This window comes from Salvia miltiorrhiza, chromosome 2 (assembly GCF_028751815.1).
Source record: "Salvia miltiorrhiza cultivar Shanhuang (shh) chromosome 2, IMPLAD_Smil_shh, whole genome shotgun sequence".
Taxonomy (NCBI): Eukaryota; Viridiplantae; Streptophyta; class Magnoliopsida; order Lamiales; family Lamiaceae; genus Salvia; species Salvia miltiorrhiza.
The window spans coordinates 66,558,320-66,630,216 of NC_080388.1; the positions used below are offsets into that span (position 1 = coordinate 66,558,320).

Sequence of the window (71,897 nt, forward strand, 5' to 3'; positions counted from 1 at the left end):
GATAAAGAGAATAGATAAAAAAAAAAAGTTAGAACATTATAAATAAGACCTTAAAAAAAATTGGAACATTATTATTGAAATGAAGGAAGTATCATGAACGTATAGGGTGGTATAGATCGTATCTGGGCACGTGAATACGCATCTTCAATGTTTCTATTGACTTTTGCTAATCATTTTCTTGACATAGATCTAATATAATACAAGAAGAAACATCATTAATTTAGTATAAAAAATTCGATTCTGCGTTAGGCATGAATGGCCATGCAACCCACCCGCCTAATCCACTCCCACGTAAGGCTTATAATTTTCGACACGACACGAAAGCACGATACAAAATCGCACAAAATTAACAGGTTAGTGACACGTACGATAAGATTCGGGTTCTTATCGGGTCGACCTGATAATTTCGTGTCGGGTTCGGATAACCCGATAGAATTAAATTTTTATTAAATAATTTTTTTTAATTTTTTATTCATGATTTCTTTCTACACTTTAGTTTAGCCTTTATTAAATATTTACTTATATTTTTTTATTATTATTATTGATGTGAATGAACTTGGGCAAATCAGATCAGGTTGTTATCAGATCAGCTCCAAATTCGTATTATTATTAGTATGTAATCAGATCGTGTCGCTATCGTGTCGTGTCAACAAGCTTTGAATCGTGTTATCGGGTTCGTGTCGAATTCAAATTTAGATAAATCATGTCGGGTTCGTGTCGGGTTCTGACATTCCCTTAACAGGTCGGATCGATATCAGGTCGACCCGATAACGATCTGACCCGCACGATTTGTCAGCCCTACTCCCACGCCACTATCTATCACTTTATAATTTTCCTAAGTTTTGAATAATTTAGCTACTCTTATAGGTAATATTTGATATTTTAGGCCCAAACAAAAACAAATTCCCCACATACGACCGAAAACAACTTTTACTCGCTTCATATAAATACAAATTTCCAACTCCCCTTAAAATAGGGGGAGCTACAGAAAGTATGCCAAAATTTAATCGTGACTCGACGATGTGGATGCTGGCGAGCAACTGATTGATACGTGTCGAATCCAATAAATATTAGTAAATTTCATTTTATATCATATTTTCATTTTGAGTGTGCGGCCACCCCAATTATAATTACTGAATACTAAATTATTATACATATTAAACCTCAATTAAAATTTGAGTTAGAATAGTCGTACCGTACGACGGATCCACCTAATTATTGGACACTAAATTCGAACTAGCGTCAAACCCGTCGAAATTCGACGAGAATTATTTTATGTGATTATTTATAATTATTTTATATTATTTTTATTACTATAGCATATGAAATACTAGTAGTTTATATATAAATTATTTCTTTAACTAATTTGATATGATCAAATTAAATTAGTAATAAAATATTTGAAATAATATTAATCTTAATCACTTTCAATAATTAAATGTAGGTTGTGATAATAAAAATACATTTTTATATAAATATTCATTTGATGAAGTTTATAAAAAGTTGATGTGGGATTGAAGATTTTAGAAGAAAAAAAATATGTAAATTTAAAGTATGATATGATGTACGATTGATGTGTCGCATCTGCTGTTAATCGTATATCGATAATAATTACTCTCTCCGTCCCTCAAACATTTTCCTATTTTTTTTTTTCTATTTTGGTTCGTCCCCAAAACATCTTCCTAACATATTTTTGGAAACAATTTCACTAATTATTATTCTTACAATTTCACTTTTTGTGGGACTCGTTCTCCACTTTCACTAACTATCACTCTTATAATTTTACTTTTTGTGGGACTCATTCTCAACTTATCAAATACATAATTAATTTTATTAAAACTCGTGTCATCCTCTCTTAGGAAGATGTTTGGGGGACGAAGGGAGTATTAAGTTTGTTCAAATTCTTTAAATTTGACGGATAAGAAATAACTTAACTAAACATATGTCATTTGAGTATTATCTCATATGGACCTAATAAGACCAGATAATCATATGAAGCTCTAAAGACCACATATGACATTTGAACGTCAAAATTTTGGAAACCATATTATTTGGAGTTTGAAATACCACATCTGAATTTTGAGCATCATCTTGTATGGAGCTTGAAGATTATAAGTTATAACTTACTTGTGAGTATCATTTTATATAGAATTTGTGAAACTATAATTAAGTTATGAGAATAATCTCGTCTCAAACTTTAAACAGCATCGTCAAATTTGAAATCATATATATATAGTTAATTATTTAAGTAAATACATCTATATATAAACGTATTATACATATACATATTAATTTGTGAGTATGATGTGATAAACTTAAACTAATATTATATAATAAAATAAAATACAAATATAAATCTTTTTTAGATATGGAAATTTATTAAAAATTTAGAAATAAAATAAGAATGAATGAAAATTGAAGAAAATTAAAATAGAGCGATTATACAGCGCCACGTAGGATAGGATGTATTTTGCTATTATATATATATATATATATATATATATATATATATATATATAGGGTGTGGTTCTAGAGAGATCTACATTATTTGTGAGAACGTGAGAACCATCAAATCTAATGCATTCACTGTAAAAATTAATGCATTCGCGATTAAAATTAATGCACTCAAAAAAATAAAAAAATTGCTCCCTTCAGGATTCGAACCCAGGATCTGCGTTCATCCAACAAGATGATACATCCACCGTAGATCTTGATGATCGAATGGCTGAAAATAGTTCTCCGTTCTTTTTTTATTTTTGGTTCTTTCTTGAACCTCTCCCTATATAGATTGGGCATAGGCATGTATTTTGTTTATTTATAACATTTAGTTGAAGAATATCTTTTCTAAAAAATGAATTGACATTTGAATTGATTGTTTTTCGTGGATTAATTTATTGATATACTTTATTTAAGTTTTAGTCACACTTGGAACAATCTCTGTTAAGTGGGTATAATGATTCCTATTTTGGATTCCATCATTTTATTAAGTTAAATTTTTCGGATGAAAAAGGGTGGATTGTGAGACATGATGAGTTATTGTTGGTCATTGAGTTTATATATATAAGAAAAGTTGGTATTCGGTTGGGAGGCATTTCAGGCGTTTGAAAACAGACGAATGGACCCTCGAAGTGCTAATGTGTTTTAATTTGGCTGGGTTCCGATAATCAAATGGATATGTAGAATTTATAATTAAATGGATATGTTGGATTATCTAATAGTTTTATACAATTATTTGATAGTACAGACTTTATCTAATAGTTTTATATGAGTATTTAATAGTATAGAATTTATCTATAAATTTATATGATTATTTAATAGTTTTTAAATGTAAAAATTTATTAAAAATGTATAAATAAATAAGAATGAATGAGAATTGAGGAAAATTAGAATGAAGTGATTATATGATGCCACGTAGGATAGGATTTATTTTGTTATAATGTAAAAAAATTGATTAGAAATATATAAATAAATAAGAATGAATGAGAATTAAGAAAAATTAGAATGAAGTAATTATACGATGCCACGTAGGATAAGATTTATTTTGCTATAATATATGTAGGATTATAGATAGGGATGGCAGTGGATCTTGGACCCGGTCCAGATCCGTTTTTACGGATCTGGATCTCAATTTTTTGGACCCGACGGATCCGGATCTGGATCTGGATCTCAGTTTTGAAAACGGATCTGGATCTGGATCTTGAAATTTTAGATCCGGATTCGGCCCAGATCCGACCCGTGGATCCGTTTTATTATATATATATATATATTATATTTTATATTTAGTTTACTAATAATATTAATTAAATTAAAAATAATAAATAAATTATATTCAAAAGAATAAAAACTAAAAGTAATTAGATAAAAGTATTTTGTGTTATATTTTTCATGATGGAAATTAGATGTTGTTGATTTTGTGAAATTTTTTTAATTTAATTTAAAAATAGTAGTTCCATGGATCTGGACCCGTGGATCCGCGGATCTGACGGATCTGGATCTGGATCCAAAATTTTCAGATCCACGGATCTGGATTTGGATCTGGATCTAGTATATGAAAACGGATCTGGATCTGGTATTGACCAGACCCGGTCCAGATCCGGCCCGTTGCCATCCCTAATTATAGATTAATACAATTTAATTAAAATAGTTAGGATAGTCCCACTCCCACCCGTATGTCTTTGTCTTTTATTTTTATCTTAAATTTAACTATATTAAAAAGGAAGTTTTCAATTTAAAGTAAATTTTAAATTAATTTCTACCAAAAAAATATATTAAACATAGAAATAAAATAAAGATAGGAATCATCCTTCCATTTTCACCTTCACTCCATCGTACCAATCACCTAAAGCCGGATGGATAAAGTATATTTTTACAACAAGTCCAAAATAATTAGGATAGTTGCACCCATAGTAAGTCTGTTTTCAACTTTTTGTGGATATTTGATATATATCCACATAAAATCAGAGAATCAGAGAATTATAGTCAACATGTTCTGTTTCAGAATATAACTAAGAACTTCCAATTTTCATAATATAATTGATTTTTAACCGTTTTAATCTACACTTTTAGCAAGTTCATCTTACACATTATAACTTTTTAGAAACTCGTGATATAATTTGGAATTTAATTAACGAACATAATCTACGTAACCTCCAATACGTATGTGCGCATCCCTGCAATTCGTAACAAGATTTGATTGCGTATTAATTTGGAAACAAAATTGTAAAATTAAGTTTCTTGGAAGGGAATAGCAATTGAAGCCCATCTAGGAAACAATCCATGGCCCATAGGAATTTTACACACATATCTATAATTAAAAGGAAATTTACCTATAAAAAGGAAAATTCTATACAGCACATAAATCACTCACGGCATCCTCCTCTCTTTTATGATTTAAATCTTCAATAACTCTAAACTTGCAACAAGTTAGTTCACTTGGTTAGCATATTGACGTGATAATGAACTAAGAGCATCTCGGATCAATCCGGGTCGAAGGGAGGGAGGCTGCACTGGAAACGCGCCCTGATGCGAGGCCGTGTCTTAGCCAAGACACGGGTCGAAGGCGAGAAATTTGTGGCGCTCCGGAGGACGCGCCCAATTAAAAAAAAAAGTTCGAAATTCTATTTTTTAAATTTGAAAAAGCCGTTGCAATTTTTTTTTTTTTTAATTTTGACCGTTGCTGTTTTTTAAATGGCTATTTTTTGTTTTTTTTTCCTTTTTTCCCTTCTATAAATACCACTCTTCCACAATATCAAATTCACCACTTTCTCAACTACAATTCTCTCTTTAAAATTTTTTAGATCCCAACAACAATTCTCTCTTCTACATTTTGCCTGTAATGGATCGTGAATTCGATGAATACATCGAGCAAAAAGGCGGTTCGAGGCTTCCAATGATGGGATTTGCTCCATTTTCGCAAGCCTCCAATGTCTTGGCTACGGAAAATCTTCCCACGCCGGCGGCGAACGCCAACGTCCAAGAACAGCCGGAGGCGGTGAAGCCGAAAGCCAAGGGCACCCGCGCTGCATATTCTAGCGAGGAGTCCGAGCTTGTGGCAATCTGGTGGGCGGAGGCAACCCACAATCCTATTTTGGGGACCTCCCAAAGGTTGCTCCAATATTGGGGAGCAATCGCGGAGAAGCTCAACGCGCTCAATGAGGGAGCGCCGCCGCGAAAGGCGGAACATCTCAAGTCCCACTTGGCCCGTGTCCAAACGGAGACTAAATTCTTCGAGAGCTTCTACAACACTTGCAAGGAGAATTGGGGGAGTGGTATGAGCGACGATCAAATCACCCAACAAGCCCAGACGATGTTCGAGGCGAATTTCAATCATTTCTTTTATGTAAATAGACTACTACACCCTTAATGAAATTATAATAAAAATAATTGTCCAAAAAATTATAATAAAAATAAATAAATAAGATTGAGTTAAAAGAAAATATAATTAAAAAAAGTTGAAAAAAAAACATGTCAGTATTCCCAACTACCCCCCCCCACCCCCGGTAATTTCTTCTTCACCGAAATTGTATACTCTTGCAACCAATAACCATCGTCGCCTTAATTCTAACTTTCTTGTACACCACCATGGCGGCCGCACCTCCTCCATTCCCTTCCACCACCTCCACAAACCAATTTCTAATTCTCTGTCGAAGTTGCAGATTTTAACAATTGCGCGCCGCAAAACAGATCAGTGAACCGTAGAGGACGAGTGCAAAAATTAAGATGTAAATGTTTGATGTTGGTCGCCGCGACGACGATAGCGCCCACCAACTGCGGCGGGCAAAGCCTGAGTAGCAGAAGCAGGATGAGATTGGGTTGGTGGAGATGACGATTGGGGGTAGGGATGGCAATCGGGTACGACGGGTACGGATAGTGACTATCCATACTCATACCCACGAACTAAATGGATAGTGATTTTTAACCACGAAACTATCCATGGATATCAAATGGTATCCAAACCCGTCACCCGCTACCCATCGGGTATCCGCGAATCCGCTATCTGCCGAATACCCGCCACCCAGAATTTAAATATAAATTTATAACAATTTTAATATATATAAAAAAAATCAACACAAATAACATAGTTCAAATATATTTTAAATCTAAAATGTGGTGGCCCATATCTAATATGTAAATCTAAAGTCCATATTTTAAATATATTTTGTGGTTATTTCACAAAAAATATGATGGATAATTGACGGGTATTTTTTGCGGTAATCGGGTTTCGCGGATTTGGATAGTAAGTATCCAAACCCATACCCACGAACTAAATGGATAGTGAATTGCAACCACGAAACTATCCGCGAATATCAAATGCATCTCAAACCCACCCTAATAGGTTCGGGTTTTCGCGGATATCCGTTACCCGCTGGTAGATTGTCATCCCTAATTGGGGGTTTAGGGTTTTTAATTTTTTTGTCAGATTAAAATTTTAAATAATTGATTAATTTTATAAATAATAAAAGTGTATTATGATAAGAGTGTTTATAATTAATATATTATTAATTTTATGGTTACAATTCACTTTTAATAAAAGGGCATCTATTTTAATATATGCCTATTCGATCATCTCTTGACGAAGTATTTCCTCGTCGTTCAACTTCCAACAAACAAAATTCTAAAATAAAGAACCATTGAATCAAAATAAAAAATGAAGAACTTAACAGAAAAATAAACATTAAGTTAAATAACAAAATTTAGATTAAGAAATCTGAAAACTTTCAAATTACAGAACACCTGTTATTATCAACATCATAACCCAAAAAAATGAGACAAAAGATGAAATCCCTATAAAGAAAATCAAGAAGTAGATTCATACGAACTCCTAAACGAATATTTGGAGCCTGAATCCTTGAAAGCCTCGGAAAATTTAAGTAGTTCCTCTTTAGAAGCACTCTGGTCTCCCTGCACCGCCGCAGAGGACCAAGTGGTGGACTCGTAATCTGCTAACGCCTCGATTCTGTTAATTAAACTGGAGGGATCATCGACGTTGCTTCTCCGCTGGGCCCCACCAGTGGCGGTCATACTCCCTCGGGAGTAGGACCTCGGGACGTCGAAGGACCTGCGGGAGGCGCTCCTCGACAGGATCCTCGACGTCTTGATCATGTCATTGCCCCCGGAGTCCACCACCCTGGGGGACCCCGCCGGGTACTCGCATGACAAGCGCCCGGGGAGGTTGTCCCCGGACTGGGCCCTGTCCATGGACGGGGTCTGGCGGCCTCCTCGGGAGCTTTTCCCGAGGAGTAGGCGGCGCAGCTTGCCGAAGAGTTTGGGCTTGGAGGCCTTGTTGCCCGAGGGGAGATCCATGTGCAGCTCGTCGCGCTCGTCGGTCATGCACGAGTTCTGAGACGACGACCATTGGTCGGATTCGAGGTAGTTGGAGTCGATGGTCTTGGCTTCCTTGCTGGCGTATTCGAGTAGGAGCTTCTTCACCTTCTCCTCCGACTTAGGGCTCAGGTTCCGGGCCATGGTCTTCCCGGCCGGCTGGTAGTTCTTGAGCTCGTTGCGGAGGCAGGCGTTGATCCAGCGCAGGAAGATGAGCTCTTCTACGTCGGTGGATTTCTCGGCCTTGAGCCGATCGATCTCCTCTTTCCATTCTTTGTTCTCTTGCTTTAGATGGCGGCTCTCTTCTTTGAGCTCCTGCACCTCTTCGTTATCAACGGCGTTCTCGGCGAGCATCTGCACGTACTCGAGCTTCTGAGCGAGCTCGATGTTCTCCAACTTGAGGATCTCGTTGCACTTCTTCATCTCCTCGAGCTCCAGCTTCAACTCGCAGGCCTCCTCGAGCTGCAGCTTGAGCTCCTGATCGACCTCGGCGCTCTGCTTCTCTTGGAGCTTCATGATCTGCTCCTTGTTCTTGTCGGCCTCGGACTTGAGCTTCTTGCGGAGCATCTTGATCTTGCCCTTGGCGGCCTCGAGCTCGGCGCTGGCGTTGGCGTGGTCGGCGGCCTGAGCTTCGAGGCGTCTGTTATCCAAGAGCAGGGACTCGATCTTGAGGTTGTAGAGCTTGGCCTCCATGGTGTTCAAGCGGAGGCGGTTTTGGAGCTCGATCACTGCGGTTTCTTGCTCCTTGATGCCGTAGTATTCCAGCAGCTGCAGCTCCAGGTTTCTCTCCTTTTCTTCCAGGATTTTCACGCGGTTGCGGAGGCGCCGGATTTCTCGCTCGTGCTCTTCCTCGTCGGCGCATTTCTTGGGACACAGATCATCGTCGTTGTATTCTGGGAGGAGGAAACACTCTCTCTCTCTCTCTACACTGCGCCTGCTGCTTGATGAAACGTCGCTCACCGAATTCTGGGAGAGGACTCTTCTGTGTGTTCCATTCTGCACAAGGTACATTACATATCATCATCACTTCCAAATTTATGCTTCTAAATCTTTCCATAAAATCATAATCAAAACTCAATTACTGCTCGATCTTCACCTCTAATGCACGATCATCGTTCTTGATCTCGCCATTTTCATTTCTTGAATCCACATTTCTACCATGCCCTATTATTCAACAAAAAGTTACATGTAGAAGAATCGAGATCCTCCATTTTAATATCATATTCATGCTAAATTACGATGATATCACCAATATATATATGTATGGGGGAAACAATTCTTACCTGGAGGAACTTTGATATTTTTAATTCTATGATAGGTATAAAGAGCCCCACCGAGAGATAAAGCCACAGTCAATCCAAATTTCAAGTTTGTGGCAATCTCCTTTGATTCTTTGACTTCCATTTTCAATCAAAAAAGAAAACAAAAGAAAATACATATAGGGAAACAAATCAAATATCATGATTTACCCTCTTCTCCATCATGTCCACCTCTCTCATCTGAGATAGAGAAAGAGAGAGAAACCCATATAAAAAAAATGATTCTTTTATCCTTCTCAATTCAAGATTTCCGAAAAGATTAGACACAAAAATGAGCGACTTACAAATTTTTCCCTCTGACTGATTGTGATCAATATATCGAGAGAGAGAAAGAGAGAGAGGAGGTCTGTCGGAATTATGGGTTGTTGGTGTCCCGCTTGAGATTATGTTGTTGTTTTCTCTTTTTAATGATTATTTTTGGTTTCTCTTCAGTTGTTCTCTTCAGGATTGATTTTCCTAATTATTTCTAATTTTGGATTGGTCCAGATTAACCATATAATTAATGATAATATCATACAATATTATCATCGTCATTTAATCAACAACAATTTTGACCCCTTTCCTTTTCTTTCTTTTTTTTTTGGTATGTAACCCTTTTGGAATTTTATAAAAGTCGATAATTATTGAAATTTCTACTTTAGAAACTTTTGCTATGTCTCATGTCATAACATTAAGATACACATTTTACAAAAATACACTTGATTTGGGCCCAAAAGAAATAAGTTTAATTTCAAGAAAATCAGAAGGTCCAAATAAAGTTTTGGAAACAAATATTAATAAGAAATACACAAAACGAGAGTCCATAAAGCCCAAGTTCTAAAATTTACATATAGAATTTTGAGGTAGCTAATCATAAGGTCATTGGATAAATGGCACGAACTTCGCCCAAATTTGCATTTTACACATCACCTTTAAAATTAGTTTCGTAATACATAAATTTTTGATTTAACTAAAATTTGCACGTGGCGAGAACTCCGATTATGATGAATGTTGACTGGCAATAACATGGACTATTATTAAAATTATGTGGCAGTACGCGTGACATTTTTAACACAGTGACAAAAGTTTGACAATACACAGTGACATTTTTTTACCCATAAACACTAGCCCAACCCGCACCTCTTGTCTGACCACTAGGGTTTCTGCAACACTAGTGCGGCGGCTAGGGTTTAGCGCCGCCCACACTAACCTCCGCCAGACCCACCCGCGCAGCCACCTCCCGATATCCCTAGCAGTCACCTCCTCTGGCGAACCGCCTCCACAATGAAAACATCGTTTTCGTCAAAAGTGAGATGAAAACAGGCGCGGCCTCTGATTTCACTGCAAATCTCCAACGTCGACCTTTAATATCAAAGCCCTACCGCCGCGACTTTCTCTCCCAACCACTGAACCTCTGATTTCTAGTTTTGAATTCAAGCTTTAAAACTTAAATTCACGACTATCACTATTTCTAGCTGTGAATTCAAACTACAAAATTTGAATTCACAACTAGCAATAGCAATTCCTATTGTGAATTCATCAAACTAGTTTGTAAATTCTAGTTATTCCATTGTGAATTCACTAATAGTGCCATAAGTGCCAACGGAAATCCAAAATAAAATCAAAGTAAAATCTTGGTACTTATGGCATTAATAGTGCCACAAGTGCCTAACTCGACCCGGCACGCGACTCGCGTGCCTGATCCTACCCGGTCCGCCTCATTAAGGGTAAAAATGTCCAAATCAATAAAAATGACCAAATTTATGTTTTTTCAATGTGTGGCCATAAATTGTGTTATATGCTTCATTTTGGCTACTTCAAAATTTTACTCTTATTTTTTTATGTTTAAATTAAAAATAGGATTTAGTTAGTTTTATTTTTTTTACTCATTGTAACTATTTTTCATAATTTTTTATTTTTTAAAATAAAATGAAAAAAAAAGAATTATAATGTGTATAAAATAATAATATTATATTTTTATTTTTAATAAATTATTTAAATATATTAAATTTAAAATTATTATGATCACCCATATTACGATCAAATAGCCATTCAATAAAGCCTCGGATAAAGTTAAAAAAAAAATAAAGTCTCAGATAAAAAAGCAAGCAGTCCGCCAATTACTCCCTCCGTCCCACTGTATCTGAGATTTTTTCTATTTTGGGCGCTCCATTATAAGTGAGACTTTTTCCTTTTTAGGTAAAAGTTTTTCCCTTTAAACATCTTTTCACTTTTTCACTTACACACAAAATACACATTTCTTAATTCTCGTGCCTAAAAAAAAGGTCTCACTTACAGTGGGACGGAAGGAGTACAATAAATGTCCCCAAAATAAATCAATCAAATCAAATCACTGGTTAAAGAGATTTTTTTTAGAAGATGATTGGTTAAGGAGATTAAATCCTTATTTTCACCAAAAAAATATTCCAGCAATCTTTTCAATTTTAACCCATAAGACGCCACGTGCCCCCTTAAAACTGTAAAAGCTTGTTAAAGTTATGTTTTAAAGATTTTTTTTTTTTTTTTGAGAAAAATGTTTTAAAGAATTGTTTCGCGGTGAAAAAGTAAATAAAATATAAAAGGTGTGGCTTTTGGTACTTTAGTAAAGAGGAAAAAAAGAGTCTAGCTTCTCCTTTTTCCTTTATTTATAGAAGGGGAAATACTATATATAAACGTCTTCTTCTTTTTATTAAATTTTTTGAATTTAGTAATATAGTACATTATAGTTACGTACGCAGTTAAAATTATAATCATACCACATATATTAGGAATATTAACACGTAAATACATAAATAAATTTTAATTTTAAATTTTAGACTTTCAATTTATATGATTTTACTACAAAAATTAAAATGTCAAAATTTAAATTCATTTCAAAGTCATTTAAACTAAAATTCATGATTTTGAAATTTTTTGAAGAAACAATCTAAAATACTGCACAAATTCAAATTAAAAGGGTGCCAAAAATATGAAAATGTGTGGACCACTCCCCTTGGAAAAAATTCCAGAAGGTTATAATCTCAATCCCGGATCAAATTAAATAAATGTTATGAATGGCAGCATTCATGTTTTTGCAAACTACAGAAGAATATTCCTAAATTTTGTAGCAGTAACAAATTGACATTGTAAAGGGGAGAAAAGTGTTGAAATTGTAAGAGATATTTTGACAAGTTTGCTTTTGCAAACATGAATTGGAAATTGTGCAGCTTGTTTGGATTTAAAGGGTGCATCCCAAAATACTGGTGGGCCTCAAAATTGAACATAGGATTTAATTTCTATATATATTGATTGAACATAGGAATGGAGCGGGAAAACGCACGTGACATTTCAAATTAAACGTTATTTTTTGTTATACCAGAATATGTATGTCATTGCGTATTTATTTAATTCGAATGGTTAATTAGTAAAGTGATAACATTGAGTTCCACTTCCACCTATTACTTTAAAATTGATTTTGTTCAATTTGTAACATTAATTTACAGTCGTGATTATGAATTGTCGTTTCACGAATATATATTGACGTAGTCTATTAGTCTTGAAAATTATTGTTGGCATTAAAATGATTTAATTTTGAAATGTTCCATTCATGAAGCATTACCCAAAAACATTCTTTCTAACTGTTGTAAGAAAGTAGCATAAGAAATCCATAGAGAAATTCTATGTTAGTTCCTTCCATCTGTATAGACAAACGCCACCTCCATGCAGAGCCAATTCCAACCTGTGGTTCTTCATCACAATCACACTGCACACACACTAAAACTCAAAATCTTCTTCAACCTTGATGCATGATCCCTGCGTTCTAACTCCGCTGAAGCTAGTTCTTGATGCCACAATTTCATTCAACGACATCCGTCTCTTCGGGCCGAGTTCGGGCCTTTGCTTCGGGGCGCTTTGGGACCTCAGCTTCGCCCTGAACGATTGTGTGTTTATCATGTAGTTGGGGCAGTTTGAGTAAGGCCCGAGGCCACACACGCTCTTGGCCGGTGTGGCCGGGCCCGAACAACCGAACCTCGGGGTGTTATGCGCGGTCGAGGACTTGCATTCTTCCGGGACGATCATGGCCCGGCCCGAACAACCAAACCTTGGCGTGTTCTGTGCGGTCACAGACTTGCATTCTTCTGGGATGAATCCCCAGTCGAAATCTTGAAGGTAGTGATGATCGACTACGTATTTCTTACATGGCAGAGGGGAAGACAGAGCTCGGTAGTAGTGATCATCGTTGCTCATTCTCCTAGACCTTGATTCGGGCCGACAGGTGTCGATCTCGACTATTTTCGGGCTTTCGTCCAATGCATTTAGAGATGGATCAAACCTCTTGCTACGAAATTCACTTCTCTCCTCAAACCTCTCCTGCATATTAAACAACCATCACAACTCGTTGATCACTAAAAACAAGAAATCTATTACAAGGGCCCGATTCTTACAGTAGATTTTCTAGGCCTCGGTTCGGGCTGGAGTTTGTTGATTATTCTACGGGCCCTTCGGGCTTGAACAAGGACCTGGGCCCGAATAAGAGCTTCCATACTATGAAGGGTGGCAGCAGCTCGTTTTCTTACAAGGTAGCCTCTAACAAGGGCTTGTAATTTCACCAGCCCTCTTAGAGCTCTTAGTGCTTTTCGGGCCTGCCAAAAATATCGGGCTCATTTCAAATGCAACAATATAGTCTCCGATAGCAGCTACAGATGTTTCCTTTGTCGAAAAATGAATAAAAAGAAAACTATACACATTCAAATTAACAAGGTAGGAAGCAAAAAATCGCATAAAGTGATCATGGATTCACGAATAAAATCGTCGTTAAACTGATCCGAATTTCGAAAGGCAGAATGCTAGTATAATTTAATGAGTTCAAGAGATGTAAAAAAAGGTACTCCACATACCAAAAAGCCTCTAAAAACTGTCTGAATCTTGATAGCAGCCAATATCTCCCTGCCACCACCACCTCTGCCCTGGCTGGTGAGCCTGACCACCGCCACTGCCGCTTGTGCAGCGGCGACGGCGGCATCAGCTGCGACAGCGGTGGCAGCGGCCACCGCAATCGCATGCTTGTTTTGCTCCTTATCGGAATGGGCAATCAAAGATCTCAGCCACGCCGCGTCTACAGCCGGAATCTCCCTTAATCCGCCGGAATCTTTTTCCGATTTGGCAAAGCTCCACCGATTCCTCTCCTTCCTCTCACTAAAATTGGAAGCATCAGCCATGTTATCTTTCCCTTTCTTCATTCCAAGCAGCCCTCTTAGCCACCTCGTAGCTTTCCCCATTCTTTTCAACTGGCACAGTGTAAAGATTACAACTTTTTTAGTGATAACACGTTATAATAAAACAGAGGAGGAGGAGGAAGTGAAACGCAGTGTGAAATGAAGAATTTCAAACTTGGGATAAAATCAAAACCATAAAATAATGCTCAAATTCCGGGCCTTATAAAAATCCCTTTTTCTTGATTCAATTTTTGAAATGAAAAAAAAGAATGATTTTATCTATCCGACATGACCTCGTGAAGAAGCGTTAAAAAGACAAAAAGGCATGACAGCAAGAAACATGTTGTAAAAAGAATTGAAATAAGAAATTTACAGACAGAATCAGTAAGAAAAGTTTGAAACAAAAGAAAGAAATATAAAACGCATAATAATTGAAAGTCCCACTTCTACCAATCAGAAACTCAAGTAATCACACACGAAAAGAAAAACAAGGCACAATCATTTCCTTACAACCTCAAATTCCACGAGCTGTCAAAACTCAATAAAAAGTGAAACATTTAGGTGCAACAATAATAGTAACATAGTTTGCACAAAAAAATTCAAATCTTTCTTGAAAATTACTCAAGAACAAACCTTCCTCAATTTCAAAAAAAGCACTCCACTTTCTCTCTCTAGCTTTCTGGAGCAATGTGAACAAGAAATAAGAAGAGCTCCACTCAGTGTTGACGGCAGCTGACACCATTTATAGAATATTTTATCCCAACAACGCTGCCACCTCTTTTTATTATTCAAATCAAAACTCAACAAACTGATTATGGGATTTTGCAAAAGATTACACCTGTACGAACTCTCATTCTCCTCCTGCCAAATCATGTTTCAACCTCTACACCCCTTTCTTCACAAACCCCAATACGGAAAAACAAACCTAGTATTTTAACATAAAAATCGAAACTTTTATCTGAGCCCACAGTAAAAAGATGGAAATTGTGTGGATCCTTCGCTTGTACCTGGGGTTGTTATGAGCAAATCTTGTGGGATTTGGGAGTCCGTATCTTGGCTTTGACTTTGGGGAGGTTTTACTCAGAAATCTCTGCCATTTTAGGCAGAAAATCTTTTTGATGAAGGTATAGAAAAAGCTATTCTGTGTTTGTGGAAATGCATGAGAGAGTGACAGTGGTGAAAGTGCGTAAGCAAATCTTGAAAATTGGAAACTATTGAATGCGTCGCATCAAATTAATTAGATCTACAAGACACTCAATAATTCAAAACTATATATTGAGCTCAATTCTATGATAAAAATATACTAATTGTGTTTTACTGTATAAAATTTGAAGTTGGAATTTAAGATCAAGTTACTAACTTACTCGAGTCGAGCTCGATGTGTTTAACGCGATGAATGTCTGACATGTGATTGAACAATTAATTTCGAACATAATTTATAATTAAAGACGAATTTCATTTTGTATTTGACCAATTTTATGTTCGTTACAATTTGACTCATTTACAATTCTGATCGTAGGTTGCATGCAATCTATCATATTCTAATATCATATTTTATATTAGTGAATTTAATGAATTAAAATAATTCAAATTGTAAATATTCAAATAAGTGCTAAAAAGTTGGCTGTGATTAACTCATTAATTAAGCTTCACAAAAAGTCAAATAGTAGGATATCACACTTAATTAAAGCATAACTCTCCCTTTCTTAATCTCTGTGTTAAAAAGAATGTGATCGCTTTTAATGGGACGGAAGGAGTATCATATATAAGAGGTGGTCTTGAGTACAATTGGGTGTACCATACAACCGGGTTCAAATTCTGACCCGCATCTTTATCTTAATCTGCATCCTGACTCAAATTGTGTAAATGACACTATTCGATTATACAAATGACACTGTCTGTAATTGACACTATTATGCTATACAAATAATATTGCGTATAAATTAGACTTCCCGTAATTGACACTATAAGATTGAAAATGACACTATAACATTTTAAAATGTTACAGTATCATTTATTGGTGTCGATTATAGGCAGTGTCATTTGTATAACTAAATAGTGTCATTTACACAATTTGGATCACGATGTGGATTCAGATCAAGATGCAGGTTAGGGTCTGAATGCAGATCAATCCGATTGTACCCAAATTTTTGTGCATGTATAATGAATTTCACAATCTCTCTTTAATAACAATTATGTCAAAATCGTGTAGGAGCCTTCACTATTTGCATATATAAGGACATTTTTTGTATGTATATGTGAAAATGAATATATGATAGGGTTTCATTGCAAAATAAGAACTACTATGAAAAATTTATTTAATAAAATGATGAGTTAACTATATATTCAATAAATTCAATATATTTAACTACTATGAAAATCAAAATAGGAACTACTATGATGAAAATCAATATAGGATAGGGTTAGGCTATAAATTTAATAAATTTTTACAATTTAAAAGTTAAAAAATGATTCATAATTTATATTTTAAAATAAATATTTATTTTATTCTATTCTATCAATATAGTATTTAACTAAATAAGACGTTAAATCAATATGCACATTAATGTGTTAAGTTAACAATACCTATTTAAAAGGTATCTTTTGTTTTAAAATAGATTTGTCTGTAAGAGCATCTCCAATACAAGCGTCTTAGGCTGTGTCTTAGGTGGTGGTTCCCACTTAAGAGACAGCCCTCTATAGCCTTGTATCTTAGGCTATATCTTAAATCTTTATTTTCACAAAATCTCCAATTCTACATATTAATTTTAAAATTTCAAATTTTGATTAAAATCAAAATTCAACATTACAATAATTAAATAATATTAAAGACTTATTTAAAATACGGTAATAAAAAAAATACAATAATTTTCTATGGCTCAATCAGACCAAAACGAGATCCAAATGTGCTCCTTCAAGTCCAAAGTGAGGCGAGCATGCATCTGCGCGTCTCGCAAGGATGCTTGTCGTGCCACAAATTCGCGAAATTGAATGGAGATGAAATGGAGTATATATAGATAATATGAAAAGTTAAAAAAAAAATTGAAAACCTAAACTACCGTTGAGAATGCAACGGTCAGATTTAAAAAACTAAATAAAAATAAAAATTTGAAACGGTCAAAAAATCTAAAATAAAATCGATTTTCATTTTTTTTTATTAGGCCCGTCCGCCGGACGCGCCATACATATTCCACCATCGCCCCAGGTCGCTGCTTCGTCTCGGCTTCGACCCCCTACGCGACAAGTCCTTTGTGCTAGTCTATATATTATATAAAACACCAATTCTAACGGTAAAATTTTAGCATCAGATTTTATCACTCCCACATTCTCTCAAACTATTATTAACCTCCCACAATTTTAATGAAAACTTCCCAATATTTGAAACCCTATTCATCGATTCTCTTCTCTATTCCAAATTCCGTAATTGCTCATCGTCGTTCAATCGCTCACCAACAAGAGGGTACTAGTTTTAAATAAAAGAGCGAATTTTTGCGGAAAATAAAATCTCATTATCTTGAAAGTATCCTGATTTTTTCCCCTGTAATTTTAGTGGAGGAATTGAATTTCTTGCAGGCAAAATCAATGAACTAGTCATGATAAGAGTGAGACAAGGATAGTCAATGATGTGACACGTTACGAAAAATAAAATAAAATAAAATGTAAGGAAGACTGAAATATTTCAAGTTTTGAAATTTGAATGACTTGGAAATTGAGAGGGATTGAAATAATTATGAATGCCAGAGTTAGGCTGGTAGTAATAATTAAAACATTGATCGCAATCATAACGATAATTAAAAATTTGAATGTTTAACATTTCATGAGTATAATTTGATATGGCATTTGGGAATTAGATAATATGCGCTTGAGGAAATGAAGGAATAAAATTCTATACATAAACTTGACCTTCATACAAGATTCACACGTTCGTATATTTACTGAAGCCGAAAGAAGACACATTTAACATAAAAGAGCTCAATAACAAGGCCAATCAAATCCTTTTGGAGATGGAACATATGCTTTATATTTCAATAATATTGGAGGATCTGATTTCGATTTACCATATTATTAGATTAGAACTATTAGAGTACGTAATTTTGTATCTTGTATAATTTATTTGTTTGAGTGTGCTTGATTTTCGAATTATGTTGTTTTTATGTCGTGTGCTATTTGATGAGGAGAGAAATATACACCACACTGATAATAATCGAAATAGAGGATAATTAATTATATTCTTTCTTGTATATACATAAGTTTTAGCAAGGGAAAAAAGCCTAGGCTAGCTTATCTCTAGTAAAGGAAAAAGCCAACACTCGCTGACTCTAGCAAGGGTGAAAATACCCAACGCTAACTTATCTGTAGCAAGGGAAAAAAGCCAACACTAACTTATCTCTAGCAAAGGAAAAAGCCAACACCGACTGACTCTAACAAGGGTGAAAATACCCAATGTTGGCTGACTCTAGCAAGGGTGAAAACGTCCACGCTAGCTAAACTCCAGCATTGGAAAACACCCACGCTAGCTCACTTCTAGCAATGAAAAAAGCTCTTGCTAGCCGATTCTATCAAAGGAAGAAATCTGCGCTAGCTAACTCTAGCAAAGAAGAAAATCCACGCCGGAAACATGGACATTGTAACGAGGAAATACCGGCGATGACTGACCATTTGTATAAAGATGAAGACCTAATGTGGAGGTCAAGAGCTAGATCGCGCCAACCATAGATCGTGGCAAAGATAACGACACCCGACAAAAGTTGACCAATCGATTTTTATTAGTGCCTCATGAATAATGTAGTTAGTTAGATGTCATGCAATGTACGTGAATATTCATAAAATTACCATTGTACCATTTGTATCTGTCATACAAATAACGCATTGTACTCATTGTTGAGGGATCAGACAATATACAATTTTTACTTGGAGAGAAAGATTTCTGCAATGTGTTCTTATTTTCATGCACTTTAAGTTCTTAATCGCTTCCGATTAGCTGTTGATCATCCATACTCAAGTTAAAACTCTATTTTTCCCCAACATTTATAAATTTGTTAGATGATAACTCATCACTATTTATATTATTAATATTGTTTTAATTATTTTTCTATTATATATATATTTTAATATAACATGTAATTAAAAATTAATCTATTTTATTATTATAAATTAAACTCCAAATTAACAAAATTAAAAGCCTAAATTAACAAAATAATTAAACTAGTTTCGAACACCTAAATAATGTATTCCATTTCAACTTCTAAATGACTAATGAATCCATATTCAATCCAACAATTGAGCCCAATTTCTAGGGAGCTATAATGCAGAGTCCAAAACAATAAATAAAAAATTCTAACTATAAAAGGGGCCCTAATGTTACTTCTTCAAGCAGCCGTATGCTCTTCTTCTTCAACCAACGTCTATTTCTCTTCTTCTCCTCTGCTTCTTATCTTTCTTCTTTTGTATAATTTTTCTTTTTCAATTGACGTCTTCTGATACGATTATATCAATAGTGGAGCTTTTCGAGCAAGCTCAAACTCCAGAAATCAAGAGAGAAGAGAGATATTTGATAAACATCAACCAAAATATTCATTCCATAATCAATAAGCTTAAAGATTACATTATTTATATCTAATAATAAAAACCTAATGGACTAATGAGCTAGAGCATAATAGGGTCAAGCTAGAGATGGGCTGAACATATCATTCCCCACTCCTTCACAATCACCTTGTCCTCAAGGTGAAGCTGTAAAAAATGATACGTTCAGCCCATCTCTAACTTGACCCTATTATGCTCCAATCCATTAGCTCATTAGGTTTTCATTATTAGATATAAATAATGTAATCTTTAATCTTATTGATTATGGAATGAATGTTTTGGTTAATATTTATAAAATATCTCTCTTCTCTCTTAATTTCTGGAGTTTGCTCGAAAAGCTCCACCATTGATATAATCGTATCATCTTCTCAATATCTACTAAGAATAGGAGTTAGTTTGTAATTTGTAAAAAGTAAAAAAGTAATTTAGTGTGATGAACAATGTAAACATAAATATAGTGTTGCATTGTTCAAACTCTGACCCCAAACTCATTTTGAATTTAAGTTTGCAGCACCGCTAGAGCTCATTTTGTACTGCAAAATGAGTTTTACCGTACCTTTGAAGATGGTCTTACAGATTATGGCCCATTTTATTCGAGCCCAATGGGCTGATATCTAATGATGCTTACTTCAAAGCCATTTAGAAATAGAGGTGAACAAAAAATTTGAAACTGAATCGATTTAAATTGAAATTTTAAAATATGGTTCGATTTTTCAGTTTTCCGATTCGCTTTTGTTGTATTTTTCACAAAAAATTAATTTTTTGGTTTGGTTCAATTTGAATTTTAAACCGAACAAAACTGATAATCAAAAACTAAATTATATTTATGTAATAATATATGTATATATATATATATATATATAATATTTTAATAATAATTTTCTAAGTTCTAATCCTAAAAGTAAAATTTGCATTGTATGTTCTTGAAATGAATGATGGATAATGATAAAAAATAGTATAATATAATTTTGTTTTTTATTTTTATGTATGTTTTTCGGTTTGTTCGGTTTTATTTTTTCAAATTTGTTTTTTTTTTTTCGGTTTATTTTGGTTTATAGGTTTGGTTCAGTCTTAATTTTAAAAATTTATGTTAATTCCATTAGGTTTATTCGGTTAATTTTATTCGATTTAAAAAAAATCGAATATAAATTTGATTTAATTTGATTATATTAATAAAAAAATTGAACCAAAAACCGAATGCTCACCCTTATTATCTAGAAATATAAGATATTGAAAGTAAGAGCAACAATATGGTATACTCGTGAATTTATGTCGTGAGTATTATTGATATGTAGCCCAAATTAATTTTTGTCTATTAAATTTGTTACATCTTTTATAAATTTGCAAGTTATTACGATTTAATTAAGGGCTAATTAGTATTTGCACCTCGTATAATATATGAGAAATATTTTTTAACTTTTTATTTATATAAAAATTGATACCAACTCAATGATCATATTTATAAATAAAATAGAAAATTTATTTTTAACTGAATATTGAAAAAATAAAATAAAGAATGATTCACAATAATAAAAATTGATATTATGAAAAGACAAAATAAAAAGTTAAAAAATAAACTAAAATATAACATTAAAAAATATGCTTATTCAAAAAAAGATGAGAGATGAGAGAGATTTTTTTAAAAATAATCTTTAAATTAATATAAATTTTAACAATTTAAATCAAATATTTACATAAAATATATCAAATAAGCTCTTATCGTGATCTTTAATTTGATATGCATATTAAATATTTTATAATTAGTCGAATTTTACAATTTTAAATAAAAAATAAGAAGATAAATGAAAAGAAAAAAATATATTTACAAACAAACCTTCAATTTTATTATAACTACAAAATTATCATTCAATTTTTAAAATTAATTTAAAATTGATTTCAAATTAAAATCTCGACTTTTTAATATAGTATAGATAGTGTAAAATATACAACTCGATGGTGGAAATCAAATGTTGACCACTAAGTTAATTTTAATAATGTTTAGTTAATTTTGACATAAAGAGATTTAAAATGCCTTACTTTAACTTCGTTCATTTATAGATAAAATATTAATATATGATTAACCTAATACGAACTCATATTAATCATAGCGCGCAACATTATAATACACTCGATACGAATTAGGACTATTCGTATTAGGTCATTGTGTGCCACGACTCGTACAATTAGTTATCATTTATACCGAACGTATTGGGTACTATTGATTGATGCTACTAATTAAAACGATTGGTGCATATCTTTCCATTCTTATTAGTATGACTAATTTTACTTGCATTTAGAATTTCTAAATATTAATTATAATTTATTAAAATTGAGGTAATAATCAATTTATAATTTTCCCTATTACTAATTATTATATTAAGCACCGTCTTTTTATTTAATGTACAATTAATTTTTCGTACGCAAATTACCCTCATCTTAGAAAATAAAAAAATAATCATCCACTATCTATACATTATTACTTGAATATTAGTAACTTTTAAAATTAGGATGGGAAGCAAGATCTGGACCGTAGCCGTACGTGACGGAAGACTCTATCGGTGGATCGGGTCAAACGGGTGACCCGAGGTAGGTAATTTCGGATCAGATCAATTTTCGGCAGGGATGGCAATTTACCCGCGGGTAACGGATATCCGCGAAAATCCGAACCTATTAGGATGAGTTTGAGAGGCATTTGATATCCACGAATAGTTTCGTGGTTGCAAGTTACTATCCATTTAATTCGTGGATATGAGTTTGGATACTTACGGGGGCGATTTCTCCTGTTCCAATTTTGACCCGATCTCGCAACAGGCGGCAGCCTCCACCACCGTCGTCCCTCTCTCTTCTAACGGCGAGAATTGTTGCCGCCGTGACAGCAACACCTCTGCCTCAACTCTCTCTCTCTCTCTATCAACCGAAGCAATCAGCACAAGCCCGGCGTTGACTACCCGTCAGCCCGCCATCCGCGCTCGGAGCAACCTCGCCGCGGATTGACAGCAGCGACGCCAGCCGCGCCGCCGCATCTGCTGCTCGTCCGCTGAAGAACCGCAGCCTGGCCGTTGCTGCTGTGCACTCTTCACAGCGGCGCAGCAGCAGCTGCTGCGAGCTTCTTCCTCGCGTGCTCCACCTCTTCCTCGCGAGCTCTTCGCCCGATCTGCCCTCTTCTAACGGCGGAATCTGGACCGATTCGCGACTGAGACGGAGGCGGCGGCGACGGCAGGTAGATTCACATAGTGGTGGCTGCGAGCCTTGGCGGAGGAGCCGAATTATGGACCTCACGCCGCTGATTCCGATGGCGTCAAACGGCGGCAATGGCCCCTCTAGCGTTGGTTGGTTCCCGCCGCCATCTTTGGCTTCCGGTGGTCTCAGTTCACCGGGCGACAGAGGTGCGCTCAACCTGCCGGTCGTCTCTACAAATTTTCTCCCAAATACTCCTCGTTCATCCTTCGTTGTAGGAGAGAACTCCAAGACCGCTCCTCTGGATCGAAGTTCGGGTGTTGCTGCTCTTCCGAACCCTTCGATGGCCCCCCCGTCTGGTCCGAAGGTGTCGCCTCCTCCTCAGCCGAATGCCTCTTTTGCAGATAAGCTGAAGGCTAGGGATGGCAGTCCGACCAAGCAAGTTTCCAAACCTAGGGACGTCCCCGCTCATGACTATTCAATCCTCCGGCCGGAGTTGGTGGATCTCAAGCGTTACCTTGTTTTGGACCCTTCTTTCCACCAACGACAAGTCCGGCGTTTCGCCCATGCGGTTCACGGCCGACTGATCCTCCGCAAAGGTGATTCACCTCGGTTTGCAGCGGATCTTTGGGAGGAACTTCAGCAGCTTTGGAAACCGTCTGCCGGTTGGTCAATTCATCCTCTCGGAAAAGGTTTCTTCACTTTTAATTTCACAACCGACGAGGATAAGGCAGCGGCTTTCACTAAAACGACTTGGCGTCTACGCTCAGGTATACTACATCTCCAGGCTTGGGTGCCGAATTTTGATCCCTACAAAACGCCTTCTACCCTTGTTCAGGTATGGATTAGAATATTTAACTTGCCGCATGAATATTGGCACCCAGAGGTTCTTTCCGGGGTCGCACGAGAAGTGGGAATGCCTATCTTGATTGATGGTCAGTCTGCACAGGCTCATGTGGGTCACTTTGCTAGACTTCTTGTTGAGTTAGATGTTTCGGCTGATATTCCCGAGGCTTTAGATATTAAGTGTGGCGACACTGACTTTACTGTCAAGTTTCGATATGAGAATTTGCCTTTTTACTGCTCCGTTTGCAATGTTGTGGGACATACTGCTAACCAATGCAGAAAGAGTAAAACGACCACGATGGGCTTTTCGGAACATCAGGGCCGGGAACGTGTTCACTACAAGGTGGATGACCATAGGGTTGATCCTCGTCCCTACACCGGAAATCAGGAATCTCCAGCAAGGGCTGCACAAGCTTTAGCTGAGATTGGACAGTCTTCAGATCCTACCTCATCCAATCCCTTTGCGGTGTTGGTTTCTCTTGATGGTGATGATAACATGGACAAGCCGCCTTCTGATGGAGGCCGAGCTTCAGATGCTTGCATCCCTCAGGACAGTCAGGGTAGAAAGGATATAGAACAGTCTGGTTCAGATGACGAAAAGAGCCAAATTGAGATTGTTGAGCAGGAACACAAGAGGACTTCTGCACCTCTGGTTGTTCAGCCGCTTGCTGTTATGACTGACAACAACGCTGTGCTAACTTTGACTGGGACGACAGGACCCATTTCTCGTACACGAGGGCGTCCGAAAGGGGCTATCACCAAGAAGGGGAGAGTTTCTGATTCTTCTATCAAGCACAGGCTCCGTCGTTTCATAATCAATGGCATGTCTTCGGATTTCCAAAATTCAGCACGCAGTGATGATTTGCATGGCCCTGGTCTTGACACTTCTTCGCCTGTGGAGTTCCTGAATAAAGTGAAGTTTGCTCAGTCTGGAGGACAGATACTGCAAAACTTTGTGATCAACTCCTCTAACTCTACCGATGCAGCCCATGCTATGTCGGTTGTGGCCTCTTCAAAAATGAAGAAAAAATAGGGCGATTGGTTGGACGATGAAGAGGACGATGTTTTAGACGAGGGCGACCCGCTTAAAATATTCTCTTAGTCTTGGTTTCTTTTTTGGTTACCCGGGGTTTCTTGCGGGTTATTTTGCTTGTTTCCTTATGTATATGGTCTCTCTTTTTTCCTTTTCTTTTTAATAAAATTTCCATTTCAGCATGAGTTTGGATACTTACTATCCATACCCGTGAAACTCGATTACCCACGAAAAATACCCGTCAATTACTCGTCATATATCCGTGAAATACCCACAAAATATATTTAAAATATATTTGAACTATGTTATTTGTGTTGATTTTTTTTTTTTGTATTAAATTTGTTATAAATTTATATTTAAATTCTATTTCGCGGGTATCCGACGGATAGCGAGTGACAGATACCCGTCGGATAACGGGTTCGCGGATACCCGATATGTAGCGGGTATCCGCGAATGACTGATTTAGATACCATTTAATATCCATGGATACTTTTGTGGTTAAAAATCACTATCTATTTAATTCGTGTGTATGAATATGGATAGTCACCGACGTTCCCTATTGACATCCTAATTTTCGGTATGACAAATCTATTTTCAGATCTGAAACAAATTTGTGCAGTTGATTAAGCTTTTCGTAAAGCATTGCAGTTGTGTAATCAAACTTTTCTTGCTTTCCAAGGTCAACGGTTAGTCGCTCGTATTAAATGAGGTCAATAATTATACTATTTATAATCATGCTATTTAAACAAAATATATCCAAATAATAAATGGTTAAATATTAAAAAAAAAATTAGTAGTATTTAAAAAAAATGTTCAAAATAAAAAAGAATTAATTTATTTTTTAATTTTCTCTATATTGTAGTTTCTTTTTTTGTATATTTTAATAATTTTTTATTTTTTTAAGTACAAAATTATAAAAAGTTAATAATAATTATTATTAAAAATTACAGGAAAAAACGACAGTGTGAAGAAAATAATAAAACTAACTATTTTTTTTTTGTAGATTTGAATGAAAGATTTTAAATAAATAATTTTTTTAATCAGATAAATTTTGTCCAAATAAAATTATTTTTATATTTATATATGTAAATTAATAGACTAAATGGTACTCATCCGTTCCAATAATAATGTCCTAAACTTCTCTTTTGAGAGTCTCAATTATAATGTTTCAATCCAAAAAGAAAATAATTCACTTTATCTAATTTCTCTACCTTTCTTTTCATTTACTTTACATTTCTTTCTTTTTTACTATTTATCTATCTCTTCATTTATTTAATTTTATTTATATTTTCTTAATTTGCGTGTTGTATTTTTTTGAGACATTATTATTAGGATTGAGAGAATATAATTTGCGTGTTCATTTACAGGAGTATTCTCTTTTAATATGTTATCTATTATCTATTCACACTGCACGGAATTCATGTGCATGATAGATAATGATGTCACGTGTAATTATATCACTACTAATATGTTAATGAATAGTACAATTAATTTCGTATTAATAAAATATACTTATTAAGCAATATTTTTATAAAAAAATGCTCTTTTCGTAGTCCGTTCCATTCTAATAGATTCATTCTCTTTTAAGTAGAAAGATTAAGAAATTTATTGTTTGGAAGGAAAACGGTATGATCCACACCAATTAAATACATTTTTTTATTTAAAATGAAAAATAAGCTCATTTTAATGGGACGCCCCCCCCCCCCGAAAAAACGAAAATATTAGAGTGGGACCGAGGGAGTATCAGGAAACTTTTAGAACAATTATCAGTAATTTTCTATCTTTGTGTGGTGTAAAAATCTCGTCTGTGTACGGATAATTTATTTAATTATACAGTAATAGATAACTCTTGTAATTCTAAAAAAAAATATTAGAATTATAAAAATCAGAAAATGGAAAATTTAAGGTTTCGTGACCTAAAATAAACTGTAATTCTTCTGAAAGTTTGGGAAAATACTTAATAAAATATCTAGAAATTAAATAAACAATTTGCACTACCATTTATTTTAAAAAACAAACATAAAAAAATTGTGAATAAAATAAAGAGGACAAAGCAAGGCAAAAGTAGATGCATATAAAATTTGTTCGACATATTTTGTTACTATTTAATTATGCTTTTCTTTAAGACAATATGATAGATATAAATACTTACTCCCTCCGTCTCTTTGAAACTTTTTACTCCCTCCGTCCCGCCGCATTTTTTTGAGCATGAAAATTAAAAAGTTGTATATTAGTATTTTAAGTGCTTGTTTGGTTCAAATAGAGGAATAGAAAGTAAATGGAATCAAATAAATGAGTGGAATGGTAACAATAACCATTACTTTTTTGAGTGTTTGATTTAACAATGAAAATGAAACATTAGTAAAAGATTTCATTTCTTTTGTTTCTCCTCTATTTTGAAGGGTAACAAATTGGGTGATTGAGTTACCCTCAAGTAAGAGTAATGAGATAATCATTAACCAAATCAAACAACAAGTAATGAATTCAATTACTTGATTCACTTTCCAACCTCTAAAAACATACAACCAAACGTGGGCTAAGTGTGTAATATAAAAATGATAAAGTATGAGAGATAAGGTAATAAGGGGTGCAATTAGTTTTGTAAATTAATGCTTTAAATTGCCTAACTTTTGCCAAAAAAGGAAATGATTTAAACTCGGCAAGACAGCCCGGAAAGGAATACGATCAAAGCTCGGTGGGACGGATGGAGTATTTGATGCGAGAATTAAGAAAATAGTGTTTTGTGTATAAGTGAAAAAAATAAAAATATGAATAAAAGGTAAAATTTTTGTAAATAAAAAAATATTTCAAGATAAAAAAGAAAATATCTCGAGATAGATGAGAGGGAGAGATTAGATTACAATAATACTGCGAAGACTAATTTTATACTCGTGTGTACTATTTACATGCAATTTAAATTAAGAACAATATACGATATAGATAACATCAAAATTTCCAAATCCTTTTACAATAAGGAATCAAATTTGATAAATGCAAGAAAATCAGCAAAAATAAGGAAAAAAATAAAAAACGTGAAGATCTCCAAAAATAGGGAGCAAAGCTTCAATGGCGGAGTTTCCACCTCGACACTTGAAAGTAAAGAAAACCCAACCCACTCAACTCAACAAACCATCCACAATAAACACTTTCTTTCCATTCTTTCTCGTTCCAGAATAAAACCCAATTACTCTATTTTCCCGTGATTTGACTATTTCCCAACTCTTTTCATTTTTCCACCATTTCTTTAATTCCTTCATTTCTTGGTTCTTGCACCACAAAACTACTCCAAACGTTTAATCTTTATTCCTAATCCGGTTATTGTTGGAGTGAGATCAAAGATGGGGAAGGTGGCGGTCGGGGTGGCAGTGATCGGGACCGCTGCGGTGGTGGCCGCGGCGGCACTGGTGGTGCGGCAGCGGATGAGGAGTTCTGGGAGGTGGGCCCGGACGAGGGCGTTGGTGAAGGAGTTTGAGGAGAAATGTGGGACCCCCGAGGCCAAATTGAAGCAGGTTGCAGATGCGATGACTGTGGAAATGCATGCGGGTTTGGCATCTGAGGGTGGCAGCAAGCTCAAGATGCTCATCAGTTTTGTTGATAATCTACCCACTGGGTATAATCTCTCTCTCTCTCTCTCTCTCTCTCTCTCTCTCCTTCCGTGTGTGTGTGTTTGAGAATGAGTTTGAATCTTTTCTTTATTATGTGTGTCTTGATGTAGATGGATTCGGGTACTGTTTTTGGATGGAGTTTGTAGTAATGTTTTTTGTTGCTTATTTTGAGTGGAGAATTTGTAAGTTTGTTGGCAATTCGATAATTCTTGATGCGGATGGAGAATTTGTAAATTCTGTTTTTTTGTGAATGTGGAGCACCTTGTCTGTTGTGTTGTTTTTCTTGTTTGTTTTGAGTGAAAACTTTGTGAGTTGAGATTCTTGGCAGTTGAGATGATTATTGATGTGCTCTATCGCGTAGATTATAAGCAAAAACTAGCTTTTTCTAGGTTGTTTAGTCTGATCATGAATGATCCTAAGGGAGATTGGTACAAATAAGTCTATCCAACGAGGAATGGCCAGTTAAGGAGCCATTGGTATACGATTCCTTACCCTCTCGAAAGTATTGATCGAAAGTGATGTATTATAGTACTTGTTCCATGAAAATGGTGATGAAGGATTGGACATTCTTGTCTAAGATCTTCTTTTGGCAAAGAGCTGTAAACATCAATTCAAATTTCTTTTGAGTTTGTTTTGTATTTGTTTGGTTTGTGGGTGATGTGCCTTCGCTTTTCTCTATACTAGTGATGAGGAAGGAGTCTTTTATGCACTAGATCTCGGTGGGACAAACTTCCGTGTATTGCGTGTTGAACTAGGAGGCAGAGAACGCGGCGTTGTCCATCAGGAATTTGCCGAGGCATCAATCCCCCCAGCTCTGATGAGTGGGAGCTCGGATGTGAGAAATTACTTATTGTTCCTGTTGTTGGCCAGTTTTAACGACATTATTGAATTCCCAACCCGCTATTTCAGGCACTTTTTGATTACATCGCGGACAAGCTTGCTGAATTTGTGGCTGACGAAGAACGGATATACGAACAACCTGCTGGGAAGGAGAGGGAATTGGGTTTCACTTTCTCGTTCCCGGTGATGCAAACTTCGATAAATTCTGGAACTCTGATTAGGTGGACGAAAGGATTCTCTATTGATGACACGGTATTGCTTCATCTCGAGCACATTTACGCGTTTACTTTTTGTTCGTTCATTAGTTATTTCCATTGATCATTGTAGGTCGGCCAAGACGTGGTGGCTGAAGTAACAAAAGCCTTGAAAAGAAAGGGTGTTGATATGCGAGTGGCAGCTTTGGTGCGTTTGTTTTTTTGGTTCCAGGAGGAGTTTGTAGAGAGAATATCACTGTTGAGTATCATATATCCTCAAATGTTCGTTTCAGATACTTATGTTTTCGTTTGTGTTGTTCATGCCAGGTTAATGATACGATTGGAACATTAGCAGGAGGAAGACATGCTGACCCGGATGTTTCTATTGCTGTTATATTGGGTACTGGAACGAATGCTGCATATGTCGAACGTGCTCAAGCCATTCCAAAATGGCATGGCCCTTTGCCTAAGTCCGGAGAAATGGTTAGCAAATTCTCTTCCGCTCTTAAGATATTAATGTGATCGGTCAAAAGAATTGTTCAAGACTCGAATCTTACACAACTCAGGTTATAAACATGGAGTGGGGCAACTTCAGATCGTCACATCTTCCATTGACGGAGTACGACATTGCAATGGATGCTGAAAGCCTGAATCCGGGTGAACAGGTAGGAGTGACGCGTATAGGTCTTATTCGATTATTTGACTGCATAACTCCATTATTTGTTATGCTGTGTTAATTTATGCATGCAGATATTTGAGAAGCTAATTTCTGGGATGTACTTGGGAGAAATTTTACGCCGAGTTTTACTTAGGTTGGCTGAAGAAGCTTCCTTTTTTGGTGATGAAGTTCCGGCCAAACTGAAGATTCCATTCGTTTTGAGGTATTTCCATGAAGAAACAAGTTTATATAATCAGTTCGGTTTTTAACACGATGATTTGATCCCTTCTTTCTATCATACTTTATTATGCGACATTTCATAGTATTTCTGACCTAAAAACTTGAATTTGGTAGGTACATGAGTATCATATTACATGATTGATGTGTTCTATTTACATTTGAAACTGCAAACAAAGAAAGTAGTCGACGTATATGTACAATGTCTAACGAAAGCTCATCTTCTATGTATATATGGATCAAAAACTTAAATTATAATGAAATAAAAAAAGTTGTTCTTTTGTGGCCAGATACTGTTACTCTGCTGGCTTATTATGTAGAATTTGTGTTTAGTGGTACGAAATTTGAAAAACGTAGGCTTGATTTTGGATCCTATACGCAGGACTCCTGAGATGTCAGCTATGCATCAGGATACGTCGTCTGATCTGAAGGTGGTGGATGACAAACTGAAGAGTATACTGGAGGTACAGTGTGTTTCCATGCTTTTCTGTGCTCGTTGTCGTTGGAACGTGTTATAAGCGAGCATGATTATACATATGACAATGTTATCTGGTCCCTGTGTTTACTCAGATATCTCATACCTCCCTGAAGAAGAGGCGGGTGGTGATCGAGCTGTGCAACATAATCGCAACACGTGGGGCCCGCCTGGCAGCGGCGGGCATCTTGGGGATATTGAAGAAAGTGGGGAAGGACACTGCTAAGGAGCATGGGGAGAAGATTACGATAGCCATGGATGGTGGCTTGTATGAGCACTATTCAGAGTACAGCAAGTGCTTGGAGAACACGGTGTTTGAGCTGCTCGGGGATGCTACCGGATCGAGCATTGTGTTCGAGCACTTCAACGATGGGTCCGGCATCGGGGCCGCCCTCCTTGCTGCTTCCCATTCGCTTTATCTCGAAGACACGTCGTGAGAATTGTCCCGCGCTTTCTCCCTTTTCTTTCGTTGCACTATTTTGATAGAGAACTCTTAGTTCTCTTGCGATGAGGATTGTTCCATTTGTCTCTCGACTTAATATTTTTTTGCAGAAATACGTGGAGAAATAAAGCAGTCTTAAATTTCAAATGCTTTTCGCATGAATCTCGTCACGTTAAGGATAAATATATTTTCTATAATGTTTTAATGTCCAATAAATTGCAAATTATTCAACCTACAATATTTACACAATTATGTCATAATCTGATATTTTTCACACTCGAATTCTTACGTGGCACGCTGTAACTTTTGGCCCGTGCCGAAAATACTTCCTTTCGTCTCTAAATAAGTGTTCGCGAATGTCACGTGAGCATTGTACTTCAGTGCACCGTGGTACTCATCTTTTTCGTAAAATTCAGTTATTTTAGATATTGTGTATCAACAAAGTGTGTAAATTTTCTCTGATTAGCTTTAATCATTTTTATAATATTCGAATTAAAATAGAAAGGGTTTTCATTATTTTTCTACTGTAAAATTTTAAAATAAGACATTTATTAAAGAAACATTTTATTTCTTAATGAAATGCTTAATTAGAAAAGAATGAAGTATTTCCGCATTGCACTCGGACGTGCCACGTGAAATTTCATGTCGGAATATCATATATGGACATAACTATGAATTTATAATTTATAAACATTGGACCATTGGAAAACGCTCGAAGATGCAACATAAACGAATATTTTGCCCTAACAAGAATAAAGTATTTTTTTTGTTTTATTTTGGGTTCAATAAATCATTTCTTTTTTCTTGAAACATAATGAAAAAAATATTCGAACAACTATCTTTCTCTCATTTTCACTCCAATTTGCGATAATTCTTTTTTTTTTTTTTGCCTTATTTCCTATTTAAAATATGGGCAAAGGATGAAGTAACCTTTTATTTTCCACCTGAAAGAATATGAGTATAAAACAAGGAGACTGCTAAAAATTTTCCATCTTTTTTTTATCCCTCATTTTTTAATCACGTCAAGATTCAAGAAACAGAAACAGCAAGTAAATACAGAAATTTGCAGTTAAAATCAGGACAAGAAAACATTGCAATTACATATGCTTCAACAGTCTCTCTCTACAGAAATTCAAGAAAAGCTAGGATTTTCAACAACATAAACAAAGTTTATGGTACACTTGATCCCTGCAAACAAGCATGGAATTCAAACAAACTGCCCCTTTTCTCCATTGTCTGATCTTGATAGCAGATATGAATCATACCCTAATTTCTTGGCTTCATTTCTGCGAAGCATCCAGCGCCATATGTTTCCTCTGTTTGCCTCCTCCTGCAAGACACAAACGGGGGTCAAATCATTTTCCAGATTGCCATCACACGAACTCAGTGAGAGAGCTGAACTCACGCGACAACGTAGGGAGTTCTGAGCTTTTCAAGACACGCAGCCTCTTGACAGTCGAGACGAACATGCTGCAAGATTCAAGGATGAGTGAGCGAGGTTAAGGAAGAGCAGTTATATAATGCAAGTGGTAGATAACTATTTTTGTCTTGTTACATTGCAATGACGAATGCAACATACTGATGGAGTGAAAAACACTGAGATGAAATGAATAAATCACAAAAGAGCAAACAAAGGAATCAGATCCATAGAGGGATAAAGATGCTTACTGCCAAGGGACATCTCCAACAAGCATCCTGTCCCCTTCATTATCCTCATACACAAAGGTATATTCCCGATTCCCATCGAGCAAGCCCCCGATCACCTTCCCTCCATCGCTCTCGACTCCCCCATCACCTTGAGCTACACAAAGCAATCAAGAAAACAACATGTGAAAATGAGTTTCTGCAAATTAACACCAAAAGGGGACCAAGTCGAACTTCAAAATTCTCATAAAAGTTTGATATAGCTAAGGCTCACCGGCAAGAAGGCCTCTAAAGAGCTCATCAACAGCAAATGAGAGCTTCTCATAGCTATCATAGGCTTTGAGATCCACTTTCCTTCCTATAGGAATACCATCCATGTTTATCTTCACAAACATGGTTTTCGCGCAGTTTTCTTTAGGTTTCGAATTTGCACTTTTGTTCTCAACCACATCTCCCAGCTCTGAGGACAATTTAGAAGAACCACCACTTGCTAGATTCTTTCGAAAAGATCGGATAGGCGGCCATCCCACCACTGGTGCAGGTGCAGTCCTATAGTTTTTTGTAGCGATTAAGGTTTATTTTCAAGAATAGGTAATAATAATCTTCAACTTTGCCTAATTGCATTATCAAAACTATGGAATTGCATATGCATAGAAACAAACAGCCTAATTTCCAACTAAATCTAAAAATTCCAAGAATGGATCACAAGATGTAATAAACAAGATAAGAGATTCATGTGACAAGCAATAAACAACAGAGGTCTGTACCACAAAACATAAAAAATACACAAATGCTGATTCTTACATAAAACAGATATGAAACAACCTATACTATGTGAAACAGAACCCTGGACCACAAGCACGAAATGAAACAATGTTAAAAACAACAGACAAAAAATATATATAAAAAAAATACTCCTATGCAACAAGTAAAGCTGAATCACCTTTTCTGAGCACTGTTGTTGGGCACAGCTAGATTTGCAGGTGAAAATGTCTTCTTTTCTGGATTTTTCAAATCTGGTGCTGCTCTATTGCTACAGGGCTGTGACTGAAGGTGGAGAAAATGAGAAGATGCTTGCTGCTGCTGCCATGGAGATTTAAAGACAGGATTTTGAGCACAAGGGTTGTCTGAAAAATGTCCAAATCCTGAGGAATTTTTGCTGTTTTTGTTGTTGTTGTTGTTGGTCGTCCAATCTTCACCTGGTGGAGCAAGCCTTAGTTCAAGCTTCTTCTCTTCTGAAAACCCATGGAGCTTTTCATCTGAGATTCTAGCATGCAATTCTCTCTCTTTCATGACCAAATCAAGAAACTGGTGACACCCTTCATCTTTTCTTGAATAGCCCTCCATTTATTTTTCGATGAAAATAATGATTTCACTAAGAATGTTTTCTGCTGCAAGAGTAAGCAGAGGATACATATGCATATATCAAGAGACTGAAGTTTGAAACCAAAATAAAAAAGTGATCTTTATCAAAATCTTACCTTGAAATGCTTAGCCTGAACTTAGACTTCCAAAAACGCACATTCTTGAATTAAACGTTGCAAAAGGCCGACAAATCTTGTCCGAGAAAAGGAAAAGAATCAAGAACTGGAGATGCAAGAGAAGTTTTAATGAAGAGAGAGAGATAATGAGCTATTTTTAAGGCTGAATATTTCGGCACACGATTAGAATGAGTTATCTCTGTCTCCTCTCTCTCTCATAAATATAAGACTCTCTCTCTCTCTCCTTGTTTTTGTCTTTTCAATCTTTTTTTTTGAAACAAGGGCTAAAATTAAGATAAATCCCGATGAAGAATATCTGAAAGCCAGCTCGGGAAAGCTGACCACCAAATCGTTACATCATCAGTAAAACAAGCGAAATTCGCAAGGCTATGGGCCGCCCCATTAGCCTCTCTCCGAACATGTCGGAAGTCAACAACACAGTGCTCCTTTGCATGAGCGAACACCTCGAACATGTCTTCACACAAAGAATCCAAACTCGTCTTCTCCTCTTTAACCACATGCACTGCAAGGATTGAATCCGAAAACACAATCATGGGGCCAAGATCGTGTTGAAGGTTGAAACCGATACCTAGCAGCAGCGCGTGAAGTTCTCCCATGAGAATAGTATGGGTCTGCCCGATTCTTTGTGCCACCGCTGCGACAGGAGTCCCTCTGTGATCTCGAAAGATAAAACCAGCTCCCGTGCGGAGGCCATTCTCGTGGATAGAGATATCCACATCCATTCTAAGAACACCAAGCCGCGGAGGAATCCAAGAAACTGAGCCTTCCTTGGGCAGGATCTGTTGCTGCACCGAAACACGAGCACGTGTCTCCTGAAATTGAACCAAAAACCTGCTACAGCTTGCGAAGAAATCCGGATCTGCAATGGGGGTGTTCCCGTGCTTGGCATCACAAAGTCTCCTCCAAATCCACCATAAACAAATTGCAAAAAGGTCCACCTCCTCCGCATCATAGCTCGCCCAAAACTTCCTGCAAACTTCTACAAAAGGAAGAGATCTCATCTCCTTAATGAAACTCCACCAGGGAGTTTGGCTCCACAAACTTTTGACGGTCCTGCAAAAAAGAAGACAATGGGCAGTTTCGCCCCACTCTTTATGACACCAAGAGCAAAGACCGTGAGTAGGGATGTGGTGACGTCGCAAATTAACATCCGTTGCAATCCAGTTGTGGATGGCTCTCCATAAAAAAATCTTCACTTTAGGCGGCACATTAGCATTCCAGATATAAGAAAAAGATTTGTCTCGAGGGCGAGAGGAGAGGTTGGGATTCGGCTTATAGAATCCAGTGGCTGCTAAATAACCCGTCTTAACAGTATATCTCCCTTTTTCATCAAACACCCAGAATCTAGAATCACAAGTATTATTTTCAGGGATGTTCAAACTCTCAATAGCCTCCACCTCATGGGGGTAGAAGGCAGCCTCAACCTTCAAGTGATTCCAAGTGCCCTCCTCAGAAATGAAACTTGAAACCCTGGTTTCTCCATCATCCCGGGGCCTCGCCAATGCCACACCACTACAATTCCCCGGGATCCAAGCATCTGTAAAAGCTCGAATATGTTCACCTGTTCCGACCTTCCATCGTAAACCTTCCTTGAGAAGTTCTTTACCCCAACAAATTGATCTCCACGAGTAAGAGGCATTAGAATTAGGAGTTGCATGCAAAAGGTTACCGTCCCTAAAATACCGTCCTCCCAAAACACGCGCGACCAAAGAATCCGGGAATTTTTCAAGGCGCCAAGCCTGTTTGGCTAAGAGGGCCTTGTTAAAATCCCCCAGAAGTCTAAAGCCCATGCCGCCTTCAGACTTCGGTCGACAGAGGGAGGCCCAGGAGGTCCAGTGCATACGTTTTGAGTCCTCCGATTCTCCCCACCAAAAGTTGGCACAAGCCTTTTGAACATCACAGCAAATACCATCTGGAACTTTAAAACAGCTCATAGTGTAAGTAGGGATTGCTTGAATAACAGATTTAAGGAGTACCTCTTTGCCCCCAGCCGAAAATAGTTTGTTATGCCATGAGCTCAATTTTTTGCAGACCCTCTCTCGGATGTAATCAAACTGGAGTTTTTTTTTCCGAATAATAAAAGTAGGCAGCCCAAGATACACGGCATGACCCTGCGTTTCTTGAATCCCCAAAGAAAGAACCACATCTTTGATATCTTGGCGATTAGTACAAGGGCTAAAACTGACGGCAGATTTTTCGAGGTTCACCACTTGGCCCGAAGCAATGGAGTATTTTTCCAAGATCTCACAGATAGCTTTAGCACCATTTTCTTTAGCCTTGAAGAACAAGAGACTGTCATCCGCAAAGAAGAGGTGGGAAACAGTTGGGCTAGTTTTCGCCACATGGAGACCAACAAAAAACTTCTCCCTTTCGTATTCTTGAAGCATAGCAGAGAGGCCTTGTGCACACAGTACAAAAAGAAAAGGAGAGAGAGGACAGCCCTGGCGAATGCCTCTAGAAGGAGAAACGGAGCCGAACACCTTACTGTTAATCACAAAAGAGAATTCCACCGTGGAGATACAGTCCATAATCACCCTAGTCATCAAATCCGGGAAGCCCATCGCCTCCATGATCTTGTGTAAAAAACCCCATTCAACCCGATCGTACGCTTTGCTCATATCAAGTTTTGCCGCAGCGAACCCTTGCTTACCCTTCTTTTGATTCCGTAACCAGTGCAAACATTCATAGCCCACTAAAATATTGTCGGAAATCATTCTTCCCGGAACAAAAGCACTCTGCGTTTCATCTATGACCTCCCCAAGAACTCTCCGAAGTCTATTCGCAAGAGTTTTCGTAACAATTTTGTAAATGGTGTTACACAGGCTAATAGGCCGGAAATCTCTAACTTTATCTGGCTTCTTCACTTTTGGAATGAGGATAATAAGCGTTTTATTCCAATCTCGAACACTGACCCCTTCATTAAGAATCATGAGCACCTCCTTAGTTATAGAACTCCCAATCTCGGTCCAATACTTTTGGAAGAAGATTGGAGGGAATCCATCTGGGCCAGGAGCCTTATGTGGATTCATTTGATTGATAGCTTTCCTCACATCTTCACTAGTGAACGGGGCTGCCAGAATTTCTTTAGCCGCCTCATCAAAGGATCGCGAAATATGTTTGGTGACCATCGCAAAATCAGTCTCCGTAGGAGAGTTAGTGCGAAACAGTGTTTCAAAGAAATTCTGGACAATATCAGCTTTGTCCTTGTCGTGTTTCTTCTTTTCTCCAAACTGATCCACCAAAAAATCAATCCTATTCTTCCTTTTTCTATCCGAGGCAAAAGAGTGAAAATATTTAGTATTACGATCACCGAAACTTAGCCAATTCGCCCTTGATCTTTGTTTCCAGTGTATTTCCTCAGCTTCCGTCATTTGTTCAATCACTTTATTGATCTGAAGCAGCTCGTCACGCACATCCATTGTTGCTTGTTTGTTAAGAAGGGCAACCCTTCTTTTTCGCAGCTCAGTAAGCTTCTTCGTCGGGTGTTTAAAATCGGACTCCACCCACTTTTTCAGAAACTCTCGACAGTGGCCAAGACGGTGGTGAACCAACTGTCCTCCGCTCATCTGCCAGTTCATCAAAAGGTCCGCCGAAAAAGAATCCTCAAGCATCCATTTTTGCTCAAAATGAAATCGCTTACCTCCCCCAGCTGACGAACCACCCTCTTTATGCACCAAGTGGAAAAGAACAGCTCTATGATCAGAGCTGAAATTATCAAGCACTCGCGCTCTTCTCTCGCCGAACGCCAAAACTCCCGATTCGTTAATGAAGAAACGATCGAGCAACTCTTGGACGTGCGCTGCCCCATTCCTCTTGTTGCTCCAAGTGAAAGGTGTGTCGTTCTTCAAGGTTTTCAGACCACAAAATTCCAAAGCCGAGCGAAAACGCATCATCTGAGCCCAAGGTTTCTTCGGCCCTCCTCTTTTCTCGTTCTGACACAAAATCTCGTTAAAATCTCCTCCAACAATCCAAGGGGTATTGGCCTGACTTTCATCATCGAGGCGTCTGAGCAAGTCCCAAGAATGTTGTCGTTGTGTGGAATCGGGGTTGCCATAAAACCCCGTGAATCTCCAAACTTTCGAATCCATAGTAACACGGCAGTCTATATGACCGCTAGAAAAACTCTTGATATCCACCTGAAGAGGGTGTTTCCAGAAGAGCATTAAACCCCCACTTGACCCCGAGGGATTGACAGTAAAATGTCCCTCAAAGTCTAAAATAAACTTCCATCGCTCGCACTTCCGATCTCGAGTCTTTGTTTCCGAAATAAAAAGCAACCATGGGTTCTCACCCGCCACTAGGCGGCGGAGCTCTTGGAATGCCCGGGGTGTACCCAACCCACGGGCATTCCACACAATGCAACTCATTGGACTCGGCGGGGCTGCTCGGCAGCCTCCGCCGTTGGTGTCATGATGTCACAATTGTCGAGACGTGGTTGTTTGGAACAGGGGAACAGCACTTCCGTCTCAGACTCGGGATCCCCTTTTCTTTTTTTGCCCAGGTCCTCACTAGCAGTCTGACCAGTAGGCTCACCTCCTCCCCTCCCTCTTCCTCCTACATCTCCCCTTTCCACGCCCTCAGTGCTCGGGCTCATCCCTCGCCCACCCCGGCCTCCTCTTCCTCCTAATTCCCTCCTCGAAACATCCTCCTTCCTAGCCCGTTTCTTCCAGCCTCCCGTTTTTGGGGGAGTCCCCTTCTTGCCTCCACTTTTATCCCCTACTGTTGCCACTCCCTTTCCCTTATCTTCCACCCCTCCAATCCCTTCAAAAGTATCATCCTTATGCATCTCCCCCTTCTCTCCCTCACCCTTCTTTACCCCATCCATTTTTTCCACTTTTCCCTCTTCCTTCTTATGACCCCTATGTCCCTCACCCTCTCCCTCCTTATTCCCTCTTTCTCCGCCTCTCCCCGAAACCAGAGCCTGTGTCTTTTCAATCTTAAAAGCTCTTTTGGTTGTAATTTTGCCAACAACATAAAAGAAAAACTAGTACTATTTGTTTGAAAAAAATAAATAGAGAGTGCCCTAAAAACAGGAAAAGGATTAGAACATTAAGCACGCAACCAAGCCACAATTATATATAATTAGATGTATGTCGTTGTTCGATTCAATAAGCAAAGCACTCTCTCTCTCTCTGTTCAAATGAAACAGTTACACAAATACCATGTAGGAGTAGGACTCAAGAATATGGCACACTGCCCCAAAAACATCCCCCCTTTACTTAAATCTCGAAAGGAAAAAAATCCCTTTAAAGTCAATCAAGAAAAAAGATTAAAAAAGCAAGTAGTGCTCTTGTGATTTGCGACTTCTGATCTTGAAAAAAAAGAAAAAAAAAACACCCTCTTGTAATTAACACTACAAACAGTCAAAAATCAAGACTTGCATGTTCATATTGGAGCTCAAACACACACACTCACTTTATTAATATGTGTGTTTGAAATAGAGAGATCGAAAATAGTTAGAAAATCTGGCGTGAACAAAGACATCCCATAATCTGGTGGGTTGCCGTCCACAGAGAGTATCTTGGAAGCAGCTAGAGAGTAGAGTACAAGATATGAAGTACAAGTCGACCAAGCAGAGATTAAAGCATCATTTAATCCTACGGCTGCCCAAGTGTAATTTGTAGTTTTTGCTTGACCTTTTCTATGCGTGCTGCTGCGCATGCACAGTTCTAAACTATTACGGATTCTATGCGAATATTGTTACTGTACATATATTTATTATTTCATCGCTCCCATTTATCTTCACACATTTACTTTAGATATAAAAATTAAAAATAAGATGTTAAAAACATAGTCCCTCCGTCTCACTATAATTGAGGCTCTTTTCTTTTTGGGTAAAAGTTTTACACTTTTTTCACTTTTTCAGCTACACACAAAATACATTTTTCTTAATTCCTGTGCCCAGAAAAAAAGGTACTATAGTGGGACGGAGGGAATAAAATGGATAAATGTTACTTATTTAATATGTGTAGAGAAAATAGATACATAGTACTATTTTTAAAAAATGTCATTATAAATGAGACATACTAAAAAGAAAGTATGCAAAAATAAGTGATAAAATTAAGAAAAATGTGTAAATTGAATAAAAGTGATAGAGCCAACGCCTTTTCAAAAATTAAATATTACTCCCTCGTCCACGAAATAAATATCCATTTGGGGGTGGCACGAGTTTTAATAAATTGATTAAGTGTGTATAAATGGAATAAGGGGCTCACTTTTATTGTGAGTAGATTATGTAGAGTCCATTTACCAAAAAAGAAAATTGATACTCATTTGATGGACGGACCAAAAAAGAAATATTGATACTCATTTCGTAGACGGAGGGAGTACTTTTTATGAGCATGAACCATTTTTAATAACACAACCCAAAATGAAAAGCGAATCATGTTCAGTGAGACCAAAAGAGTAATATATATAATAAATACTACTCTCTCAATCTCACAAAAACATGAACATTTTTGTCATTTTAGGATGTCTCGCAAAACATGAATATTTCTATTTTTGTATCCACCACAATCTCTTTACTCTTTATCTATATTTTTCATAAAGTGGGGCTCATTTTTCACTCACAATACACTTTTATTTAATATTTTTAAAACTCGTGCACTTACAAATGTTTATGTTTTTGTAAGTTGAATGTAGTTTTTTTTAGTACCAAACTAAGGTAGTACATGTATGCATATGTTGACCTAACAGTATTAATTCATGTTGAAAGTCCGATATCTTGAATTCGAATATACTGTGATGCAGTCTTTAAATTTTTTCTTTTACTTATATAAGTTATCAAAAAAAAAGTATGAGCGAGTAAGTAGTACTCAATTTCATTCATCAATTTCATTAACACAAATACTTATGTGCGATTAGTCGCAGTATCAGATAACATGAGTATAATAAAACTATTCAAAGTAAAAAAGCATAAATAAAATTGTGGTGTAGTGGTTGGAGCATGGTTTTCCTTTTCATTCATGTTGGGTTTGAAACTCAAAGGATGCACTATTATTGATCGGATCTTTTTTTTTTTTGCAATTTTTTTAGTAATATTTTTTCTGCGAATTTATTTTGTTCTGTTTACAATTTATCTTTTTATTTTATAAAAAAATTCTATAATAATACTCAATAAAAAATTTGTGATCCAATGAATAAGGCGTTGATTTATAAACTCTTATTAATATTGCCTTTCTTGGGTTTTTATATTTTTAATATTTTTTGTGATTTTATTTTATTTTGTTTACAATTCATCTTTTCACTTTATAAATAAATTATATAATACTCCCTCCGTCCACGAAATGAGTACCCGTATTTCCTTTTTCGTCCGTCCACGAAATGAGTACCCATTTCCTTTCCTTTTTTAGAAAGTGGACCCCACATAATTAATACCCTTAATATTGCTCTTTATTTATCATAGCTACCATTGTAGGTCCCACCTTAATTAAAATTACTTAACCGACCTCAACTACAAAAATTAATCAACTACTCCTAATTACAACTAAGTTAAAAACCATTTCAGCTCTATTTAGTTTTGTCCGCTGAATTAAGAAACTCACCCAAATTCGAGTTTCTCTTTCTGAAGAACACAAACCCTAGCCGCCTCAAATCCAACTCCTTCGATACAGAGCCTACCTCAGATCTACTCTCTTCCATGGACAATTTCGGTGTTGGTGGCGTCGCCGGTGAGGGGATTCGAGTTCCAGACGAATCTAACACGGTGGTGCCCCAAACTCCGACTTTCGTCCTTAATGGCTTCGCCGACGATGGGACTCGACTTCAGCCAATCGAATCTGACACGGTGGTGCCCGAAACTCCGAGTTTCGTCCTTGGTTGCTTTGTCGATGATGGGATTCGAGTTCAGGCAGTCGAATCTGAGACGGTGGTGCCCGAAACTCCGAGTTTCGTTCTTGATGGCTTCACCGATGATGGGATTCGAGTTCAGGTAGTCGAATCTGAGACGGTGGTGCCCGAAACTCCGAGTTTCGTTCTTGATGGCTTCGCCGATGATGGGATTCGAGTTCAGGCAGTCGAATCTGAGACGGTGGTGCCTGAAACTCCGAGTTTCGTTCTTGATGGCTTCGCCGGTGATGGGATTCGAGTTCCAATCGAATCTGCCAGTGTGGAGCCTGAAACTCCACCATCTTTACTTGATGGTTGGGCCGTTGACTGGTCCTATGACAGAAAAATACGGTACCTTAAATTGCTAGACGTCTGGTGTCCTGGAGTCTTAGCCCTCTACACTCAGGTTAAGAAATTTTATTTTATGCCCTGTGATTGTCTGATGAGATTTATGTTGGTGGATTGTCTTGCCCTGTGATGAACGATGCATGCATTTTTTTCTGAGGGTTGTTATTGATATGAGGTAAGCTGTCTTAATATGCCCTGTGATGTCTTTTGATGCATTTTCTGTGGGTTTGTTATTGAAATGAGATAAGCTGCCTTAATATGCCCTGTGATGTCTTTTGATGCATTTTTCTGAGGGGCGTCATTGAAATGAGATAAGTTGCCATTCACTAATTACAAGAAGTGTTTACATTCTAAACAACAGATACAAAATGACCATTTTGTTGCTTATGATGTAAACATGACCTTACCAAAAAGTGGAGAATACTAACTCCATCCTATTTAGCTAGCTAGTAACCAAATGAACTTACCAGATGGTTTATGTTGTAGAGTGTACCATCATTGTTTTCAGGCTGCATTAGATACTCCAAGCAATCCCTTACAAGTCTTTCCTCAACAGAAATGTTTTGAGGAAGAGTGCCACGCATTATCAATCCCCCTTTGTTCATGTGTGGAATTCTGTAATTGTTTCCTCCCCTCACCATCATAATCTCCTTGTAGCAGCATTGTAGGGTCAGAAAAACGTTGTTTAATTTCTCTGCTGACAGTTCTTCAAATGAGCTGCTGACATTCCTTAATAAATCATCTACACCATTTGCATGCTTGTCATCTTGCAGTGATTGTATGGCTCTGAAAAATCCAAGATCGTTCACATTTGAGTCGGGAGAATTGGGTGGTTGGCATACCAGTTTCATACTGAATCCATCTTCATTTGCAGCTGCTTTGAAATCCTCATCATTTGGATCAATATGAGGTTTTGCATTATCTTGTTGAATGATGATGTGTTTGCTTGCACAGGGAGGCCATTTAGCTTTAATGGCAGGTATAATCTGGAGTATAAATTGAATAAACTAAGTGATGACATAAATCTTGTCTGATAGTAGTTCATAAACAGAAAATTACTACCTGATTGATGATACAGTCCTTTATGACTGATTTTGTGATAGCTTGAATTGGTTTAGTCTCCAATGTGCCCTTTAATCTGTTCTTTGAATTTCTTTTTGCTGGCTCCTTTGTAGTGAATGGAAATATTCCAATTTTTCCATCGAATATGAGCTCCCCATCACTTGAATATAGTGGTCTGGTCACAGCGCACATGAACATCACTTTAGTGATGAATCTTTTCGACTTACATGATCTGTAGGGATCTTCTTCATCTGGAAGAAGATAGTACCTATCTGAGCACTTTGTGATATAAAACCATTTTTCGTCTATGTGAATTGTGTTGTGCATTCCTGTAAAATCCAGCTTTCCATTTGATATATCTGGACTCAAATGACTCAAGCTCCAACGTAGCCTGGCAAGCTTGTTCACCTCAGTAAGTGTTGGCTTTATTGCACTTGTGTGTGCCCTTATCTGCCTGTCCTTTATCCAGTTGCCAACTTGGCTTTTGCTAACACTAAGATGTACTGCCATCTTTCTTATTGTAGACCTTTGAAGCACAGAAAGGTTTCTAACTTTTTCTACATCAAGTTTCATTCTATCCTTGTGTTGATTACCTTGTTTTCTTGGCAGCAATATGACAGGGTTTCCAGAGACTAGCTGCTGCTCTGCAACTTTCCAGATCTTGTAGACTGATTTTCGGGTGATACCAAAAGATGTAGAAGCCTCTTTTTGAGCTCCATGATTCAGCTTTCCGTTGCAGCTTTTTTGAAGGAGAAATTGAGCGACTTTATTACGCTCTAGTGTTGATAGATTTCCCTTTCTCTGTTCAGCCATTGTAGCTTCTCTTGCATTTATGTTCTTTAGAGTGAGGGAAGCTTAGAATGCAGACTGCATTTATCCTTTAAATGATTGTATTTATGGTGTGTTAAGTGAGGGAAATTTGAATAGTTGAAAAATTCCCTCCACTATTTTGGTCATGTCTGTAAACGTGAATCAGTTTAAGTGATGTTAATTTTAGTTATCCGTGCCTTCAATTTAATTCCAATCAAATTTAGCTTTTGATCCACGTCAGATTAGTTTAATTAGTTGTCCTTTCAGTTTCTTAATTTAAATGCTTTATTTAATTAAATTTAAGTGCTTTATTTAATTAAACATTAAAGATAACATTAAAAGTGGGACCCTTATTCCACTAACACCACATTCAATACATTTCTTAAAACCCGTGCCGTCCACAAATGGGTACTCATTTCGTGGACGGAGGGAGTAATAATCAACAAAAAATTTGCGGCCCAAGTTATCTTTTCACTTTAGATGTATTCACATTTTCGACACTAGTTGTGAATTCTCAATTGATCCTCTCTCTCTATATATATATATATGGGAGCGCTTCAATGAGATCTCCTATATGTGTGAGCTCTTAGATTAATTTGTGGGTGTTAATTTCATGTATCCTATAGCTGATTTTGAGGGTGAAATTTTTTACCAGGGTTCGAATTTTGGAGGGAGCTAAAATTTTACCCATTTTTTTAATATTGTTATTAATCAGTATATATTGCCTTATTCAACATTATATTGCCGTATTCATTGTACTCATAATCTCGCGAAGATATATATATATATATATATATATATATAGAGAGAGAGAGAGAGAGAGAGAGAGAAAGAGATAGAGAAGTTTCCTTTAGAATATTAATGTTGTGAGAATTGAAAATACGTCTGAATACACATGAATAAGTCAATAATTTCTACAAATAAATCAATGTAACACATAAATAGTATGAGTTTGAATTCTGGAGGGGTGTAGATTTTCACCATATTAACTGGATATGACTATTCGTGAGTTATATTAATTTTAATTATTTAATATGTAAATAGTTCTAATTTTATATTTTAAAATAAACTTTTATTTTATTTCATCTCTATACATAAAAAAAATGAATTGAAAAACGCTGCACGGAAAGGTGTAAAGATTAATCAGATACGAGGCATGCATGCAACATTATCGCTTATGAATTAATCACTAATATCGTTCTAACAAATAAATAATAATAATAATAATAATAATAATAATAATAATAATAATAATAATAATAATAATAATACTTTTCATTAAGTGGAAGGAAAAAACATGATTGAACTTGATAGAATTATTTTAATAATTGTGGGAAAAAAAGAATTTTGAGAATGGATGTTGATGCGCTATTTGTTCCAGATAGAGGCGAATATGGTGTGGGCTTTGTTTGCATAGATTTGAAGGGCGACGTAGTGGTGGCGGGACGGGAGCTACAAAAATGAAACGATGGCGGAAATTATGGGTATTCTTGTGTGCGTGGAGTATAAGCTGGAACCGCTCAAAATATACACAGATTTTCTTCTTGCAGCTCGGCCGATGCTGAGTCTGGAGAATTGCTTGCCCGCAAATATTATCAAGATCTTAAAGACTGCTACACATAATTTTCTACTTAATATTTATCATATGTATATAAATGTGAATATATTAATATATGGTGGCGCATAAATAAATTTAGTTTGTCAGATCTTGCTCTGAGTCGATGTGTTGGACTCAAGATTTTCTTAAATGACTTGGGGATATTATTTCTCCCCATATTTCTTAATTGAAGTCTTTGGTTTTTCTCTCAAAAAAAATTATTGGTTCCATCTTAATCTTTTAGACTTTTGTTAGTTGACGAATTATTTGACATATGAAATCAATTAGTGAGCGTGAGAGCGTCAGAAACGATTACTATAGACCCCTTGCAAATTTAAAAATTCTACGAGGCCTCTTTCCAACATTCTTTTTCTGATTCCACCACTAAATAATCGACAAGTTTTAGTTATTAATTAAGTATATGCGGATGGATAAACGACACATACTTGTATAAAATTGTGGGAAATGGCTAAAACATCCATATGGGTCACCCGATTCATCCCGAAATTAAAATAAAAAATCACAATCTTCCTTAAACCAAAATATAAGTAAAAGGGATAAATAAATAAAAAAGTCAAGCCCATTTTATTAATAATATAACATTAACTACACAATGAGTTGCGAGACAACCAACAAATTGAGCTATTATTAGTCGAATTAGTAGGTATATCTGTTCCCCCAAAGTCAAGCAACTTGACTAGCACACAAATCACTGCCTAAGACACATGGTTTTGCAACTTATAAAATATTTACAAATTTGTAATCTCCTTGGAAAAATTAAGCTCATTTGTTACACTAGATTAGGAAAGTCAATAAACTGGCCATCAAAAAATTAAGCTCATTTGTTACCTTCGGAATTATTTATTTATTTATTTCCACGTGGGGATGTGTCATTATGATTTAGTCAAAGATTTAAAAAAGATTAGTGTTTTGACAGAAAATGATGTGTGCGCGTGTGTGCCTCATCAGTCAAGCATTCCTTGGATAAATTGGACTATAGTTTTTGTTCTCAAAGTTCCTATTTTCACCTAATATTTCGTTTGATTGTTAGTTTTGGCCGGTTGGATGATAAAAGAACTTTTACTATTAGTGTATCTATTATTTAACTTTATAATAACATAATTATACCGACATATACTGATAATATACAGTAAAATATAAACAATATATGAAGCTCTTAAAACAGATAAAAGTTGCTCGAATTTATACTCCTTAAACAAAATTCTCAGTAACGAATAATTTCTAGAGTGATGCTAATCGGACAAATTTGTCCAGACAAAATGCCTATTTTGGTGGACCCATTTTTCAATTAAATTTGTAACTAAAAAGTAATATATATAAAGTGACAATTATACCCTGCATTTATTAACTCCATTAAAAAGCTTCTCCACTCATTTCCTCGTTGTAAACTTGCAGTGATTCATCTAAGAATTAGAAAGTTGGAATAAAGCATGTTTCATCACCCAAGAAATTAAAATCTCAAGAATCAAAAAGTTTATCTTTTGTACAGCCGTAACCAACGTAAACCAACCTGCATCAAAAACCCAAAAAATTAAGAACATGCATTAATATCTAAAAGAAAACAAAGTTCGTCAAGACTCAAGGATTATATATAGATTGTATACTGTATATCATTGGACCGTTTGTATTTTATTAGATAGTGTGTTTTACAAGGCATTTTTACAATTTCAGTTTCTTTTTATAAAATAGTTAAGAAGAGAAATCTAGATACTTAATAAAATAATACTAGTATACTAATAATTTAGTATGCATAAAATTTCCGGAAAGCCTAATAACAGTACAATTCAGAAATAAATTGTTGCATTTAGGACGTAATTTATTGTTAAACGTCACTATTAACGAAAAGCATATACTAAACTCAACATATCTCAATTATATATATATATATATATATATATATGTATTAGTATATTTTATTACTAATTATAATTTCAAATATGGAAGTAATTATAAAAATGTCACATATTTTAAAAATACTTCCATATTATAATTATTAAAAATTTGTTATTATTTTACTCTATATAAAAATAGAACAATGAAAGCCCCTATTCGAATTGGTCCAATCGAGCATCACAAGTGAAACCCCCAATTCCAATTGATCAAATCGAGCATCACAAATGAAACCCCCAATTCGAATTATTCCAATCGAGCATCACAAGTGAAACCCCCAATTCGAATTATTCCAATCGAGCATCACAAGTGAAACCCCCAATTCGAATTGGTCAAATCGAGTATCACAAGTGAAACACTCAATTCAATTTGATCAAATTGAGATTCAATTTGTTCAAATTGGATCTCAAATCTCAATCATGAAATCCCCAATTCGAATTCATCAAATTGATTATCAATTTTGAAACCCCCAATTCGAATTGGTCCAATCGAGCATCACAAATGAAACCCTCATTTTGATTTTATCAAATTGAGATTCAATTTGTTCAAATTGAATCTCAATTATGAAATCCCCAATTTTAATTCATTAAATTGATTATCAATTTTGAAACCCCCAATTTGAATTGGTCCAATCGAGCATTACAAGTGAATCCCCCAATTCGATTTGATCAAATTGATATTCAATTTCAAAACAAATTGAATCTCAGTTATGAAACCCCATATTCAAATTGGTCCAATCGAACATCACAATTGAAACCCCCAATTCGAGTTAGTCCAATTGAGCATCACAAGTGAACCCCCAATTCGATTTGATCAAATTGAATCTCAATTATGAAATCCCCAATTCGAATTCATCAAATTGATTATTAATTTTGAAACCCCAATTCGAATTGGTCCAATCGAGCATTACAAGTGAAACCCCCAATTCGAATTGGTCAAATCGAGCATCACACGTGAAACCCTCAATTCGAATTCTTCCAATCGAGCATCACAAGTGAAATCCCCAATTCGAATTGGTCAAATCGAGCATCACAAATGAAACCCCCAATTCGAATTGTTCCAATCGAGCATCACAAGTGAAACCCCAATTCGAATTATTCCAATCGTGCATCATAAGTGAAACCCCCAATTCGAATTGGTCAAATCGAGCATCACAAGTGAAACCCCCAATTCGAATTGTTCCAATCGAGCATCACAAGTGAAACCCCCAATTCGAATTATTCCAATCGAGCATCATAAGTGAAACCCCCAATTCAAATTGGTCAAATCGAGCATCACAAGTGAAACCCCCAATTCGAATTGTTCCAATCGAGCATCACAAGTGAAACCCCCAATTGGGACAATTCGAATTGGAACAATTCGAATTGGGGGTTTCACTTATGATGCTCGATTGGAACAATTCGAATTGGGGGTTTCACTTATGATGCTCGATTGGAATAATTCGAATTGGGGGTTTCACTTGTGATGCTCGATTGGAACAATTTGAATTGGGGGTTTCACTTGTGATGCTCGATTGGAACAATTCGAATTGGGGGTTTCACTTGTGATGCTCGATTTGACCAATTTGAATTGGGAGTTTCATTGTTCTATTTTTATATAGAGTAAAATAATAACAAATTTTTAATAATTATAATATGGAAGTATTTTTAAAATACGTGACATTTTTATAATTACTTCCATATTTGAAATTATTATTAGTAATCAAATATACTAATATATATATAGATATATAGATAATTTAATTATAAAAATCCAATTATGCATTTAATTAATTACAAACTTTCGATTATATCCTTTGATTTTATTTTCTTTCAATTAAAAAATTAAGTTAAAAGATTTATAGATATGGGGCACACCCCTATTATTTAATTGAGTTAGGCAAATCAAGAATGATGAAAGTAACTCGTAGAAAGTATAATACTTAATAAAGATATGTTGAATTTAGTATATGCTTTTCGTTAATAGTTTAACAATAAATTACATCCTAAATGTAACAATTTATTTCTGAATTGTAATGTTATTAGGCTTTCCTGAAATTAATTTTATGCATACTAAATTATTAGTATACTAGTATTATTTTATTAAGTATCTAGATTTCTCTTCTTAACTATTTTATAAAAAGAAACTGTTATTGTGGAATAAAAATGCTTATATAGATAGATAGATAATTTAATTGAAAAAATGCCTTATAAAACACACTGTCTAATAAAATACAAACGGTCCAATGATATACAGTATAACATTGGAAGACTCGGAGTTGATTACGTTGGAGCAATGAAACATATAAATGCTTTATTCCAACTTTTTAATTTTTGGATGAATCGGTGCAATAAGGAAATAAGTGAAGGAAGCTTTTCAATGGAATTAATAAATATAGGGCAAAATAGTCACTTTATATGTATTGCTTTTAGTTATAAATTTAATTGAAAAAGAAGTCAACCAAAATAAGCTTTTTGGCTGGACAAAATTTGTCCAAATAGCTTTACCGTAATTTCTAGTAGATAAAATTCTCATGTGTCGTGTCCACAATATTCTGAACCACTTATGTCTTTTATTAATTACCTATGTGGATTTTTTTATTATTATCAATAATTTCCAGGCTAAAACTTAATTAAGAGCATTATAAAAGACATTAGATTCACATTTTCACTTGTCGGAACAAGACAGACTAACTAGCTATTTAACATAATCAAACTTAGGAATATTTCTATTTTTGATTTATAAAGAGAATAGTATATAGTATTATTTTGTTGTTTGTTGTTTCTATTCATCTATCCTTTTAGTTACAACTCATACACGCCCACACATATACATTAGGTGAGTCCAACTCTCAAACCCACAATTAGGGGCGAGCAGAAACCGAACCGGCCGAAAAAATCGACCGAAAAATGGCCGAACCGATCGATTTTCGGTCGGTTTTTTGATACCGGTCGGCCGGTTCGGCCCAAATTTTTCAGAATTTTCGGTTTGATCAGCCAGTTCGGTTTTCCCGATTTTGGTCGGTCGAAAACCGAACCGACCGACCATATTTAATTTAATAGTATTATTTTTATTTTTTCCACTAATTCCCTAACCCATTACCCAGCAGTAACCCCTAACTCCCTAAGTCCCTAACGTGTTTTGAATTAGAAATTCAGAATTTGCGCAGCCGCTCCCCCTTTCCTAACCCTAGCCTTCTCCCCTCAATTCATCTCGCCTCCGGCCTTCCCCGTTCGAACAACCACCGGTCGTCGCAGTCCGCACTCCACAGCCAGCCGTCGTCCAAATCTCGTTCGCTCGGAGCAGTCCGAACTTCAAAGCCCGCAGCCCGCAGCACAGGCGCGCAGCAGTAGCGCACAACAGCAACAACAACAGCAGCAGCGGCTCCCCCTTTCCTAACCCTAGCCTTCTCCCCTCAATTTAATGTTGGAAGTTTGGAACTTGGATTTGGAATGTTGGATTTGGATTTTTAATTTTAGATCATGTTTTATGTTTAATTATTTCTTATTGTATTGCTGAAAATTAATTGTATAGGTGAAATAAAAAAAATCTGCACAGATTCGGCCGGCTCGGTTCGGTCGGCCGAAAACCGAACATTGGCCGGTTCGGTTTTCGGCCGGTTAGCATTCTTTGTGTCGGTTGGTCGGCCGAAATTTTTCCAGACCGATCGGTCGGTCGGTTTTTCCAAAATCGATCGGTCGGTGGGCCGAACCGACCGATGCTCACCCCTACCCACAATGGATTGGTTGAAGGAAAATGTCTTACAAACTGAGTTGTATTTTATCATTTTTTTTTGTCTTTATCCAGGTAGACTTGATAATCAACTACTTCCTTCGTCCTGTTATATTTGTCCCATTTCTTTTGGGCACTGTTATTAAAGAAAATATAATTAGTGTAGTAAAAGTGTGTAAAAATGTGAGGTCATATTGTTTGTAGTGTAAAATCATTATAAAAAATAGAAACATAGCAATATCAATGGAACAACCCAAAAAGAAAAACATGATAAGTGTTGGAAATATAAATATTATATATGTGTGAGAGAATTTAAATGACTAAAGTTGGAGGATTTGTATTTATATGTGAATGTGGAGTGTGTGAGGACGTGAGTAAATAGAAGAAAAGTTTTTTAATTTTGCTAACTCTTCTAGCTCATTCACTACACAAGTACTCTCTCCGCCCCACTCCAATAGGCTCATTTTCCTTTTTGAATAAAAAAGTTGTACTTAACCACACCACTTTACTACCATTTTCCTATTAAAAAGTAAATTTTCTTAATCTCCGTGCCCAAAAAAAGTGAGTTTATTGGAGTGGGACGGAGGGAGTATTACATATGTATATATAGTGGTAAATGTCGGTTAATGCTCTTAACCTACTTAAGTTGGAAAGAAACTAGTTTAGTCTAGATGATTCCTAATCTAGACTATTCTCCACGCGTGCACATGTCCTATTTTTATTTTCCTTAATTCTTTCTCTTATATTCTAGATATTTCTATACAAATATCTTCATTTAAAAATCAAGTTTATTGTTTGATATTTCAACACTCCCCCTTAAACTTGATTTGTCATTCCCAGCAAACTTCTAAACTTGATAAAGTCTTCATATTTGAGCGGCTTGATGAAGATGTCGGCGATTTGATCCTGAGATTTCACGTATTCCACTTGAACCTCCAGTTTTGCAATGCATTCTCTGATGTAGTGAAAGCGGGTGTCTATGTGCTTGCTTTGATTGTGAAACACTGGATTTTTGGATAGCGCGATCGCCGACTTGTTATCCACGTAGATAGTTATGGGCTCCTTTTGTGGCCACCCGAGCTCTTCCAATATACTTCGTAGCCAAACTGCATGACAAACACTGGATGTGGCAACCAAATATTCAGCTTCACACGTTGACAGCGTGACTATGGGTTGTTTCTTGGACATCCAGGTGAAAGCAATGTCTCCCATAAAAAACACGAACTCGCTTGTACTCTTGCGATCATCATTATCTCCAACCCAATCGCTATCACTATAGCCAACAAGCTTATAATCATCAGTATTTGAATAGAATAGGCCATAGTCGAGTGTACCTTTGAGATATCGTAGTATTCTCTTCGCTGCCTTGAAGTGAATGGAGGTTGGATTTTCCATATAGCGACTCACGAGCCCTGTTGCATAAAGAATGTCCGGCCTTGTGCAAGTTAAGTACCATAAACTTCTAACCAAGCTCTTGAATAATGTCGGGTCCACATTTTCTCCTCCATCGTTCTTGGATAATTTTATCCCGCATTCCACTGGCGTGTTGATTGCTTTGCAGTCTTCCATCTTGAACTTCTTGAGAATTTCCTTGGCGTAACCTTCTTGTGTGATGAAGATCCCATCTTCGAGTTGTTTGACTTCCACACCGAGGTAGTACGCCATCAGCCCAATGTCGGTCATCTCAAATTCCTTTGACATGGCCTTCCTGAACTCCTCGATCATCTTTGGGTTATTTCCTGTGAAAATCAAATCATCTACATACAAGTACACAATTAAGACATCTCCGTCATTGACTTTCACGTAGAGAGCATGCTCATGAGGGCATTTAGTGAAACCATTATCCTCCAAGTACTTATCGATTCTGCTATTCCATGCTCTTGGTGCTTGCTTTAATCCGTATAGGGCCTTCTTTAACTTCAAGACTTTATCTTCTTGCCCTTTCACCTCGTAGCCCATTGGCTGCTTGATATAGACTTCTTTGTCTATATATCCATTCAAGAAGGCTGACTTGATATCCATTTGATAAATCTTCCATCTATTTTGGGCTGCAAGAGAGAGTATTAATCTGATAGTTTCTAAGCGAGTGACTGGAGCAAATACCTCATCATAATCGATTCCAGCTCTTTGACTATATCCTTTCACGACGAGCCTCGCTTTATACACCCACTTGACACCAATAGCTTTGTGCCATTTCGGTAGTGTCACGAGCTCACACGTATCATTATTCTTTATGGCATCGATCTCTTCATCCATTGCGACTCGCCATTTTTCACTATTTGCTGCTTCTTCAAAGCTTACAGGCTCACAATAAGCAAATAGGCAGAATAAGGTGAGATTTTCTAACCTTTCAGTATCCTCATATATCTCGCCCAAAAACAATGAAAAAGATATCTTGTAGATTGAAGAAGAAGGAAACAAGAAAGTCGAAGAGGGAAAATTGTGTGCACGCGAGGAGGGATGAAAGAAGGAAGAAGAAAACTATTGGGCGTGCGATAATACTGAAACAGGAGGAAGAAGAGGGAAACTACGTTTAATTTAGGAACTAGGGATTTAATCACCAAACTGAAACGTGGCGTTTAATTTACCGGAATTGTCGTGTGCCGGCAAGCCATATCAGCGCCACGTCGATTCCGATTGAAGGGATAAAAAATCGTGGAAAAATTGAACAAATGTCAAAGTATTTGATAAAAAATGAAATTTTTAAGATCGTGGAGAAAATGAATTTCGGGCAAAGTTCGTGATATTATATGCAATTAACCCTTAGTTAAACCTACTCTAATTAAAGAGAAATTCTACTTCCTCCGTTCTGAGTATTTTGAGACTTTTTTTTTACACAAAAATTAAGAAAATATTGTTTTGCGTGTATGTGAAAAACTGAAAAAGATGCATAAATGGTAAAAATTTTGTCAAATAAGAATATGTCTCAAAATAAATGGGACGCCCAAAATGAAAATTATCTCAAGATAAGTGGGACAAATGGAGTAATTAACAAAATAATTAACAAAAATGATTATTGTTATCAAATTCTAATGGGGTTATTGCCCCTAAATACATGAACTATGACCAAATTCTAGTTTATAATACCACCTTTAGATTCTGCCCCATAATATACCACCTTTCAATTTTTTCTAATATCTCCCATGTCCAAAGTATGGATATTCGAAAAATTACCCCATTATAAAATTTATTGCACCTTGACCCCCAAAACTTTTGTTTTTGACTAAAAGACATTTTATACCTAAAGATTGGGCTTAAATGGTATATCGGCTGGAAACTTTCCTCGTGCCCGATAGATTACTTGGTAATCTGGGTCTAGACTGTGAGACAATGCCACGTACTATTAAGCAAAAAACAGTTTAAAAAGATCCTTGTTTAAAATGGTATCAGAGCGGGTTTTTATAGAGGAATTATATTATATTTAATTTATTTTATGATTAACCTATGTGGGAGGAGACTCCATTAAAAATTATGGATCCGGACGAGTGTCTGAGATGTGTACACTACAGGAATTCTCTCCAAAATCTGGAGATAGAAACCAGTCGTCTATTAGGCGATCTCAACTGGAACAATCGAGCCCTCGTTACCAACTTACGACGAGGAGGAGATATCGAGCTTATTCGCGATATTATTGCGAGTATCCAATTCTACCATGAGAACCTCATAAGGTTCACCGCAGCCAGGACGGCGATCGAACGGAACAGAGACGAGGCCCATCAGTCACACGATTGATGGAACATAAAGACAAGGCAGGGGTGGCTTATCCAAGCTACCACAAGATCGAGCCAGACTCTTCCGACAACGTCAACTTGAGGGAGATTCAGAAAACGGTGGAATATTATGGCAACAAGCTATATGAACTACCGATGGAAATGAGCAGAATATCACTCAAACAAGAGGAAATACTAACCCTCTTGCGTGATATCCAGAAAAGAGTGGAGGAGATCGAAAGGCGAAAACCATGTTCCGGAAAAATTCGAAATCCATGGTCCAAAGACCCAACGTATCCATCACTATTTAATGCAACACCTAAGGAGTTGCAGCCGAAGGACATAATCCGAATCATGAAAGGCAAATATCATGAATAGCCTTGATAGAATCGGATTAGAAGATCTACAAGAGTTAGCAGAATCCTTTGCTAACCTCAATATGGTGGATCTAAAGATGAACCAAGGAGATGAGGTGCCCAAAACTGAACCTCAAGAAGGTGAACCGTCAAGGAAGGGACCAGCTCAAGAAAATGCAGGCCAGTTCCAACGAACCAGACGACGGAGGCCTCAGATGCAGGATACTCCTGTAGGAAAGGTCACCCTAGAACCAATCCATCCATATGGATTGATTCTCAACCTCGACGAAGCCAGTTTCAAAGAATGATTTCTGGTGGGCAGCAGTGCTCACAAAGATCACCCCCTATGGAGAAGAACCTTGCAGATATTGTAGCGGTCTCTTTTCCGACGACGAAGCTGTGCGATGGCACATCAACGAAAAAGAATTCTTTGCAGTGCGAAAGGCGTTTAAAAAATGGCCGCTTTTCTTACTTGCTAAGAAATTCGTTTTGAAAGTAGATAACACTAATGTTAAAGCTTTCTTAACAAAAAAGATAAAATCTAAACCTGAAAAGGCTAGATTACTTAGATGGCAAGCAGTATGCCAATATTATGATTATGATATTGTCATCTTGAAATCTGATCAAAATGTTCTTGCAGATTTCCTAACAAGGGATGGAGCTCCCTGAGGTGGAGGCCATCGAGGCAAAACAGGCGCAGCTCTTTGAAAGTTTAGAGTTGCTACAACAGGAATGGCAAAAGTGTGTTCTACACACTAAACAAGCAGGGAAGATACAAGCGGCTGACGAAGCCCAAGTATCAAACCAAATTGATGCATGCTTCATGAAAATGTTCAATCTTCAAGAAGTACTAAACAAGCCGCTCTTGCGCGTTATCCGAGATAATCGGATTAAAGCAATGCTTTTCGTACAGGGCGGATTACCTGTAGCAGGGGATTCAAGTACCCCTAGCCCAAGTCCTAAGGTAACGGTTTCACAGCCGGACCCTCAAGGAAAAAATGTTGTTAAGGGGTCACACCCTGAATCAACATGTCAACCCTCCACCTCTGGGGTTAAAGAGGAAGAGATCAATCTTAGGCCCATGACAGGCCAAGTTAAGGTTGATACTGATTTTATTGAAATTTCTCCTTCTTGGCAGATGTATCAAGACAGGTGGGAGAAACTTCTCACGAGAAAGGGCATTAATCCGGGAAATTGCCGGGTTGATGTTGCAGGAAAATATCCCAGAATTTGGACGACTCCAGGAGCCAATCCAAACGACGTCAAGGAATGGTATGAATTCGGGGCGTTGGCCTCAGTTTATACTACCTCTCCAGCTTTCACCGAGATCAAGGGTCTACCCAAATGGATCCAAAGAACGGTGTTTGATGCATGGGAGAACAACGAGTCCCTCAAAAGGGGAGATGTTCTGGAATTGTACTTTTTCAGTGCAGCGCCAGAACCAGTCGGAAAATGAATCTATGAAGCTTTCCACTTCATCAAGCTTCGGAGACCTGACACGGGAGCTCTGAACCGGATCAAAGTTCCCGATTTCCAGGCCGCAATCGTCTCAACATTTAAGGAGGATCAAATCTCCACTAGACGAGCATGGGGTCTATGGGTCTGTCTCACAGAGATGGATAAAATGAAGTCCAGATTCAAGTTCTACCAAAGCTCAGATCTGGGAACGTTCCTAGTCAACACAATGACAGGAACTACGACCCCTTTTGCCGAAAAATCCTTTGAAAATAAACGGCAAATGTTGTGGGAAAACAAGATAGCGGGGAGCAAGGAGACTCGTCGCAAATTTTGCAACATGGCTCATCTGGGCCATTGGATTGAAAAGGTCTGCGATCAATGTTCAACGCAGAAGGAGCCGGAATTCGGCAAAGGATTCTTCCCAAAGCCTGACAGAAGGAGGTTCCGGTCTGATGAACATGATGAGCATCAGACTCCAAAGGGAAGAAACCCTCAGGCATCAAAAAAGTAAGGTGGCCGACAAAGCAAAGTGAATCATGTGATTCACAGCAAGGATCGCACCCACAAAAGAAACGACGAAAGTGGGTGGAATGACAGGAGGACCACTCACCAAACGCTCCAGGACAAACGTGAGTGGAAGGGAAAAGCAGCCGGCCCCTACCAGCATTATCACAAAGCGATAAAGCAAGGGTCCAGCACCATGTGATGACATTAACCATTGTCGGCAATTATGGCCAACAAAAGAAGATGAAAGTCACAATCAAGAAAGCTGGCCACGAATAAAGAATCCGAGGCCACCAAGCAATAATAGAGGGGATCAAACCTCTATATAAACTCAAGCTCTGAAGAGAAGAAGGCATCCGAAAATCACAACACATTTTCACAAGCACTTTCTCTCTCTAGAAAAATTATCTTTGTATTTTTTTTAATTCTTGTTTTCAAATAATTTTTAATTCCAATTTTAGTTCTTTTTTATTTTATGTACACAAGTATTAGCTACTATGAGTAGCTAAACAAGTTTGTCTCCTCCCTTGGGGAGAATATTATGAAATAAATTAAGTATTTTATAATTCCTCTATAAACGCTTAATTTTTGTCCAACTATTCCGGTTGAGTAAAAATTTATCTTTTATTTTCCAACATAGTATTAAGTCAACACTTAGTGAAGGAGGAAGGTTGCAACCATCTCTTGCGAGTGCGTGGTTGGTGCGTGCCGGGTGGGCAGACGAGCCGTAAAACGCAACAAAACTGACTCCTGAAGAAGACCAGTTGACAAAGGTATAATGTTGGTTTAAATTTAAAGATTTATTTCGAAGTGTTACGGAAGCATGTTGGGCCTGATTAATTGTTAAACTGTTTTGAAAAGCATAATATGGGTATTTTGTCTTGGTTTGTAATATGTGGGGGTTATTCTGCACTTTTGATTATTTTGGGGTTAGTTTTAGAATTTTCAGAAAATAGTCATAGGAGAAATCAGAAGAATCTCAAAGGTGATATATTATGGGATAGAATCTAAAGGTGGTATTATATTCTAGAAAATTGAGAAAGTTGATATATTTATTGGCCAATACCTCAATTCTAATTCACTTTCCTGAAAAAAACAATCACGTCGAAAGTCGGAGAATTTATGGGAAAATAATATTTAAATAAATATAATAATATCATAAAAGTTACTGAATTTAATTTTCACTGTAATGAGAAACAACTTCCTTTTAACTTAATTTCATTTCATATCGAATGTGCGTCTATTCGCTTATTTTTTATTTTGAAAAATAAACTTATCCATGGATTTATGATAATTTTGGTGACGTAGACAGCCGAAGACGGCTGCAACAAAGACGCCGCTGCAACAGTGAAAATCTACAGGTAATTTAGCTTGACACGTGTCAATATTCTGTAGTTTCTGTACAATGGGCGACCGGCAGCCAATCACAAACGCCCTAGTCGGCGCGATTATTCCACACAGTGTAGGTGCGAATCGTGCACCTATAAATTAATTAGACAAAACTCAGATTTAACTTTTTCTTGAAAAAGTCATGAGTTAAATGAAGAAGAATTATTCTTGTAATCACTCTATCAAAATCTTTTAACTTTTCTTGAAAAAATCGAGTTAAATGAAGAATTATTCTTGTAATCATTCTATCAAAATAATGGATCGTGATTCGTATTTTTTTTTTCTTGACACTAGATATATATATATATATATATATATATATATATATATATATATATATATACAGTATATTGATATGTTCTATACGAGTTTTTATTTTATGTAAACTATTTAATTTAAGGTCGTTTTTCTTTTGCTTTATATGTAAAAAATAACTAGAGTAGCATGATGACAATTTTGAATATTATTGAAAAGTTATTGATTTAGTTTATGATATAGTATTAGCTAATGAGGCTTAGCTCAAGTGGCAAAGTTGAGATACACAAAGACTCTCCTTTGTGAGAAGTCTTAGGTTCAATTCCGCTTTCATGTCTGCGTGCGGGTGTCTTATTGATTATATAATAGATATCTTTCGTAATTTTAAATAAAAAAATTGTAAAATTTTGTAATTTTACAAATTGGATCAAAATTAATGACTTGTCAAGTCCCAATAATAATACGGTAATACCTACAACATACCTTCTTAAAAAAAACTACTCCACAAACTATTTATGTGCAAAAGTACTTAAAATTGTGTTGCTCTATGCGTTCATCAAAATCTATCTATATACTCCCTGGAAAAAAATATATATCACATGAAGAAATATGTATTAAGAGGAAACATAGTATATTAGAGAATATTAGGATATAGTATAATATAAGAAATTAAATACATACCAAAACGTAATGTTCATTTACACTCATATATTTTCGAACATAAACACACCCTACATACAAAGTTCTTGAGACGAATTTCACGAATTATGTCGTTTACAACACTTTAAAGGAGAGGCGGCAAAAATTTCAATAATAATTTTGTTTTGAAGTAGTATTCTTCTCGTCTCATCTAACTTAGCCTAGTTCTTTTTAACATAATCATTTAGAATAATAAGATTGTAGTGTAAAAATATATAAATTAATATTTATTATAATAAAAATTGATTACTACAAAAGAAACAAGTTAAATCAAATGAGACAATTCTACAAAAATATCTATCAAGTCAAATGGGATGAATAGAGTACTACAATAGGCTGTTTGCTTGATGTCATTGCCATATTCCGAACTTTTTATCTTTCAATCACATTTTATTTTTAAAATAATCAATTCTTACAATTTTATTTATTAAATTATGATTTTATTAGAAAAGAAAAAAAATTAGAAACCCATAAAAGAAGAAAGCTCTTGCAAGGGCCGAAGCTCATTAAAAATTCATGAAAGAAAATTCATTCAAAAAAACTCTATAGAAAGAAAAAAAAGTGGCGAAAATAGTGCTTGCTTAAACGAGACACTTGGCATGTCCGCCGCAAAAGACGTTAGTATATACTCCCTCCAACCACAAACAAACTTCTTAGGAGGGAGTGCCACAAATTTTAAGAAAAAACGTTGTTAAATGTGAGAAAAAATTATTGAGTGTATTGAAAATGTTGAAAATATGTTATAATTAATATTGAGAGTTGTGAAAAGTTAAAAACAAATGGTGAGATATAATTTAAAAATAGATAAAAAATTCTTTTGTGGACGTACGAAAAAAAATATTTCGAGAGTATTTTATTTACGAAATCATGACTTCGCCAACTAGATCAGTTCTGAGAGTGGATATTAGAACTATTTGTTGGCGACACTTGGCATCTTGGCGTCTCGTCAACTATTGCGTCCCATACTTTACAATATATCAAATAATTCGCCTGAGCTAATCTACACCGTTTAGAAAATGAATCTAATGGATGAGAAATGTGGGGTAGGAAGAGGAGGCAACTCGTGATAAGTTGTCAAATCAAAAGAGCAACTTGGAAGGCTGTGAAAGTCGTGTTCCAATGGGTGCGACTTCTCTTTCAGTCTTGCAATCTTGGATTGGTAGGAATAGTTTTATGGGGAATTTGATATACCGCACTAGACAAAGATTAAACATCCCCTTGTCTCATCGCATTATATTTTACGAGACGCATAATAACATATTCCCTTACTTTTTCCAGATAAATGTCTCTTTCTACTAAGAAACTGAGTAAATATGCACTTTTATCTTTAATTATTGCACAAACAATTTTAAAAATTAAAATTTTTAAACTAAAGATAAAGGTAAAGTTTAAAGTTTGACATTATTTTTTCTATAAAATTATAAAATATGACACTCTTCTGAATAGGACGCTTATTTAGGGATGTAGAGAATATACAACTTGAATTAGATTTTGACTTTAAATCGGGAGAATTATTAAAGATTTCATGTGATATTAATCGAGTAAACTAACAATTTAGATTATTTATACTTGTTTTGTCTGATTTTAAAGTAGGTTGAGGTAGCTCAACCTCGCTCTTTTTAGATGCACTAAGTGGTACGTACGTAAAAATTTATTATCCTTAGCGTTGTGAAAGTTGACATTGACATATATTTGCTTTATGCAAAACAGAAAAAGTGTTCGAGTAATATTATTTAAAAATAATGATAATTATCTTATATACATTAATTAAAAAGTCGAATTTAAATTTAGTGCTCCTTTGGTTCAAGTAGAGGAATGAAAAGGGAATGAAATCAAATAAAGGAGTGGAATAGTAACAATAACCATTACTTTTATTGAGTGTTTGGTTTAACAATAAAAAGTAAAGGATTTCATTTCTTTTGTTTTCCCTTTATTTTGAGAGGTAACAAATTGGGCGATTGAGTTACCCTCAAGTAAGGGTAATGATTATCTCATTACCCAAATCAAACAATAAGTAATGGATTCAATTATTTGATTCTATTTTCAACCTCTAAAAACACTCAACCAAACGAGGACTTAAAGTGGATAAACATTCAAATGAAGCAACCCGAAACCCGAATTGGTATTTTTTGTGTTTCAGTTTGTTTTACTCGTGGTGTACCAACTCGTAATTTTGAGCCCTTTATTGAATAATAGACCCAACTTATGTTAATAATGCATGTCAATTTCACTATGAAAGAATCCCTAAGTGGGTAGCCTAGGCATGTCACACTAAAAGAAAATATCAATCTATCCCGTCTTGGACCCAATCAACCCCACTAAAAGTGACATTGCTAAATTCTTTTCTATCATGATAGCCTAGTAGTTAAACATGGGCTTGCCATATCAAATTTTTTATTCTCTTCACATCATTAAGTATGGCTTCTTATTTTTTATAAAATAATAAATTTATATATAATCATATTTTATCCACCCACAAACTAGTTTAAATATAGAAAATAAGAACAATAATTGACCCATAGATCTAGAGTGAATTGATGGTCCGGATTAGAATATGCTCACTTGACGAAATTCATAACACTTATACTTACAATTCATACATTTTTTGTCACGATTATTAAAAATAATAAATTTATGTATAATCATATTTTATCCACCCACAAACTAGTTTAAATATAGAAAATTTTGATTTATTTAATTAATTTTTTAAATGAAAAGAATTTAATTATTTTACTGTATTGTCTATGTTGTACCAATAAAATATGACACTCTTCTGAATGAAAAGAATTTAATTATTTTACTGTATTGTCTATGTTGTACCTATTTTTTTTTAATTATTTATTTTATTTTTTAAATAAATATTACAAAAATTATAAAAAATAACTACAATATGGACAATACAATAAAATAACTATATATATTTTTTCAAAAAAAGTTAAATATACATAAAATCTTATTTAACTAGTTTGTGGGTTTGATTGTTTAGCATCACTATATTAAAAATAAGAGTAATTAAATGATAAAGGTGATAAAAAAAAATGATGGAGCCACAATTTTTTGTGAGAGAAAATAGTTTCTTTTATAGAATGAGCCATTATTAACGGGACAAACGAAAAAGGAAAGTGAGTACTAACTTCTAATTATAATACATAGTATTATACTATGATTAAGTGAGAATGAACAAATATGATTAAAAATGAGAATGAATCTGATAAGTAATTGTTATTATATATATATATATATATATATATATATATATATATATATATATATATATAGGGTTGGGTTCTACAAGAAAATGAGCTTATACAAGAAAATGATAAACATTGAACATGTCAGTAATGCGGTTGAACACACCAATAATTTTATTGAACGTTTGAGATTTTTGGGGTTCAAAACCTGGATACGTTCAACACAATTACCGATACGTTCATCAAAAATCTGGATGCGAAGTTTAAACTTAATTATTGACCATTCGATAGATCATGATCAATGGTTGAGATTGTTTCTCCTTTCTTTGCAAACATTTATTTTCCTATTGAACTTCCTCCTATATATATATATATATATATATATATATATATATATATATAGGAATGGGATCATATAGATCCCAATGCTTATAATAGATCCCTAGATCCAAATCTTGACCACACATTTATGACATGTGGCGCATCAAGATGGTGACACGTGGCAAGGATTCCAAGGCAAAATCTGGAGGGGTAAAATTGGAATGTAATTTTCGGATTTAATAATTAAAAAATATATATATTTTTTTAGATTTTCTCAAAATAGATATATTTTAGATGCATATAGTTTCACACAAAGATGCATAAAGTTTTCACATGAAATGCATAACTTTGAACAGAAAAATGCATTTAATTTTTCCAGTTTTGGTATTTTCACCACCCCACCCCATACCACCCCCCAATCCAGCCCACACCACCCCCCAACCCTCCCCATTACCACCCCCCAAAAATAGGCATGTTTCACATGCATATAAAATCAAACAAAAATGCATAAAGTTTTCACATAAAATGCATTAAACTATACAAAAAATGCATTTCATTTTAATAAATCTGGTAGTTTCGCCACCCCACCCCAGCCCCTGCCCCCTGCCTCCCCACCCCACCCACCCCCCCCACCCCCACCCCCCCCAAAATTTTTTTTTTTTTTTTTTTTCAAAAACTGATTTTCTAATTGCTGGCCCACCCCCACCCCCACCCCCCACCGACCCACCCCCCCCCCCCAAAAATTTTTTTTTTTTTCAAAAACTGATTTTCTAATTGCTGGCCCACCCCCACCCCCCCCAAAATTTTTTTTTTATTTTTTTATTTTTTTAAAAACTGATTTTCAAAAAAAAAAATTTTTTTTTGGGGGGGTGGGGGGTGGGTGGGTGGGGGGGTGGGGGGGTCAGTGGTCAGAAAATCAGTTTTTGAGAAAAAAAAATTAAAAAAAAAAAATTTTTTTTTGGGGGGGGTGGGGGGGTGGGGGGGGTGGGGGGGTGGGTGGGTGGGGGGTGGGGGTAGGGGTGGGTCAGTGGTCAGAAAATCAGTTTTTAAAAAATAAAAATTTTTTTTTTTTTTGGGGGGGGTGGGTGGGGGGGTGGGGGGGTAGGGGGTGGGTGGGGGTGGGGTTCTGGGGTGGGGTGGGGTTCTGGGGTGTGGGGGGTGGGGTTGGGGTGGGGTGAAATCTTATGCATATTTATATGAAACTTTATGCATTTTTATATGAAAGTTCATGCATTCTCGTATGAAACTTTATGCGTCTAAAATATACCTATTTTGAGAAAATATATATATATATTTTTTTTTGAATTTCGAAAATTACATTCCAATTTTACCCCTCTCCAGATTTTGCCTTGAAATGCCTTGCCACGTGTCACCATCTTGATGCGACACATGTCATAAATGTGTGGTCTAGATTTGGATCTACGGATCTATTATAAGCATAGGGATCCACCGGAACCCAACCCTATATATATATATATATATATATATATAGGGAAGAACTATAATAAACATTTTTAAGTGTATAAAATAGAAACAAATTATGTCCATTAGATCTGGGCCGATCTTGTGGCAAAAAATTATCCTAAATTTACTACATACAATTCACGGCTGAAACCATAAAGGAGAACATTGTAATTTACACATATCAAGATCGGTTATGAAGATTTGGTTAATTAATAAAATCTTTATTTCCAAATCTAATCAAATCAAATATCCAACCTATTAAAAATCTAACCTAAACGTCAATTCTTTCAGTAAAACAATTCTCTTATCAATTACGCACCTCTGAAATTCGTAACAGCGTTACTTATAATTCGTGACTACATTAAAACTTTCTCAAGTTACAACATTACTTCCAGTTCGAGCATAAATTAAATTCGCAAAGTATTAAATATAATTTGTAACAAAAGTACTTCCAATTCGTGCATAGAATGAAAATTTTCCATGTTACATAAAAATATAATTTGTAACAAAAGTACTTCTAATTCGTACATAGAATGAAAAATTTTCATGTTACATGAAAATATAATTTGTAATAAAAATACTTCCAATTCGTAATGATGCCCAGAATATACGATTCCGAGGGCACGATTCAGAAAGAAAAATGTTGTTTTAGAAGAGAAAATAATATTTCTTCGTTTGTAAATTCATCTTTCTGAAAATACCAAAAAAATCTAGTATTTGAGTTTTATGAATCAAACTTGAAAAATCTAAATTTCCTAATTAATGGGCGCAAATCTTGGAACCGAATGATTGGAGACGGAAAGGTCAAACTTTCAATTCCTATTTTATCCTTCATAAAAAAATGTATGAATTGCATGTTATGAATTTCGTCAAGTGAGCATAATCTAATATGGACCATCAATTCACTCTAGATCTATGGTCAATTATTGTTCTTATTTTATACAGTTAAGAGTGTTTTAGATCTAGTGGTTAGGATTTAATTATATAATAGACGCCTAATAATTAGTCATTAGTGGTTAGTCACGTTTTTTTCTCTTTTAAGTTATTAGAAGGTTAATTATGTCCTTTTAATATTCTTATTTAATTTAGCCTTTTTTCTAATAATATTTTTTAATTAATTAAAAAGCTTTATTCTTTAAAGTTTCACGTTCCATCTAGATTTTACATATTTTTTAATTTCTGTACTTGGTACTCTCTGTGCAATTACTATGAACAATTGAGCAATCATAATTTATTCTATGTAAAAAAAAAACATATTAATTTATTCTATGTAACAATAAGAGCATATTTGTGCAATTACTATGAACAACTATGCATTTATAAAAATAGATACATAATTGTGCAAGTAAAATTAATCTGTGCAATTATAATTAATCTAAAGGAATATCGGTGCAACTAAAACTCTATTGAACTGTAAAACACATTCATGTCCAAACGCTACTACTGAACTGTATATTTAATCTGTGCACCGAAAACAATATATATGCAACAAAAATTAATTTATACAACTAAAATTTCACATGTGCATCACAAAACAATTAAACCAACACACTAAAATTGAGGAGCGGTTGGGATAAATTAATCTATGCATTTATATTTTCACGTATGCAACACACTAAAATAACTATGCAATCTCAATTTCAAATGTGCAACAAACATATTCTAACTGTGCAACAAACACATTTCTATGCACCAAGTTACACTAACAAAATCTTATAGTGAAAAACTTATGTAAATCACCAACACACAATATTATCGATCAACACATATTATTTAATGTGCACAAATTTTTAATCTATTCAATTACAAATTCTTTTGTGCAACATTTTAATGCAATAAAGTAGTTACATAGTTGCATAGTTGAAAAATTAGTAGTTTATGAGTTGCATAGTTGAAGGATTTGTAGTTGCATAGATTAAGGATTCGTAATTGCATAGTTGCATATTTGAAGGGTTCGAAGTTTTGAGGTGCATGGTTGAATGATTCGTAGTTCCATAGTTGCATAGTTAAGTATTTTTGTAGATGCATAGTTAGATGAGATTATTGTGTTGCACGGTTGTTGTATTTTGTTGATTGGATTTGACCATGCACATAAGAAAAATTGTGAAATAATTTAATATGTTGTTGCATAGTTTATTTTTCGTGTTGCACGGATGATTTTTTTTTTTTGGTCAAGAAAAATGAATTGAAAATACCTTGGCACCAGAGGTACCAAAAAATGAGTCTTACAACAGTTTGGACAATAATTCATTTGCACACTAATTGCTGTTTGTCATGCATATTTGAAAACAATAAATGGTAAAATTAATGTGCGCTAATTACGAAATGAAAGTGTTAAAAAGTTAATCACAAATCTAAATTTACTTTTTTATCCTTATTCCACTTTTAATTTGCCGTGTAGATTTTTGCTTATCAATTCAAAAGTTAATCTGGGCCTTCCACTTTAATGCAATCAATGATATATATTAGTTCCTAGTTTTCATCTTAGGGAGGGTTTCTATGTTAACCCCACCCTATATACATACATATATATATATATATATATAGAGAGCAATTATTCAATAAACCACTCTTATTTTAAGAATTGCGAACCAGCAAAACTGCATGAATTTTATGCATAACATGCATGAATAAACTGTATAAAGGTACGAATTGTGAAAAATAATTTTTTGCTACCTTTGGGATTCGAACTCAGGACCATGAATTTATCCAACAATGTGATGAATCAACCGTAGATCTTAATGATCTAAGGGCTGAAAATGGTTCCTAATTTATATTTTAAGAAGCGTTCTTATTTTCAGCGGGATGGGTAAGATGCGGGGTGGATGCGGCGTTCTTCACCAACGATAACTCCATGGGGATTGGTATTGTGATTAGGAACCATTTGGGGGAGTTTGTGGCTGGCAAGTCGATGAAGATGAGGGGTCGAAGGGATGTTGTGGAGGGAGAACTCATGGGGGTGAAGGAGGCGTTATCTTGGATGAAGAATTTGGGTTATCTGCAAGGTTGGGTGGAGTGTGATAGCAAGGTAGCCTGTGACGCCATTTCTAAGGATTTGGGGATTATCAATGAAAGAGGTGTCCTCGCTGAGTCTTATCGTCGTGTTTTGAACTCCAACCCCGAGATTCGGTTGTGTAATGTTCGTCGTTCTAGAAACGCTATTGCTCATTGCTTAGCTAAAGCTGCGAGAGATATTTCTACGACTCATGTTTGGAATGAACCTCCGTCCTTTGTGGTGGGTCATCTCCATGTTCTGTGTTCGTGTGATGAATAAAATCTCTCTTTCTGTCAAAAAAAATATCTTATTTGGACTTTCCCAATGATAAAAGGGAATCCTTAATTACATCCTCATCAAGTAAGCTTTCTAAAATTTTATAAAGTGTATTTTTTTTATTAATTTAAATTCATCCTAGATTAAATTAATTTGTTTGGTGTAATAAATTTAATTATTAGACATTAATTAGTTTGGTGTAATAATTTTAATTATTAAACATTATGTTATGTTCTCGTTTTATAATTTTCGCTCGCTCTTATTTAAATTTTCGCTCGCTTTATTTAAACTTTTGGCTCGCTTATATATTTACGTATAATATTGTGAGAGTTGTTGGGAGGCAAAATTCATGTGGAGTGTCACTGAGATTGTTGAGAATCTTATTTGTATTTTTATTGTACTTTTTACTGATATATCACATAACTTAAATTCTCTGTACAATAGAAATAATATTTTAATATTGTTGGATATGTAGTGTAGTAATAATTAAAGTGAACATATAATGTATAAATTTTTCTAAAGTTGTATAGTTCAAAGTATTTCCACTTAATTCAAATACATACCATATGCACAAGAACTAGTGCGTGTACGGTGTTTTTTCATGATAACGAACGAACTGGTTGGTTAGGAGGAACAACTGCATTCTTGGGGATAGAGTCTGCTCTTCCATTTGTAGAATGTGTTACACCACGTTTTTCAAACATTAGTATATTCCAAAAGAGTGTATCTTCCACCAAGCAAAAACCAACCATGGCCCTATAGTTTTTAAATGGATAGAATGATATATGTGCTCTCCCATCACTTTCTTGAGATGGGTACCCCACCTCCCCCCCCCCCCTCCAAAAAAAAAAGCATTTGTATATGTATATTCATTAGACCTCCTTTATTATTCTAAATAACGTTATTTCAATCTCAATTATTTTTCATGTTTACCTAGGAATGTCAACTCATTTTGGTAAAATGCTAACAAAACTTCACTTTTAATTATGTGTGTATCAACGAAAAGGTTCTTGCTTTGAGACTCTTATTCTCTTTTTCTTGATTTATCAATTTCTTTAATTTATTGATTGCCTCGATCACTATCTTTTAAGCATGAAATTATTGCATGGTAGAACTTATGTTGTTTTATTTCTTGTAAAATGAAAATGCGCATGGAGAAAAAAAGAACTATGAAGCAAAGTAAACAATATATTTCAAGAATCTTTATTGAAAGAATGACTAATTCATAAAATATGTGGTGAGATGTGTTCTCGCAAATACCAGAGTTAGTACCGAGCAAGATACTGCAACTTAGAAAGTAACAAAAACAATAACAAACACGGACACCAAGAATAATAACCCAGTTCGGTTAAACAACCTATGTTTGGGGAGCTTCGCCCAGGGAAAACGTTCCACTATGAGAAGATAAGTTACAGCAGGACTTACAAAAAGACTCGACCTTTCTACACCTTTATAACTTTCGAAACTTTCAACAACAGTGAAATATTGAAAGCTAGACAACGACTAATTTCCTAGGCGTGAACACCGACGAACACCACCTAATCCCTCGAAAAACTAGAACCAACAATAAAATAAGAGTATATGACTCTTTTACAATATATGCTCAGGTGTATAACTCACAACACTCTTCTGTTAGTGTAAAAAAAAAGTACAGTATCAAGAACAGTACTACAGACGGTACTAGTTCGGGGGATACCTAGCAGGAACAAGAAATTCTCGACTACATTGTGAGAGCTGTTATGAACGAAAATCCCCAGCAATCTTCCACGAAATATATATGGCCTCTTTTTATAGACTTCAAGCCTCCAATCTTATCCTGTAGCCCAAGTTGATCCTTTCCTGATCGTAGATGGAAACATGAGTTCTAGCTTGATAAGGACTCTACTTGGATGATCTTGATCTATTAATCTAATAATTATTCTTCAAGAAATAAGAGTCCAATCATATTGTGCTGAATAAATTCGTGGGGCATCTGATTGATAAGAAGTATATCCGTACAACAATTATACTTCAAATAGGATATTTGTGCTTATCCTATAAAATCTGACAGATTTGATACTGTCTCTGATACTCTCTCTGATACCGTCTACATAATGACAATACAACATAGAGTATCCATACTCTAACATTTATATCTTTTTTTAAGTGTTATATTTTAAAAAAATATTCATTTGCACACTAACTTTAAATATGTATTAAAATTACTTTTTTGTTGCGCCGGACTTTAATCGAACACTTGATGAGCTTGTTCTTGGGTTTTTTTCTCCTGGTTTCATGACTTTTTCGTGGTCTTTGTCTCGTCTTTTTTATTTTTTTTGCTTTTATTTTGTAATCACGAGTACTCTTTTTCCTCTTGTTAAGTTTTTGTCCCTCTGAATTTTTTCGCAAGAGGTTTTAACGAGGTTCAGCCCCTTAATTATGTTCTTTGCTTTCAAGGAGTTGTTGATAGGTTTTTTCCCTTTTTCCGTTTGCAATAAAATCACAATTTAATAATGTATTAAAATTATATATTTAATTTTTCTTGTGTGTGTGTTAATATCAAATGATCGTATGAATAAATCTTATGTGCCCAAATTCTCTATTCAACCCTCTTTGTCGAGGAATCTCAAGATCCTACATGTCATTATTCCATATATTTGTGCATGAGCTTAGGCCATAAATATGCTACAAAATACATATGACGTGCAATTGCCATAAGGAAGTAAAACATGTGCGGGATACTTGAATACTTTCAAATTAGATGACCAGCCTTATAAATTTGTTAATATTTATATCTTATAGATTTTATTTCATTTTACGAAACATATACACTAAATTTACAAATATGATTGGCCCAAAATCCAATATTTTTTTTCAAATAAAAAAATATATTAGCTAGGAATTAATATACTAGCTAGCATATATATAAATTGTCTCTGAAGAATGACCTTTGAGATTGTTGCGCGTTTTGATCTTCCTGGACTTAATCTAACTTTAGTTCAGAGATTTTTCAAAAGATTATGTTTTGAAGTATTGATCGCAACGAGCATCTAAACTTAAATTGATGAGTAAGTATTAATTATAAAGTGGATGTTTAATATCAATCTCTTCCGATGTTTTTAACACTAAATTTTGTATATTTTGCAAATCTGTTAATCGATAATATGATGAGAAAAAGAAAGAAATCAAAGCTCAGAAAGTTTTTAAAAGCTATCAAATTGATAAGAGCAAAACCCAACTTTTTGAGTATACTGAGATGATTTCTACGTGGGTTTTTACTAAAAAAATTAGAACACACATTATTACACACATATATACATGTGATTCCCTTACTTTCAATCTCAAAAAATATACTATTATAATCTATTTGATCTAAAACATGATTAGTGTTTAAGCTAGAGTCAGATTAACTTTATTTGGATAACGACGACTACATCTTTTTCACATCAGAAGTGGTGTTAGGTAAAATAATTAATTAATAAAA

At 35.6% G+C, this 71,897-nt stretch overlaps 5 protein-coding genes across 12 annotated transcripts; 2 read left to right on the forward strand and 3 right to left on the reverse strand.

The window, feature by feature from the left end:
* Positions 1 to 7,168: 7,168 nt before the first annotated feature.
* On the reverse strand, positions 7,169 to 9,581 carry LOC131013174 (protein CHUP1, chloroplastic-like). The gene is made up of 4 exons (XM_057941225.1): positions 9,425 to 9,581; positions 9,105 to 9,320; positions 8,918 to 8,985; positions 7,169 to 8,817 (listed from the first exon to the last, which is right to left on the reverse strand). Exons 2-4 carry the CDS (start codon positions 9,223 to 9,225, stop codon positions 7,297 to 7,299), a joined length of 1,710 nt encoding a protein of 569 aa, XP_057797208.1. The 5' UTR covers positions 9,226 to 9,320; positions 9,425 to 9,581; the 3' UTR covers positions 7,169 to 7,296.
* A 3,067-nt stretch (positions 9,582 to 12,648) lies between these two features.
* LOC131013176 (protein IQ-domain 26-like) lies at positions 12,649 to 15,494 on the reverse strand. 2 transcript variants are annotated; one of them, XM_057941227.1, is made up of 4 exons: positions 15,322 to 15,494; positions 13,997 to 14,386; positions 13,544 to 13,741; positions 12,649 to 13,469 (listed from the first exon to the last, which is right to left on the reverse strand). In XM_057941227.1, exons 2-4 carry the CDS (start codon positions 14,375 to 14,377, stop codon positions 12,873 to 12,875), a joined length of 1,176 nt encoding a protein of 391 aa, XP_057797210.1. In that variant the 5' UTR covers positions 14,378 to 14,386; positions 15,322 to 15,494; the 3' UTR covers positions 12,649 to 12,872. The 2 variants fall into 2 exon arrangements, with proteins under 2 accessions (XP_057797210.1, XP_057797209.1); XM_057941226.1 differs by lacking the exon at positions 15,322 to 15,494 and adding an exon at positions 14,948 to 15,260.
* Positions 15,495 to 27,900: 12,406 nt separating this feature from the next.
* LOC131013177 (hexokinase-2) lies at positions 27,901 to 31,551 on the forward strand. Its single transcript, XM_057941228.1, has 9 exons — positions 27,901 to 28,563; positions 29,243 to 29,393; positions 29,468 to 29,650; positions 29,726 to 29,800; positions 29,920 to 30,075; positions 30,159 to 30,257; positions 30,343 to 30,473; positions 30,870 to 30,951; positions 31,058 to 31,551. Exons 1-9 carry the CDS (start codon positions 28,292 to 28,294, stop codon positions 31,397 to 31,399), a joined length of 1,491 nt encoding a protein of 496 aa, XP_057797211.1. The 5' UTR covers positions 27,901 to 28,291; the 3' UTR covers positions 31,400 to 31,551.
* A 907-nt stretch (positions 31,552 to 32,458) lies between these two features.
* On the reverse strand, positions 32,459 to 34,797 carry LOC131013182 (auxin-responsive protein IAA18-like). Of its 2 annotated transcripts, none has more exons than XM_057941235.1 (6): positions 34,530 to 34,797; positions 33,992 to 34,439; positions 33,323 to 33,597; positions 33,073 to 33,205; positions 32,810 to 32,874; positions 32,459 to 32,734 (listed from the first exon to the last, which is right to left on the reverse strand). In XM_057941235.1, exons 2-6 carry the CDS (start codon positions 34,393 to 34,395, stop codon positions 32,685 to 32,687), a joined length of 927 nt encoding a protein of 308 aa, XP_057797218.1. In that variant the 5' UTR covers positions 34,396 to 34,439; positions 34,530 to 34,797; the 3' UTR covers positions 32,459 to 32,684. The 2 variants fall into 2 exon arrangements, with proteins under 2 accessions (XP_057797218.1, XP_057797219.1); XM_057941236.1 differs by having other exon boundaries at positions 33,992 to 34,436; positions 34,530 to 34,796.
* Positions 34,798 to 41,867: 7,070 nt separating this feature from the next.
* LOC131013183 (uncharacterized) lies at positions 41,868 to 44,787 on the forward strand. 6 transcript variants are annotated; one of them, XR_009097590.1, is made up of 3 exons: positions 41,871 to 42,900; positions 43,499 to 44,199; positions 44,397 to 44,787. XR_009097590.1 is itself a non-coding variant. In XM_057941239.1 (2 exons), the coding sequence occupies exons 1-2, from the start codon at positions 42,190 to 42,192 to the stop codon at positions 44,421 to 44,423; spliced, it is 621 nt and encodes a 206-aa protein (XP_057797222.1). In that variant the 5' UTR covers positions 41,868 to 42,189; the 3' UTR covers positions 44,424 to 44,787. The 6 variants fall into 6 exon arrangements, 4 of the variants coding, with proteins under 4 accessions (XP_057797222.1, XP_057797223.1, XP_057797221.1 ...); XR_009097589.1 differs by having other exon boundaries at positions 43,499 to 43,704; XM_057941239.1 differs by lacking the exon at positions 43,499 to 44,199 and having other exon boundaries at positions 41,868 to 42,783.
* The last annotated feature ends 27,110 nt before the right edge of the window (positions 44,788 to 71,897 follow it).

Coding starts and splice junctions, on each gene's coding strand:
- LOC131013183 (XM_057941237.1), top strand. CDS start 42,190: ATGGACAATTTCGGTGTTGGTGGCGTCGCCGGTGAGGGGATTCGAGTT.
- LOC131013182 (XM_057941235.1), bottom strand. CDS start 34,395: ATGGAGGGCTATTCAAGAAAAGATGAAGGGTGTCACCAGTTTCTTGAT. Junction 33,598..33,991: donor AACAACAGTGCTCAGAAAAG/GTGATTCAGCTT, acceptor AAAAAACTATAG/GACTGCACCTGCACCAGTGG. Junction 33,206..33,322: donor CTTTAGAGGCCTTCTTGCCG/GTGAGCCTTAGC, acceptor TGCTTTGTGTAG/CTCAAGGTGATGGGGGAGTC.
- LOC131013176 (XM_057941226.1), bottom strand. CDS start 15,187: ATGATTTGGCAGGAGGAGAATGAGAGTTCGTACAGGTGTAATCTTTTG. Junction 14,387..14,947: donor TTTTTTTGAAATTGAGGAAG/GTTTGTTCTTGA, acceptor ACACTGTGCCAG/TTGAAAAGAATGGGGAAAGC. Junction 13,470..13,543: donor CGAGGCCTAGAAAATCTACT/GTAAGAATCGGG, acceptor TTTAATATGCAG/GAGAGGTTTGAGGAGAGAAG.
- LOC131013174 (XM_057941225.1), bottom strand. CDS start 9,225: ATGGAAGTCAAAGAATCAAAGGAGATTGCCACAAACTTGAAATTTGGA. Junction 8,986..9,104: donor AAATATCAAAGTTCCTCCAG/GTAAGAATTGTT, acceptor GTTGAATAATAG/GGCATGGTAGAAATGTGGAT. Junction 8,818..8,917: donor ACGATGATCGTGCATTAGAG/GTGAAGATCGAG, acceptor TACCTTGTGCAG/AATGGAACACACAGAAGAGT.
- LOC131013177 (XM_057941228.1), top strand. CDS start 28,292: ATGGGGAAGGTGGCGGTCGGGGTGGCAGTGATCGGGACCGCTGCGGTG. Junction 30,076..30,158: donor TGCCTAAGTCCGGAGAAATG/GTTAGCAAATTC, acceptor TACACAACTCAG/GTTATAAACATGGAGTGGGG. Junction 30,258..30,342: donor GCCTGAATCCGGGTGAACAG/GTAGGAGTGACG, acceptor TTATGCATGCAG/ATATTTGAGAAGCTAATTTC.